General features: G+C 41.7%; 2 protein-coding genes across 2 annotated transcripts; one reads left to right on the top strand and one right to left on the bottom strand.

Annotated features, from left to right (window-relative positions):
- Nucleotides 1-15,512: 15,512 nt before the first annotated feature.
- LOC134496989 (vomeronasal type-2 receptor 26-like) lies at nt 15,513-24,517 on the bottom strand. Its single transcript, XM_063302705.1, has 6 exons — nt 24,300-24,517; nt 23,229-23,406; nt 20,718-21,575; nt 17,998-18,225; nt 17,535-17,661; nt 15,513-16,420 (listed from the first exon to the last, which is right to left on the bottom strand). Exons 1-6 carry the CDS (start codon nt 24,515-24,517, stop codon nt 15,513-15,515), a joined length of 2,517 nt encoding a protein of 838 aa, XP_063158775.1.
- A 9,352-nt stretch (nt 24,518-33,869) lies between these two features.
- LOC134496988 (vomeronasal type-2 receptor 26-like) lies at nt 33,870-40,147 on the top strand. Its single transcript, XM_063302704.1, is given in 6 exon segments — nt 33,870-34,181; nt 34,833-35,668; nt 37,186-37,237; nt 37,239-37,424; nt 38,111-38,237; nt 39,237-40,147. Coding segments are annotated over 6 exon segments (2,424 nt in total).
- Nucleotides 40,148-72,089: the final 31,942 nt, after the last annotated feature.

The following is a 72,089-nucleotide window of genomic DNA, read 5'->3' as shown; positions in this document are numbered from 1 at the left end:
TGTCCCTTCAACCCACTAAATCTACCTCTCTCTCTGTCTGTCTGTCTGTCTCATCTCTCAATACCTATCTGGAGGAAGACACAACCGTCATTCAGTCTTATACAAACAGATACGTATATAGAAAGCAACTTAAAAATCCAGGAAAGGCCCTTACGATATTAAATGCTGAAAACTTTCATCTCATGTGCAAAGTGTTGAAAAGCTTTGTCAGTTTAATTTAGGACATGATGGAAAAGAACACAGGTACATAACTCACTCTGTCTATGACACCATGAGAGATAATGTAACTTGTTTCTCTTGCTCTGCATGAAGAGTCTCATGAAAGGGAAACAAACCAGGAAAATAGATAATAAACATACAGAGAATGCATAAGATTGCAATCTCTCTTTCAAAGTACAGGAATTTTTCTCCTCCATAAACACTTCCTAAATACCAGGACATGTAGATAGATAGTGATCATATTACACTTCCATTGTTCATAGCACAACCTGCATTAAGCAGAGAATTGGCAGAAATGACCTGTCATGAGTGCCGTTGAGCTGAAGACATCAGCACAATGGCACACATGACAATAACGAGGAAGCAGGGGAAGGGGCTCAAGATAAGCATAGCATGCACAACAACAGCCACAGACTCTAGCGGAGGAAGCAGCCATCAGCTCACAAAGAAGAAAGAAGAAAAGACAAAGGCTAAGCGGATCGCGAGGCACACCCAAGCTGTTAGCACAAGCGCAAGGGAGATCGCCCAGCTGACAGCAATCACCGGCTGAATAAGGAAACCGATGATGGGCGATCCCGGGGCACCAGCTGGGGCCTCGCAACCCTTCACCTACCGGCAAGACAGCATGCAGGACAAAGGGGGGATGACGTAACCCAGGGTGAGGGGGCGCTGACCGGCGCGGGGTATTTAAACCCCGCACCGGTGCACACCACTCACTCTCAGCTTTTTTCGCAACTGTTACTACGTAAGAAATAAACCTGAACCTGCTCTCACAAGAATCAGCGTCAGTGTTTTACTCTGCGGTAGGCAGTGCATGACATAAAGCTGAGAGTCACAAACTCAGCCTCGCCGAGCCCCACCGGACAACGAGCCGCGGGAGGAATCGACGGCGAGAAGACCATGAGCAATGAGGCTGATGCATCGCGGCCAAAGCGGCCGAACCGCACGGCAAGAAGCGGAGGAGGACCGATCGAGGCCAGAGGCACCGCGGACCCCAGGAGCCACGGACACCCGCAAGGCCCACCCCGAGCCACAGCTCCAACCCCAGAGGGATACGGAGGCAGAGACGACCCGGCCACAGGAGGGAGCAACATACCTCCCGAGACCAGCGGAGACCCCCCCGCCCCACATTGCACCCCAGCCACGGGCATGGAGCGACAGCCCAACTGCAGCAAGCACGGTGGAGGATGGAGAGGCAACCCAGCCGACGCACCCCCAAACGGAGGAAGCGGACCAGCGGACGGGACTGCCTGAACCCCACCAGCGGCTCAACCCGGCGGACACCCCGACAGACCCGACCCCAGCTGCGGCGCGGATTTCGGACGGGGAAACTCAAGCCAGACTCACGGCCATGGAGGCCCAGCTACAGGACCTCAGGACCATGCTGCAATCGCTGATGTCCCCAGCGCCGCCCAACGACGTTCCCGTGCAGGCCCACACCCCGAGCAGGTCGTCGCTCCCCCATGGGCCGAATGCGAATCAACAAGCGGCCCAAGCGGACGAAGCCGGGAGTCGGGAAGCAAGAGGAGGGGACTCACAGATCGCCCGGGCCCCAAAGGACTTCCCCATTTTCTTCGACGGGAACCCCGTGAAACTGTCGTTCTTCATCACGAATGCCAGGGAGTTCATGGGGCGGCACGGACACTCCTTTATCTCCGAAGCGGACAAGATCGCAGCCGTGGCGATCAAACTACAGGACCGGGCGGCAGACTGGTACGTCCAAATGTACGAGTCCAACTCCCCCGCCCTCTCGGACTTCCATGCTTTCATTACTGAGATGAGGCGCTACTTTGAGGACCCACTAGCCAAATAGAGGGCTAAAAGCGCACTCCAAAGCCTCAAGCAGGGCGCACGCACTGTCCCGGACTACGCCCTCGAATTTAAAGCCCTAGCAGGGAAGATCAACGACTGGTCCGAGACCACCCTGCTAGAAATGTTTAAAAGGGGGCTCAACTGCGAAGTACTTCAATGGGCTCTCTACCGAGACGATCCGGAGACTCTGCACGGCTGGATCCACCTCGCGGGGAAAGCAGAACACGCGCACCGCACCTTCCTAATGGCAACGACGGAAGACAAAACCAACACCTACCCAAAGGTACCCGCGCCACACGTGGGAACGGCCGGTCCCACATACCCAAGGAAGAAATTCACTCACGGACCCTGCGGGAGGTGTGGGAAAATGGGGCACAAAACGTCAGATTGCTTCTCCAACCGAACCCCAGCGAGCGCTCCTAAACCCGCACCAAAACCTAACCTCAAACCAACCAACCCGCCGGCAACCCCCCACCGCCGAATGACCGGAGCCACAGCGACACCGGACGAAGGCTGGGATGATTACTGGGGGGGAGAGGACGCCGTAGACCCAGACCAGCCGGCGGGAAACGATCCCCGCCTGCCCTAAAATGCGCCGCGAGGCAGGTGGTGGGACAGAGGCGTGGACCACTTCAACAGAGCGGCGAAAACGCCGTAATAATGGTGGCAATCAAGCTCTCTGGGAACAACGGAGCCACCACGGCTGCGGCACTAGTGGACCCGGGGTGCTCGAAAAACCTGATCCACCCCGACATAGTCGCAAAACTCGCCCTACGCTTCCTCTCCCTCCCCACACCACTGGCATTTCACCAGCTGGACGGATCAACAGCGGGAGGGACACCAGCCACGATGCAGACCGAGCCGGTCACCCTACAAATGGGTACCCACAACGAACGAACATCGTTCGTGGTAACCCACATAGGATGGCCCATCGTAGTCTTGGGGATACCTTGGCTCGCAACAAACAACCCGCGCATCGACTGGGTGACCCGCACCTTCCGATTCGACGACGGAGAGTACCGGGTGCCAGTTCCAGTGGGCAGGACCAACCCCACGGTAGGACGAGCAGAGGCGGCAACCCAGGACAACACAACCACACCAGAAGACCTACCGGAGCAATACGCTGACTTCTCAGAGGTCTTCGGAGAGGCGGAAGCTGATCAAATACCCCCCCACCGCAAGACGGACTGCAGGATTGACCTGCTGCCCGATGTCCCCTTACCTAGGCCGAAGATTTACTCGATGACCCCGAAGGTGATGACAACCCTCCGGGAGTTCATCGACAAAAACCTAGAGAGGGGATTCATAGAGCCGGCATGCTCACCAGTCGGAGCACCCGTCCTATTTCGAGAGAAAAAGGACGGCACCCTACGGCTCTGCACCGACTACCGGGGCCTCAATGCAGCTTCCCTATCCAATAAATACCCCTTACCCCTCGTTAAAGACATGCTCGCCCATCTGTCCACGGGCAGAGTATTCTCCAAGCTGGACCTGCGCGAGGCGTACTACCGAATCCGAATCAGGGAGGGGGACGAATGGAAAATGGCGTTCAACTGCCCCCTAGGCGCCTTTCAGTACAAAGTGCTGCCATTCGGACTAGCAGGGGCCCCGGGGGTATTCATGCAGCTCATCAATGAGGTTCTGCATGAGCACCTGTTCAAGGGGGTCTTGGTCTACATAGACGACGTCCTTATCTACTCCAAAACGCATGAAAAACATGTGACCCTAGTCAGACAAGTCCTCGACAAGCTAAAATGGGCGAAACTCTATGCCAAACCCTCAAAGTGCGAATTCCATAAAGCACGCCTAGACTACCTGGGGTACCGAATCTCCGGGGAAGGCATAGAGATGGACCCCGCAAAAGTCGAGGTGGTGGTGAACTGGGAACACCCCCGGAACAGGCGCCAACTCCAGAGCTTCCTCGGCTTCGCGAATTTTTACAGGTCATTCGCCCGGGGGTTCGCGGAGATAGCCCTCCCCCTAACAGACCTCCTCAAGACTAAAGGGGTGGGGGACACACGACGCGCCAAGAACCCGGGCACAGTACTGAATTGGACTCCCGCGTGCCAAACCGCATTCAACAGGCTGAAAGCGCTGTTCACCACGGAGCCAATCCTCGCGCACCCGGACCCAGAACGGCCGTTCGTGGTCCAAGCCGACGCCTCAGACTTCTCCCTTGGGGCCATCCTACTCCAAAAAGACCCCACAGGAGTCCTAAAACCATGCGCCTACCTGTCGAAGAAATTCTCTGAGACAGAAAGGCGCTGGCACGTCTGGGAGAAGGAAGCCTTCACGGTGAAATCGGCATTGGAAACATGGAGGCACCTACTGGAAGGAGCCACCCAACCATTCGAGGTCTGGATGGACCACCGGAACCTCGAGGCCCTCCGAACGCCCAGACGCCTCAGCCCAAAACAGGTCAGATGGGCCCAATTCTTCAGCCGCTTCAACTTTCAGCTGAAGTTTATGCCGGGCAAAAAGAACTTCCTAGCTGACGCCCTCTCCCGACTGCCCCAAGACGAGGAGCCCGCCCCCGACATGATCGGGACGGTCCTATCCGCTTCCCAGCTGGGGATGGCGGTGACCACCCGGAGCGGCGCTCGGAAGCAGCCCAACCCCATGGCACAACCGACGGTGGGGCAACCAGCAACCAGACGGCGCCAACCACAACTGCCAGGGGGGATACGCGCAGACCTCACTGCCGCCCTCAAAACCGACCCTTGGTTCCTAGCAAACCCTGACAAGGTGATGATGGCACAGGACCTGGCATGGGGGGAAGGCAGAATATATTTCCCAGACTCGCAATGCCAGGCGATCTTGCGCAGATCCCACAACGCCAAGCAAGCGGGACACTTCGGGTTCCTGAAGACCCTGCACCTCACACGACGCCAATTCTGGTGGCCCACGCTGAGACGGGACGTGAAAGCCTATGTTGCCTCATGCCCGACATGCGCCAGGGCCAAACGGGCACCAGGTAAGCCCCCGGGACTTTTACAAAAGGTGGCGGAGCCCTCCCGCCCATGGGAGGAAATCTCCATGGATTTTATAGTAGATCTCCCACCCAGCCAGAAGAAAACGGCCATTTGGGTGGTGAAAGACTACTTTTCGAAACAAGCCCACTTCATCCCCTGCTCAGCGGTCCCGTCCGCCCAACAACTAGCCAAACTCTTCCTGATACACGTGTACAGGTTACAGGGATGTCCCGCACATGTGGTGACTGACAGGGGCACACAATTCACTAATAAATTCTGGCAGGCCTTCCTAAAGCTGACGGGGACCCAACAGGCCCTATCCACTGCCTGGCACCCCCAGACGGACGGAGCCACAGAGGTCCTCAATGCCACCCTAGAACAATTCATACGCTCATACACAAACTACCACCAAGACGACTGGGTCGAACTGCTCCCGTTCACGGAAGTCGCATATAATAACGCCGTCCACACGAGCACGGGGAAAACCCCGTTCGAAGTAGTCTCGGGGCGCGACTTTGTCCCCATACCGGAGCTACCACAACCCCGGGGACCCCAAGTGGATGCTAGTGACTGGGGACAGAAGATTGCGGAATCGTGGCCAATAATCACGGCAGCGCTGAAGGAAGCACAGGCGGCCTACAAAGAGCAGGCCGACAAGCACCGGCGCCAGCAACCGACGTTCCAGGCAGGGGATATGGTCTACCTATCCACCAAATTCCTGAAGTCACCTCAACCCTCGAAAAAACTGGGGCCTAAGTATATCGGGCCGCTTCGAGTAACCCAAATAGTGAACCCGGTGGCAATACGCCTGAACCTGCCGCACAATCTACAGAGACTCCACCCGGTATTTCACACCAGCCTCCTGAAACCTGCAACCACCTCTCGATGGCACCCGAGCACGCCACCGCCCTCCCCAGTGATGATCGACGGCCAACAACATTTTGAAGTAAGGGACATACTCGACTCTTGCCGTCAACAGGGAATATTACACTATCTAGTAAGGTGGAAACACTTCCCCCACCCAGAATGGGTGGCGGCGCAACACGTCAAGGCGCCAGACCTGACCCAGGCATTCCACTGGACGTACCCCGACAAGCCAAAGGGGCGACAAGCCGAACCGGCCCCTGAACACCCTTTTCCCCGCGGGCCCCCACCCACCAGCCGTGCCCCCAGGGGAAAGGGCCCCCCAAGCCCGCGACTTGGGTAGACCTCCCTCCCCCCGGGACTCACCCTCCCCCCGCCCCGGGCCCACGAGGGATTGACATTGGTCACCTGTGCATGCCTGGGGGCAACGCCCAGGATGCACACATAACAAAGACAATGCATTTGGAATAAAGATTCCAATAAGGGCCCTACCTGGAGCTGATAAGCACCCGACCAGCCACGCCTCTCTCCTCGCCGAACTGAGCCAAACAAGCAGGGTGTGGCCGGAGCATGCGCACGCCCAGGGTGTGGTCGGGGCATGCGCACTGGGAACACACCCTAGATGGACACGAGGTAGAGGGCGGAACAAAGGGAGGGGGGAAAAACACTCCGGCGGGAAATTCAAAAAAAAAAAAAAAAACCATTTTGACAGCTCTCCTGGTAAAACACCGGAAGGCCGGGGGGGGGGCACTATTCGGATGGGGGGCAGTATGTCATGAGTGCCGTTGAGCTGAAGACATCAGCACAATGGCACACATGACAATAACGAGGAAGCAGGGGAAGGGGCTCAAGATAAGCATAGCACGCACAACAACAGCCACAGACTCTAGCGGAGGAAGCAGCCATCAACTCACAAAGAAGAAAGAAGAAAAGACAAAGGCTAAGCGGATTGCGAGGCACACCCAAGCTGTTAGCACAAGCGCAACGGAGATCGCCCAGCTGACAGCAATCACCGGCTGAATGAGGAAACCAATGATGGGCGATCCTGGGGCACCAGCTTGGGCCTCGCAACCCTTCACCTACCGGCAAGACAGCATGCAGGCCAAAGGGGGGATGACGTAACCCAGGTTGAGGGGGCGCTTACTGGAGCGGGGTATTTAAACCCCGCACCGGCGCGCTCCACTCACTCTCAGCTTTTTTCGCAACTGTTACTACGTAAGAAATAAACCTGAACCTGCTCTCGCAAGAATCAGCGTCAGTGTTTTACTCTGCGGTAGGAAGTGCATGACATGACCTCAGCAAATGAACCTGAATTCTTTTCAAATAGTGTCTGAATCAAGAAATCATACTGTAGTGAGGGGGTTGTATTCAGAACACTAGTTTTACTCCTTTGTCTTAAATGAAGGTAATTTCTCCTGTTTGCAACTGCAATCTCAGTAGTCCTCTTCCAATTGTTCACAAGTATTATCAGTCTGGAGACATAATCATCGCTGCTATTCTTTATCAGGTCTTCTTTCTTTCAAATGAGATCACTTCTCAAAGCCTTCCTTCTCATGAAGGGCTAGATCAGTACCTGTAAGTATCGTTCTCTTCTTGTTCCTCATCCCTATCCCCTCCATTGCTACCAAAACGTTGTATTTTCTTTCTTTCACTTTTCTGCTCAAATATATTGGTTGCTCGTTGGTAGGTATGACAAATGGCCATATTGAGACATATTCAATTCTAGAGCTCACAGAAACTTAGCCTGTCCTAACACTGAAGTTTAAACAGAGACAAAAACTATTGATTTGAACCATAAACTATATGAATTACTTTTTCCTCTGGAAGCTGCCTTCCTTCAGCAAAGTCCACTGTTCAAAGTAGAACACTTGATTAATCTCGGCTTTGCAGATGGTCTGTGGTTAATCCTGTGGTTTTCTTCCCTTTCATCTCCCCAGAAATGAAGCAGGAAACCCCCAAGGGCATTCAAAAAACTGTTTCAGTCTATTACAAGTCTAGGGTGGGAAAATGGAACTCGCTTCCCAATCTTAGAAAAATACAGACAAAGTAGAGATGAAACTGAAAACAAATGCTAGCTTAGCTCAATTTTACCTAACCCCAACTAGGTCAGGACATCCCAATCCATGCAATCTAAGGCTATTAGTTCCTAAAGACCAAATTCCAGTTGTCCAAACCAAACAATAAGTACGTTTTATTTGTGCATGAAAATATTTAACAATTAAAAGTAGGAACTCTCTGATCCTGATTCTGAAGCAGAAATATATTGACATACTTTATAACACTCACTAAAGGTTCCTCACTCATAACTACCAACAGACTTTGGCTCTGGCATTTGCTGTAAAGGAGATCAATGAACATTCTGGGGTTTTAGCCAATGTCAGCCTTGGTTTCCACATCACTACCGACAATATTGATGATAAGTCAACTTATCTTTTAGCACTGGAATTTCTATCTAAAAAAGATAAATTTATCCCCAACTACAAATGTAATGACCAGACCAATAGGTAGCTGTCATTGGAGGACCCCATCCTAAGACGAGTCTCAACATGGGGATGACTCTGTGCAATTACAAGTTTCCTCAGGTGAGAATAAAAATGAAAGAAGAATGAATTTCACAAGCTATTTATTACTTTCAGATGTTGAATCCTCAGGATAATTCTTCTCAGATGTATCCCAAAACATCAGACAAGAATCCAACCCATTCCTGATCTGCAGTGGAAATCACCACCACTGCTGTTCTTCAACATAGTATTAAATTTCCTGATGTCAAGTTGTTAAATTGATAAGGAAGGCTCTGATGCCCTTTCTACCCATTCAAAAAAGTTAGCTTACACTAAGGCTTGGGGACTCTCTTCAAAAATTAAGCAAGGGTACCAATAAACAAACATGCATATTGAATATTTTGCTTTGTATAAATCTATTTTTCCTCTATGCCCCTCCCCCTTTCCCCATTTAGATTACATATGCATCAGTTCCTTTGATGAATAATGAACCAACAGACTTTTTTGTCAAATTTTTGTTCCCAAATGAGGTCCACCAGGTGAAAGGAATCCTAAGTTACTGTTGCACTTTGGATGGACCTGGGTTAGGTTGATTTCTTTCTATGAGGAAGATAGTGAGAGGTTCCTTCAAAAGAGTCTTTCCATGTTTTCAGAGAGAGGAATCTGCTTTGACATTATAGAGTGTATCCCCCAAAATGATGTATGGTAATCAAGCTGCTGAAATGGTGGAAAAAATATACAAAGTAATCATGAGGAGTACAGTCACTGCAGTAATCTTGAATGCTGAGTCTACAGGCCTGGTGCCTCTGAGACTAATGATCTATCTTTTAGATTCTGATGATATTCAAAAGGAAAGAAAAGCCAGAGTCTGGATCCTGACAGCCCAGATGGAATTCAACTCCATCCTGATGAAAAAAGAGTTACCCATTGATTTTCTCCATGGTGCTCTTTCCTTTGCCATTCACTCAAAAGAGCTGACAGGATTCCAACAATTTATGCAGAAGAGAAACCCAAAGTTAGGAAAAGAAGATGGTTTTATTAGAGATTTCTGGAAAGATGCATTTGAGTGCTCATTCTCCAGAGATATTCCAGATGGAAATGCTGAAGGGACCTGCACTGGAGAAGAGAAGCTGGAGTCTCTTCCTAATTCTGTCTTTGAGACAACTATGAGGGGACACAGCTACAGCCTCTACAATGCAGTCTATGCTGTGGCTCATTCTGTGAGGACCACACACTCCTCCAAACTCAAAGAGGATCCAATATTAGATGAGAACAGATGGAACTTCTTCCTTCAATCCCCATGGCAGGTAATGTTGGCTGATGCAAAATTCAGAAAGGTCATCAGCTCATGTAAAGTGTACTTGATTACTCAATTGATCTGAGAAAAGTAATTTGTTGGATTTCTCCATTTCTCAATTTTGTGATGGAATTATCATCTGAAATTTTTTCAACTGAAATATTTTAGTTAGGCTATAGGGTAGAAAATGAATGTTACAGAGAACTTAGTTCTCTCCCAAATTTAAGAGGTTACTTTTCATTAAGCATAAGCCAAATTGAAAGGAAAAAAAAACTGAGATTTTTCCATACCCTTCAAGGATCCCTGTTAACCTTCCTGTTTTGTTTTGTTTTTGTTTTGTTTCTTTATTTAGCCCCACCATTTTCTGCAGCAAGTCTCCTTTAACAACAGTGCTGGGGAAGAGGTTTCTTTTAGCCCAAAAGGGGAATTGGTAACTGGATTTGATATTTTCAATTGGGTCACATTCCCAAACCAGTCCTTTCTGAGAGTCCAACTTGGAAAGATCAACCCCATGGCTCCTCCAGAGATGCTCCTCAGCATTTCTGCCAAGGATGCCATTTGGCCCCACATATTTAACCAGGTGTGTCTCGTTTTCCCCTTTTCTTGAAATCATTTAGCCACTGACACATGTAAATAATTGTCTAAACAACAGCACTCGGATTAAGCTATTAAGTTCTTTAGCTGCCTCAGAGTAATTTTTTTCCCCACCCTTTTGGATGTGATATGAACATAAACTATGAAAGTAAGAGAGGTGGCTTAAAGTTTATTTTTTTTTTTTTAAGTTTAAATTTTAAATTTCTTTAGTTGCAATACAAAACTCCCTTAGTATACAAGATTACTAACAGAATGAAACTTTGAAACAGTATGAAACTTTGTATACAACTTGTCAGAAGCAAACCATTTATTGAAACAGAATGACAATATTTTTAAAAAGGCATATGCATGCTTCATGATTTTATCTCCTAAGATAATATGTGAATATATTCCAAAAACAAATCTATTTTTGAAATACACTTACGTTGAATATTTATCAAAATACATTGAAATATACAGTATGATTCAAAAACAAAGATTATCTGTTGGAAATTCTCTCTCTCATCAAAGTGCAACACTATTCCAAATATGATTGCACAGTATCTATAAAATTAATTAAAAATGTAGGGGGAATATAAAACATAAACAAATCCATAAAGGAAGGAATATTCGGGGGGGGGGGGACTTCTATATTTGCTGTTTCTACATTTCTAAGACAGAATTTTAAATTTAATTTAGAAATGGGATTCAATCTCAGAATTTCAGGGAATCATATCCCCAAAACAGTACTATTTGCAAATCAATAAATAGAAGAGAAAAATGTGGATGTTTTTAATCTGCTCTAAGTTTCAAAAGCATAAACAATCCCCCTCCCCCCAAAAAAATAGTTACTCTGCTATAAGCAACCAGATTGAAAATAGCTCAGTTTTGAGACTCAGATTGTTCTATGAACTCTTCACCAAGGTTTAAATAAAATATGGTGTATGGTACAAATGGAAAAGTCAACCAAGCTTTGAAAGAGCCATAGTAAAAATAGGACCCCAACCAAAATAATGGAACTGCAAGGAAAGCATGTTCCAAGGACTCCTCTAGTACAAATTTCATGGAAGAGATCTTTAGAATACATTGTTTGGTATGATCACTTGATTAGTGTAATAGGTGTGATATTTTTGCACTCCCAACAACCTTCAAAGAAACTTGCCCCCAAGTTTGTTGGGCCATTTCCCATTACTAAGATAATTAACTCTGTTACTGTTCAATTGCAATTACCTCCCACCATAAAAAGACTAGCTGAAAATAACATCTTTTAGGCGTTTGTTCAGTAGGTGCTGCAGATCCTCATAGAACAGCTCTACTTCAGCTTCTTCAGCATTTGTGGTTGGGACATATATTTGGATCACCGTGATGTTAGATGGCTTGCCCTGAATTCAAATTGAGATCATTCTGTCGTTTTTTGGGTTGTATCCAAGCACTGCTTTAGCCACTTGACTATTAATTATGAAGGCTACTCCATTTCTTCTGTGGTCCTCTTGTCCACAGTAGTAGATCTGGTGGTCATTTGATGTGAAGTGGCCCATTCCAGTCCATTTCAGTTAACTGACGCCCAGAATGTCTATCTTTAATCTTGACATCTCACCAATAACCACATCCAATTTGCCCTGGCTCATAGATCTTACATTTCAGGTTCCAATGGTGTGTTGATCTTTAGAACATCAGATTTGCCATTCACCACCAGCACCGTCGGCCGCTAGCCGTCCTTTTGGCTTTGAGCTTGCTGCGTCATCACGTCTGGGGCTAGTTGAACTCATCCTCTGTTCCTCCCCAGTAGCACTTTGACCATCTTCCGACCTGGGGGTCTCATCTACCAATGGTATACCGACATATCTCTGGTTGTACTGATCCATTTAGTTTTCACGGCAAGAATACTGGGGTGGGTTGCCATTACCTTCTCCAGGGATCGCATTTAGTCTGACCTCTCTGTCATGACCTTCCCATCTTGGGTGGCCCTTCACGGTTTAGCTCATGGCATCATTGAGGTGCTCAAGCTCCAGCACCACGACAAGGTAACGATCCTTTGCTGAATGGGATTATATGGAATATGAATAGGAATATGAAGGAGACTTTACTGGGCAAGTGACTCAAAACATGGCAAAGAGTCGAGTAACTTTGTGATTCTCAAGTGACAATATAGGTAATTTTGTCCCCTCTCCCCTCAAAGTCTCTGGTGCCCCATTTCCTTCCCTGTCTCACACCTCTCCATGTGAAATCCCTGACAGCACGATTGCATGCTTTCATCTGTCCAGGTTGCTGAATTACCATGTCTGAGTGCTGGTGAATCCACAAAGGCTGGTCTGCTGTGTTTCCCATATCTGCCCTTTCCTACTGCTGCTTCCCATCAATGGCCTGATGGGTGCCTCTCTTTCAGCGCCACTCTGGGGTGGCCTGATGACTGGCACTTTGTGGCAGGATGGCACCATGCAGTCTGCTGCATTTTGCATGTCTGTCCCTTCCTGTTGTTGGTTTCCATCAATGAGCTGACAGGGCTTCCATTTCGGAACTGCACTGGGGTGACCTGGCGGCGTGCACTTTATGGCAGGATGGAACCCTGGGGGGGGGCATCCTGACAATTGTACTTGTTTAGTTATTGATTGATGAAAATGATCAAAAGCAGTGTGGCAGAAGTATGTGAATGTTCGCTTTCAGTAACTGGTGTGCCCCACTTGAGCAAAAATAATTTCGTGGTTGGAGCATAAACATGAATGATTGTCATATAAAATCTAATTGACATTATTTGGTCATTGATTGCATTATAGCCAAGTACTGTTCCAGTATACCCTTACTAAGTATACATAAGAGGAACACTTAGACTAGACTGTGTGTAGATATTTGCCTTTCTCTTTTCATGTACGCATCATATGCTATATACAGAGAGAGGAACACTGTGTGACTTTCTGACTGAAAGTGTCTGATCCAAGTCCATCTCAATTCACTAATATCTAAGATGTCAGTTTCTAGTTGTTTCATTTAATCTTTCAGTTTGTTGAGCTTTCCCATGTTCATGCTTCTTATGTTCCACATTCCTACAGTAATTCTGTCTTCGCAACTTCAGATTTTCTTTTCCTGCATGGCAACATCAGCAACAAGACGTCCTGAAGGCTTTAATCTACAGTAAGGTAAAGGTAAATGTTCCCCTTCAGTCATGTCTGGCCGCTGTTACCTTCCTGCTGAAGCGGTACCTATTTATCTACTCACATGTGCATGCTTTCAAATTGCTAGCTTGGCAACAGCTGGGGCAAGTGTGGAGCTCACTCCACATGACGCTCAGGTCTTGAACTGCCAAACTGGCAACCTTCCAGTCAACAAGCCTGGCATCTTAACCTCTGAGCCACCATGCCCCCTTTTAATCTACAGTAGGCATGTTATAAACACCATTAGTACTCTGAAAGTTCTTCAGCTCTTCCTCATCATTGAATGCCATCCGCCATCCCCCTTGAGGGCCCCTTAATCTGGCACTATGTTATTGAACATTTTGTATCTTTATCCATCTGGCTTTCTTGGTAAAAATACAGGAGTGGTGCATCATTGCCTTTTCCTGTGCTGTGTTAATTGATGCCTTTGCCACTGTCACTAAAGTGATCATCTGCCTCTGGCATATTCTTATATTGCTGCTTTTCAAAATAGGTTCCTGCTTACTTTAGCTGGGCAGCTGGGATGACCTTCACAACTTGGGTGGCCCTGCTGGGAATATATACTCATGGAATACATTCCCAATATTTTTGCTTATCCCTCCCAGGAACACCTACCACCACCACTATGAGCAACATGCCAGGACTTGCGGGGGAAACCCACTGAATAATTCTGCTACATGAGCTGCACTGCTTACCAGTGTCCCATGTATTAAGTCAACTTCACTTATGGGACCTCGGAAGCACTTCTTCTGTTCTGCAGAGGATGCCCCTGGAATATTACCAACCCAGAGGTTTGGAGTGCTCCAGTCCTGCAAGCCTTTTAATGGTCTTTAAAAACTTGTTGTTGTTTTTTCCTCCCCTCAAGTTCTGTGATAAATAAATTTGCCCATTTATTAAGTACTGTTTGCTTTGGTTGCAATATGCTTTTCCTTCTGTAACATGAAATGCCATCTAGGTTGTTGTTGTTGTTCAGTTATTATACTGGGTTTAATTGTATGCTGCCAAAAGTCAGTTTTTGGGTAGCATTATAAATCCAAATTATAGGGAGGGAGGAAGGGAGATTGAGCACAACTATGAGCCAGTTCAAGCTAGAATCTGCAGAGTGAGAAGGGAAAAAAAAATCAGGCAAATTTCCCCTATGGATCCCCTATTGGAGAAGTAGCTGTGTAATGACTTGTAATGTTGATGACTAAATAATTTTAAGCACCTTTTCTCCTTCCTTATCACATGGCCCAGAGCAAAGACATCAGTCCATCCTGTATTTTCCAGTGCACCTATACAGAGAAACACACAGAGATTCAACACACTATTTTACTTAGCAGGTAATTTGCATGGCCACTGCTGGTAAAGTCTGGGGAAAATAATCAAGATATCATGCTCTGTGTGCTTTCCCTATTTTGCTTTAATACCAGGAAAATATATGAAGTTCAGCATACTAGTATATCACTTGGAAATAGAGAAGTTGCTAATACCTATAGGGAAACCTATTGTAGACTCCAGAGGAAGTAGAATTATAAAGAATAGCCACATATGAAGGAAGGAATGCTGATTATAACGATTACAGCAATAATATTCTTTGGCTGCTGGAAGTGAAAATGAGTTTCTAAATGGCAACACTAGGCAGAAGTTTGTATAGCAGCAGCTGCTTGGCATTATGGTTAAGTGGTAGAGTGAATGTCTTCTGAAAAAAGAAGGCCTTGACCCAGTGATAAAGCAGCAATCAAGTGGGTACAGATTTAACTTCTGGCGGCAGGGCATTTCACAGTTGAGATTAAAATCTGAGCTTTCTCCTGCCCTAATCAAATGGGTTTCCACCACAACTACAACTCAAAGGTCTCCAGAGTACAAAAGGTAGTTTGATATGAGAAGTTGGTAGGTAGTCTGGTAGTAGTCTGGTACTAGAGAAGGTAATCTGCCAGGCAGATAGTCTGGTATGAGAGAAGGCGATCCTTAGATGTTATGGATGTAGGGAACAAAGAGTCATCAACAATACCTTGAATTTACATGAATCTATTACATAAAGATTGAGTCGACAATATGGATGAAATCAGTCATGACGTTTACAAACCCCGTTGCTTCTCCTGGGACAAACATTTAATGTTGGCTGAAAAAGAACTATACAATTTTAAAAACTACTTCTCTTCCTAGTTAGGTGTGCCCTATTGTTCAGCTCAGGTAGTACTAAAATAATAAAGCATTTTGGGAAAAAAATACAGCTCAGTAAACCACCACTGGAAGCTAAGATGGAGAAGATCTCCACAGCAACCATGTATTTTCCTTTGGTGCTCAGGTAAGTTGGAACAAAACATATCCAAACACTGCAAAACAACAACATGCTGAAGGTGATGAACTTGGCTTCATTAAAACTGTCTGGTAGATTTCTGCTTAGGAAAGCCACAGTGAAGCTGACAATGGCCAGGAAGCCCATAAATCCCAAGACACAATAGAACATGATAGGAGAGCCTTCATCACATTCTAGTACAATCTCTTCCACTATGGAGTGCATATCAAAACCTGGGAAAGGAGGGTAAGTTGCAACCCATACCGTACAGATAGTAATTTGAACAAAGGAGCAGGGAACAACAATGGAGAGGCTCAGTCTTCCCCCCAACCATTTCACCATTCTAGATCCTGGCTTTGTAGCCAGGAAAGCAAGAACCACAATGATTGTTTTGGCCAATATGCAAGAAACTGCCGTGGAGAAGATGATGCCAAAAGCAATTTGTTGAAAGGGACACAGCCACTTGTCTGGTTGGCCAATGAACAGAAAAGAACATAGAAAGGAGAACAACAGTGCTATTAGAAGGGTATAAGTAAGGTTCCGGTTGTTGGCTTTGACAATAGGAGTGTCTCTGTACTTAAGGAAAATTCCAAGAATCAAAGCTGTTAAAGAAGTAAAGACAATTGCAACAGTGGCCAAACTGATCCCCAAGGGTTCCGTATAAGACAAAAAGCTTATAACTTTTGGAATGCAGGCATCGTTTTTATTGCTTGGATAGTGATCTTCTGGGCAATTAAAACACTCATCCATATCTGGAAAGGGGTGGGGAGAAACAAGGTATTTAAATTTCAGTGCAGGATACAATAATTAATCCAAAATGAATGTTCTTTCAAATACATAAATATTCAATTTAGAGTAGCTTCTGATTAAGGGGGAATTTCCTTGTCATTTGAGGAATGTCCTTTTGTCTAATGAACATAGTGTCTTCCCCCAAGGATGAAAGTGACGCATTCCAGTTCTGCATTGGGTGGAAGTTATAATCAGCAATGGTTTAAGAACAAAACAGATATAGCATCTCTGAGTATGCTGAAATGTCCCACATTTATTTTTTAGCACTGTGTTAGGTAAAATAGTAAAGGTTTCCCTTGACATTAAGTCCAGTCGTGTATGACTCTAGGGGGCGGTGCTCATCTCCATTTCAAAGCTGAAGAGCCGGCGTTTGCCCGAAGACACTTCCGTGGTCATGTGGCCGGCATGACTACACAGAATGCCGTTACCTGCCCGCCGAAGCGGTACCTATTAATCTACTCACATTTGCATGTTTTCGAACTGCTAGGTTGGCAGGAGCTGGGACTAGCAACAGGAGCTCACCCCGTCACGTGGATTCGAACCGCCAACCTTCCGATCAGCAAGCTCAGCAGCTCAGCGGTTTAACCCGCAGCACCACCGCATCCCTATGCACTGTGTTACATACAACAATATCACTGTTCCTCTCAACAAAACACACATTCTTATTTATCCATTAAAGATTTTACGTCAATTAATTCTAAACATTGTTAGACAAATCAATATTTTGAGCTACACCAGTACAACTGATCAAGCTTCCTTCCCTCCCCTCCCCTTCCCTTTTGCCATTTCTTTTTCTCTGTCACCATTTCATATTTCTATATTGCATTATCTCCTGCCTGTTCAGTGAGAGCTCAAAGAAACATTTCATGTTCTATTCATATGTTGTCATTTTATTTCTCCATAATCTTACAATGCAGATTAAGATCTGAGTGGTTCAAAGTCACATAATGAGTGAAAAGAGACTCTACCTGAGATCTTGGTCCTGGCCACCTCACCATAATATGGTGGTTTACACAAGAACAAACAAACACACATTTCACTACTTTAGCAATGGCCAAACAAGGACTTTTTAATTACCATTCTGGTTTGAAATCTTCTCTTTTGGACATGGAAGGCATTCATAACAACAAAATGGCTTCCCTTCAATTTTGGCCTTTCTATAACCTGAAGGACAATTGCTGTTGCACAGGGAAAGAGGAAGTGTCTGTTGGTAAATGAGACCAGGCATTGTATTAGAATTAATTTCATTTCACTTGCTGTTCTACATGACATTGTGATATAAAATACTGCTTATCAGTAAATGGGATATTTTAGTGAATTATTAGTGTCTTCTCTTCTTTCTGAAGCATTCAGAAATCAATATACTCCTAGATGACATGCTATTGATTTAGGATAACGATGCAATGTCCTGTCCAAACAGGTGACCATACCTAGACAGACTTGGCTGATCAATAAAGCAACATTCATGCATCCCTGTAGTCACCAAGAGATGAGTCGGACAGATGGGAGATTATCTGGATTCCCTTGAAATATGACCTACCTGGTTAAACATGGTGGGCCAGATTATGTCATCTGCAGAAATGGTGAGAACCTCTTCTGGTTGAGCCATGAGATCTATCTTTCCAACTTTGGCTCTAACGAAGGACTGATTTGGGAATGTGACCCAGTTAATAATATCAAATGCAGCAATTAATTTCCCATTTTGATCAAAGGACACCTTTTCCCCAGCACTGTTGTTAAATGAAACACTTCTCAGATAGTGGTAGAGCTAAACGCAAGCAAGAGTTATTATCTAATATTGTGCAGCCATTCAAAAGAAGAGTGCAGAAAGGATAATTAGTGGTCACCTTATTGTCTCTTTACGATCTCTGAACATTTCAATAATAGAAGCAATTCAAGTTCTACTAATATATATATGTATTATACATCCATACATCTATATGCTGTACTATCTACTGTAATACTATCAAACGGTATTCTATATAGACACTTTATTGTATTGTTTTGTTGTTAACCACCAGGAACCATTCTGAACTACAGAAGTAAACTGCAAGGTTGTTAAATAAAACAAATCACAATAAAGATTGCCAATACTGTACAGTTTCCAAGTACACTGAAAAATCTAATAAACATGAACCATAAATTGGTAGGAGAAGAAGAAAGACAAATGTAGATGTAATATTGTAGACATGGATAGATACTTTAATTCACCTTATGGCCAGTAGATGTGAAAAATTTAATTCTTCTAATAAAGCTCTCTAACAACAATTACCATTTCACTGTTTTGCCGTAGTGACAAACTTATCTATGGAATTCCCCATTATGTTATTCAAATATATCAGCTGTCTATTTTCTGTTCTGCATTCTATCAGTTTATTGAGGTTTTATGACAGCAACCTTCACTCATTCCAGTTTGGTTGCTGTAACATTGAGAAGGAAGAGGAGGAGGAGGAGGAGGAGGAGGAGGAGGAGGAGGAGGAGGAGGAGGAGGAGGAGGAGGAGGAGGAGGAGACGACAATTTTGAGACCAGTAAAGCCATGGAGATAGGCAATATGATACTTCCATTTTTAGTATTAGCCAAGAGAATCCTGACTTATTGATACTGTCACTTCACTTCTTTAGATGGTATTGTAGTATCTTATATATGTGATTGAGATAATTTACAGAGGACTAGGTGATCATGGACAATTGATGTTTTATTTAGCAAATAACACCCTGTCTCTCTGTAGGATATGCAGTATCTCCCAAAACAGAATAGAATGGGATTGAATTAGGTGTACCGGGAAAAAGAATCAGAAAACTAGGTGGATTCAGTTGTGTGTTGAAATGCTCTGTGTGTCCCTATTGGAGAGGCAGTTGGGCACCTCCTCCAAATGTTGTTGACTCCTCCATTCCAAGCTCCCTCATACTTGTTTGGTATATTGTTTTTTGCTACAGATTAAGGTTACTGTGGTAACAAATGATTTTGGCCGGGTGAGGAGGTTGAATTTAATTGTCCTCTTTTCAGGTGTTAATAGTTGCAACTGCCTAAAGCGAGGGCAGTTAGCTTGTTCAGTTTTCCTTCTCTTTAGGCATATAGAGAGTAAGCAGCTCTCAGAGAGAGCCTGTGAGAATGCAGAAGCCTGTAAATATGTTTTTGTGCTTTCTGTAAATAAATTTATTTTTATAGAAATGCCTGGTGTGTGACTTTTCTGATCTCTCCTGGGCCAAATGCTTTCTAGCACTCTGCCAACAATACTACTTCCTGGTCACATGATCCAGAGTAGAGAGTATGCACCCTACCTTGTCCTTCACAGAGCATTCATATACATGCACTGTGGAATAATATCTCCCTGGAGATCTGGATGTTGGGTGGAACAGTATCCCTCTGAAGATTCAGAAGGCCCTGAACATGCTAGCCTTTTGCTTAGACCTGGCTGTTCCCTGGGACATTTGGATAAGTTCTGCTGGTGGACTGCAAATTAGTTTTATTGTTGTTCTTCCTTTGTTTTAAGTTGGATTTATTTTATTTTATTTTTTGACCTCTGGTATTGTTATCTGGATTGTTGGTTTGATTTTATTGTTTTGGTTTTAACATTTTGGATACCACTGAGAGTTATTGCTATGAACTGGGCAGTTGTATCAATTGTTTAAATCAATCAATCAATAAACCCAGTGGAACCATACATAAGGGGTGAGCAGAAACACACACAGATATGCAACTCATGTGAATTCTTCTTGATTAGACACACCCACAGCCACACACCAGTACATACACAGAGGCAATATACACATACACCACACACACACACACACACACACACACCTATGCAAAGAGGTGCAACGCAATACTTCACCACATGGAAGAAAACACAGATGTCTCCTGTTGCCACTACTGGTGGAAGTTGGAAAGAATTCCAAAAGCTATCCTTTGCATGCTGTCCCTAACTTGCTTTTGAAAGACATATCAGCAATATTTCTTCATGTCTAATTACAGAGTCACTATTTAGCTTCTACAATGGTTCTTTTCTTTTGTGCATGTTTTTTGTGGGTAAGTTATCTGAGCTTCCTGGTTACATGCATTCCAGCAGAACAACAAACAGAACACACAGTGATGACTGCACCCTTTTTAAAGTGATGGAACTGATTTTTTTAAAAATCAGGAATACTAGCCATACCATCTAAATCATTCAGGTAACGACTTCTGAATGAAAATGAGAGGTAGATATTTCATATTCCAGCTATGTTAGCTCTCCTGCATTAATGTGCTGAGTTTCTTACTTGCCATAGTTGATTCTGAAGAAACTGTCTCCCACTGCTAATCCTTATTCTGTGTCTCAATTTGGATGAATACATGGCTTGCAGAGCATTTGCCACATTATAAACAGCATTGTAGACAGTATAGCTCTGGCCAGTCATACGCATTTCAAAAACAGATGCAGGAAGATCTTCCATCTTCTCCTTCCCAGTGCAGCTATCTTTGGTCTTCTCATCTATGAAGGCCTTAGGTAAAGAGCATTCAAATGCCTGTTCCCAGAAGACATTGATGAAGCTGTTCTTGCTTTCCAAAGTTGGGTTTTGAGTCTGAACAAATTCCTCAAATCCTACCACTTCCTTTGAGGAAACTGCAAATGATAGAGCACCATGGATGAAATCTATTCCCCAGATTTTTTGAAAAGGAAGGGATGTGAACTCCATCTGGGCTGTCATAATCCATACTTTACCTTTGGTTTTCACAGGAATGTCTTCCCATTTTGAAACATAGGGAATCATTCTCAAAAATATCATGATCTGGTTTTCTCCATATAGGATGACAACACTGGCAGTGCTCTGCATTATAGTTCTGTATGTTTCAAGCCAGTCATCTACCATTCTACTTATGTCAGTGGAAAAAGATTCTTTGGGGAGTTCTTCTATGAAATCAAAGCAGATACCTTTCTGGGAAAACATGATATATACATTCTGTACAAACCTTTGGCCAGTGTAATTTTCAATAAAAACTACCCCAATCCATATCCATTTGAAGTGAAGTAGCAACTGGAGAATCCCCATAGTTTGACCATCATCATCTGGAAACATTTGGTGAAAAAAGTCAGCTTGGTCATAGTTATTCATCAATGGAGCAGAGCCATAAATGATCTGAAGGATATTTTAAAAAATAAGAAGCTTGGAGGAGGGATCCCCAAAATCTTGGTACTTATTTTTCATTCTCTGTAAAAGTTAATAGCAAACACCCATACAGATCTAATTTAACAGATTTTTTCTAACTTATGAAAACATAATTGTTCTTACTTTCTCTGAATATGATAGCATTGCAAAGTGTAGACGTTGTAAATTGTTTGATTCAGGAAACGTTACCTAGATATGGCCAGCTTTCAGTACAACTAAGAAAGATTATTGGACTTGAGTATGACACAGAACCTTTCTTCAAAATTATGGGTCACAGGTAAAGCTACTATTTCATATTCAAGACCTGATTTATGACATACTTTTCCTGTTTCCTGATATCATGCTGCTCATTTGAATATCAATTTCATAGAATGAAATAATTAGTTCTATGAATTATTGTTTTTTTTTTTTTAAGTAAGGTCCAACACTGGCAGTATCATATTGTTCTATTTCTTTGCTCAGCTGAAATGAGAAGATATTAGCAGCCCATTATATCAAAGGATTAAATACAATCATTGTCATATCATGCATGTCAGCAACCTTAGCTTCTTTCAAGAAGTAGCATAAATAATGATAATTTAATCAACTTATGCTAATCTTCTATGTTAAAGAAACTTTTGCAATGAAGCCTTTTAAAAATAATAATAATAACCTGAATCAGTATGAGTTAACCTTGATGTATGTATCTATGTATGTATGTATGTATGTATGTATGTATGTATGTATGTATGTATGTATTTAATTTTAATGCAATAAATAGAATGAATAGTATGGCAATACTGAGTTCCAAATTCAAGGGGGAAAAGGTGATGTTGAACATACACACTTGTCATTCTTTTCTGGAACTCATTAAAGAAGCAAATCTTTTCCACAAAAATAAACATTTGATGTAAGGAAGTATTGACAAGTGATGTGTAGCTAACACCTACTCCAAATCCACTTTTTCTATTCCAATTCCGATTTTGTGCACCCCTAAGAAGTAGCATTTTTTTCAGTTGTGGATAGCTTGACTGCTTATATATCTAAGGGAAGACTGAACTCTAAATATAACCAAAGAAGTATCTTACTTTCCTCTATAACTCTATGTTTCCTAGGAGACCCTTGCAGGGGTCATAGATACAAGCAGAAAGGAAGGTTTGCCTTCTTTAAGGTTTCTCACTTGTGCACAATCACCTCCCATGTCAAGTTGACTTCATGGCAAGTCAACCTGTCACATTTATTACCAATAGATGTAATGAGGGATACCTCCTTCAACAGGGGCTTAGACAGACCAATAGAGAAAAAGACTACTAGCCATGGTGGTTATAGTGAAGCTCCTATAAAGAAAACAGTTCGGATGATGATGATGATGATGATGATGATTTGTCTTGGCAAATGGAATATACATTGCCCAATAAAAGGAGATACAGTAGTGTCCAAGGATCATCTGGGAGTATATATTCACCTAGAATACTGGTGTGCTAGGAGATCTAGTATGAAGCCAATCATCTGACCTAAGAACAACAAAGGGTGAATAGCTTATAGGACACCCATTTCTTCTCAAGCAGATCTTGCCTGGGGTCTCATAAATGTACAATTTGTTTAAGGAATCTAAAGGATGCTTCCCATATGGGGAAATCTTACCTGTGGAATCTTATAAATGCTCAAAATGTTGGCCATGTATTGACAGATGTGAGAGTTAGGTCCTGCAATTACAGAAATTGTACTGTCCTGGAAGTCACATTTGTAATTTGGGATGAATCTGTCCTTAGTGGAGAGAAGCTCCATTGAAGCAAGGTAAGTCCATCTTGCCATGAAATAGCTATTGAAGACATGGATGCCTAGGGTGATGTTAGGTATGAGAGAAGACATTTCATTGATTTCATTGACGGTGAAAGTCAAGGACAGGATGTGTTGGTAGTTCTGCAAGAATACCCTACAAGAAGAATTAGATCCTTAGCCACAGTACATCTGATTTAAAATATGCATTTTCTGCATTTAAAGATATGTGTTAACAACATTGCACAGACATTGATTTTTTTTTTTTTTAGTCTTAGTGCAGGGGCTTGCTAAAAGGCACTCCTAAGAACCATGTGGAAAATTGTTATTAAGAAATAATGAGATAGTTTCACTGAAACAACCATGAATAAAAGCAGGTCATCTTTGCTTCTGACCACACAGATTATAGTGCTCTAAATGGTCACTGCAGAGATTCATCACATTACCTTTTTGAAAAGAACACATATTAAAATAAATAACACTGAATATGCATTGCTGAAAACAGTTACTAGCTATAGCAATTTAACAAGGTGACATAGGGAACATTTCAACAGTCTGAATAGAGATAGAAGAAAATGTGTATAATCAGCTTCAGCAAATCTTTTCACACTAACCCGTTCAACCTCAAGGGACTGGGAAAAAAAGACCCACAAAGTTAATTACAGTGCTGGCAGGCATACTACAGATTATGCAGCCTTTCCTCTTAACACCAATGATAGATTTGCAGTGTCTAAATACCAGATGAAATGTTTGTAAGAAAGAGGCAAGACTGCATTAGAAAAAAAAAATATGAATAACAGGAACTACTTAGGGTTATTTTCTTTTTAAATGATGCAGCAATAAGTTAGCTGCTTTCAATGAGATAAAATTAAGTCTCTCTCTCTCATATGCCTTCTGGACTGCCATATAGTATGATGAAGATTAGCAACTTCATACATGAGATCCTCCACCAGATCCTCAGACACATGTCTTCTGAATGTTGTCAGATCAGAAATCATATAGATCTGAGAAGTAATGCCCCCAATGATGAGATCTCCTGATTGATAGTATTTATATTGAATAGGAAGAGGGTTGCTAATAGGACATTTAATTTCAGGGGTACAGGATACCCACTGGAGTAACAACAGTAACACTAGCATTGGGAATGATGCCATGGTGTGCCAACATCTACCAGATGCTAGTTCTCTTTTCCAACACTGATACTGAAGGAACTGTGAGGATCGCTCTGCCTGCACAATCAGTGGCTGACTTCAATTGATCTAATTGATCAGATTCATAGCGCGGTATGGTTCTTTTGCCCCAGCTATGAATGAAACAGGGAATATTAATGCTCAGACTTATTTCATTGTTTTCTCCAGTCACCAGATTTTCTTGAGGATTTAAGAAGAAGTCAGATTAATCATAGTTATTTTACTAATTACAGGGCAGGAAACCTCACAGCTGAAGCTTCTTTGTGATGCTACTGGAAAAAAAAAATGAAGTGCATCCAGATGTAAGAATATTTCTGTGTCACTTAGTTAATAATATCATATCCATTTCAGTGAGACTCCTCCTAGAATAATAGATATGTATCCATTATTACTTTTCAGCACACACTCACCAGTATGCAAAAGACTAATTGATTTGTGTCTTCAGCTACATATCATCATCATCATCATCATCATCATCATCATGATCTCATCATCTTTCAGTCTGAGCGTCTGCTATACCCTCATATCAATACATAGCATATTGCAGACGAGTTGAATTGAAGGTAAGGTTTAGTCAAAAGTTCAAACAGGGCAGATCTGAACCAATTAATCATACAACTGCCAATTCTTACCACCCATCCTCACCCCTATGTTTTTATGGCTACAAACAAGGTTAATAATGAAAACCTGCTGGCCATTCACTTTCACAATGAGTTTGTGATGCAGGCCCAGCTTCACTATGTGGCCCCCTTGGTGCAACCCCCTGACATCATTCAGCAGGCAGTCATCCTAGGACTTATGCTATCTTGCCAAGGTATGCTAAAATAAGTTATTCAGGATGGACCCTGCACATACCCTTGGTTCACCATCAGCCCAGGACTGTAATTCAGAGAAAGTGTAAAATCTGATTCTTTGATGTCTTCAGGGAGCTAGAGGACAGAAGCAAGAAGCATGAAAGGAAACTTTTCAGTGAACCTCTGACCCAGAGTTTCTCTGACCCTAGGCACCCTATATTTGAGCCTGAATGTGCAGGGGTTCCCTGAGGCCTGAAAAAATATTTTAATGATTCCTCCAAGGTCAAACAGTTGAGAAAGGGTGTTCTAAATTAACACAAAAAGTTTATTATTTGCAGTTTTTCATCTTCTGCTCTGGGTTGCAAACTGTCTGGGATAGGTAAGCTACTTAGAAAATTATGCAGCCCATGAGTGACATACATACACATATGTACATACGTACACACACACACCCAACAATATAACAGGGTCTAACATATCTATTGGATTTTCCTCTGAACTTCATTTAAACTTCATTCACTAGTTTCATTCACTAGTTCTTCATCTGGCAGAAAACTCTGTCTTTCCCTCACTGCTGATCTGTAGCCTGCCAGAGGACAAATGCCACCCAATAGCAGTGACCTTATCTTCTCTGTGCAGGCAAATTAAGGAAAGGGATTCCATTTCCTCCTAAACTGGCTAAAGTGGTGGTTTTATCCTTCTGTCCCTCTTGTAAGTTGATTCCCAGGCTGGGAGAAGGGGCAGGTGAAGGGAGGGGCTGGCTATTTCAAAGCCCCCAGATCTTTAACCCTACCACTCCACAAGACCACTGTTTTGGCAGCTTCAAAGGAGCCACATCCTTTCTTAACCACTCCCAGCCCTGGGAAGTCATCTCCAGGTTGAAAAAAGTAGCAAGAGAAGCAAGGACTTGACTTAGAAAACTGAAATGCAGGGGAGGGGATGATGTGTGACACCCTTAATCGCAGAATACAGTGGAAGTCTCGATCTTGCAATCTCCTTCCAACATGCCTCTAAGTTGTGATTTAACCAAAGACAGGTACACACAAGAAGAAGCATGGTGTGATGAAACCCTTGCTGTATCTGGTGATACCCAACCCCATGCTGGCAGATGACCATATCCAACATTTTCATGTAGATGTTGAATAGGAAAAGAGAGAAAGTCAAGTCCTGTGGCACCTGACAAAGGAGAGGGTAGTGAGTGACCTCTCCCCACAACCAACTCCAACCGGAACTGGTCACAAAGGAAGGAAGAAAACCTCTGTAAATGGTGCCCCCAATTCCCAACCACCAAAGCTGGTCCAGAAGGATGCTGGGGTTGATGGTATCGAAAGTCTCCACTGGCAGGCTACAGAAAAGCTTTGAAATAAAAAGAAAATGCTTGCATGCTGACTTGCATTGTGTGGCTGGCAATCTTCCCCCCACCCCTTTCCTGATTTTGACATGAACTCCATGACAGAAAAAATGGCCCTATACTGTAATGAAGGGTTATTACAACTTGGGCTTTTTGGGCTTCCTGGCCACTATCAGCTTCAGGGTGGCCTTTCTAGCCAGGAGGTTACCTGACAGAGTTTCTGGTTCCAAAGCAGAAGTGGATATGACTAAGGCTGTTGGAAACAAGGCTTCTTCAGCAATTGTTCTAGTAAAATTCATGATATCAAGTGTTGAAGGCAGCCAGTGGGTATTGGGTGAGGGAATAGGGCTGATGGGCTGCTCAACCTTGCTCGATTGTTTAGCAATATGAGTTAAAAAGGTGTGTGTGCGTGTGTATCTCTCTGTGTATGTATGTATGTAGGTGTGTGTGTGTGTGTGTGTTTATATATACACACAGACAAACATACACTGTATACACATACACACACACATACACACAGACATACCATTGACAGATAGCTGAGGCGACTGAACTTTGGAAATCCTACCAGTTGCTGGAAAGGGCAACACACACACACACACACACACAAACAGTATGTATGTGTGTGTGTGTGTGTGTGTGTACACACACACACACACACACACACATACGTACATACGTACAAACACACACCCAACGAAGTTCTGTGTGGGACCTAAAGATTTGAGAAGTATTAAATATTAGCTACCACTAATATATAATAACACAAACACACACATATATATATTGTTAAAAATATATTCCATTAAATATCAGTGGGCTCTAATTTTGGATATATGCAGGTTTTCAATGCCAGTCTCTATTTTCTTTCATTGTTTCATTTCTTAATTTTTTTTATCCCATTCTTTAGATGAAATGCAGTTCTTCCCCAATAATGAGTAGCAAACAGAAGCTTACTTCTTTCACTGAATGCCAGTCATCAGGATATGGGAATTCTCAAATTACTGCTTCATTTCACTTGGGCCTGGATTGGGGTTATTTCTCTGGATGATGATAATGGAGAAAGATTTGTACAAAATGTACTTCCTATATATGTCCAGGCAGGTATCCGCTTTGAGTTCATTGGAAGAAGTTCCAAAAATATATAATTCCAAAGATGCTGCTGAAGTAATATTAGATTGGTTCTCACCATCAAATGTCATCATGGGAGCACGACCATTGTGATGGTTGTATATGGAGAGATTCACACTATGATCAATCTGAGAATATTAATTTTGCTACCACAATTTGACAATCAACAAGTCAAACAAAAAATATGGCTTATGACAGTCCAAATGGATTTTGCATCCCTTCCCTTTGGGAAGAAATTGGGACATAGATTTCACTCATGGCTTTTTGTCATTAGCAGTTCATTGGCAGGAAATGTTAGGACTCCAGAAATTTTGTAAAGTCAGAAATTATACTGCAGGAAAAAAAGGAAGGTTTGGTGAGAGAATTCTGGGAACATGCATTTAATTGTTACTTCCCCAAATCTGATAAACAAATGAGAAATGGGAAGCCTGTTCTGTGATAGAGAATCTGGAAATGCTTCCTGGGTCTGTTCTTGAGGTGAGTATGGCTGGTCAAAGCCACAACCTCTACTATGCAGTCTATGCTGCGGTACATGCTGTGCATGAAATGCTTTCCTCCAAATTCAAACAAAGAACGATCATTAGTGCAGACAAATGGGCAGTCCCGAATCAACAGATTTGGCAGGGAATGTTTGAAACAAGTTAGTGCAAGATGGGTTATCATATGTGCATTTTCCAATCATATCAGCCTGCTGGTCTCTGTCATACTGTATTTTCAACTACAGCATACATTTTCCATTACCAGGAGGTGCAATCAATTGCATTCAAATTTCTACAGGTGATATAAAACCCTCAACATTTGATTTAAATCTGAAAATTGATTTTTGAAGACTATCAGGTTTTGACTAATTCCACATTCAATAGACTAAAGAGAGATAGAAAAGCTCTAATGGGAAGGCATCCAAATAGTTTCAGCTCCCTGATTTTTGTGAGAATGAAATGAAGAGACAGTGGAATATGCAGGGCTTTCACTCTTGTTTTTACAATGATTTTTAGTTTTCCTTTAAGGGTCATTTTTACTTATAAAATGTGCCGTGATGCAAATAATTTGCCTTATATGCAAAACTCTGAGAGCGAGCATCTGTCTTAGACCTAATTAGGCCATAAAAATGTTGTAGGACAGGACATAGCAGAGTCTCATGGAAATAAGAAGAAAAAGTGACCTTTTTTTAGTAGGCAGAATGAAAGAAAATAAAAAAGGGGCTGAAAAACCTGAAGAATTGCAGACTGACTGTACACAGATGTTAACTGGAACTCTACTAGAAATCAACAACTAAGTAGAGAATTAAAGTATGATAAGTAAGGATGAAATTTATTGATACAGGGTGAGATAAAGTGTCACATAAGTAAAGCAAACCAGATTTTTGAAAGCAGACTCTCTCTCCCAATAAAATCTGCTCAAGAAAATTCTACCAGTGAGTCAAATTTATCTGAGATATATCTTCTTCTGACTCTCTCCATCTCAGCTACACTACTGTTTAAATCAAGTATCCTTTAAGAACAGGGCTGGGGGACAAATTTCCTTTGATCAAAAGGGAGAAATAGAAGCTGTTTTTGATATTATCAACTGGATCACCTTTGAAAACCAGTCTTCTGTTAGAATCAAAGTTGGAAAGATTGATCCCACAGATTCCCCAGAGGATGGGTTCACCATTCATGAAGATGTCCTTGTTTGGCCTCAGAGGTTCAACCAGGTAGGCTCCAAGCACATATATGGTTATCTTGAGCTCTTTCTTCAGAGTCTTACAAAGCAGTTTGTTTGAGTTGCAAAGCAGTTTATGACACACATATAAGAATGTTTCTGTGTGTATTTTCTCTGATAGATCAAATCCATTTGATATAATAATTTCTGATTCCCTGACAAGTTCCCATGACAGTTTCAAATTTCTGATTGTTCCTTGAAGATAAGAACAGAAATTTTAAATCATGTCTGCCCCTATCACAGCAGACATTCTGAACAGTTTTTTTCTGGGGTAAGTCAAATGATGGTGACCACAGTTTAGAAGAGAGATCCCTGTTGGTGGAGTCTTTAATTACTGGAAACAGAAGCCACAGCCTGTACTTTTTATCATTTAAGAGTAGGCCAACTATATCAATCAATCAATCAATCAATCATATTTCTTCACTGCCCATCTCATGATGCAATGACTCTGGGTGGTTCACAAGTGAATAAAAGAATAAAAGTTTCATTATAAAATACAAAATATACATAAATATAAGAATATAAAATATAAACCAGGGGACCGTGAGTTCTAGTCCTGCCCTAGGCACAAAGCCAGCTGGGTGACCTTGGGCCAGTCATTCTCTCTCAGCCCTAGGAAAGAGACAATGGCAAACCACTTCCAAAAAGCCTTGCCAAGAAGACTGCAGGGACTTGTCCAGGCAGTCTCCAGGAGTCAACACTGACTTGAAGGCACCAATAATAATATTAATAAAAAGGTAAGTGTAATGATTGCCCAACCTAAATACTCAGACTCACAAGAGGTTGCTAAATGAAATCTGATTTATTAGGGAACTTAGGACAAATACAGAGAAAGCTGAGAATGAGCAAAAGCGTGCCAAATACAAACTTAAAACCCTCGGTGCAAACGTACCCCGCCTCCCTGCCAGCAGCACCGCCCGTCCCAAGTGCTGGCAACCATCAGAACTGCTAGCCTGGGAAAGTAACCTTGAACACAACAGATAACCCAAACACATTCCAAAAGCAGAGCCAAGAGATAAACCCTCCCATCCTCCCGTGAAAGATGAAACACGCATCCAGCTAATGACATGCAAAACGTTACGATGTATCAAAGACATTGAAATGGCGAACATGACAGTAAGGAAAGAAAATCATCCATTTTGCTGCTATGATTGCTTTCCATGTCCAACAGGAAAAATTCCAAACCAGGAAGGTAAGAAACTTGGCCAAGAATACTGGCTCTGAATTCTATTCTTCATAATTGAGTTTGGCCTATCTCAGTGGGTGTGGAGCAGATACAATTAGTGATACTCTCTAATGGTCACCTGGATTTTTTCAATATGGTAAGTCTAACCATATTTAAAGACTTTTATGCCAACATATTTCTAAAAGAGGAGATCAATTATTGATAAAGAAATCCCTATAGTGCTTAAGTAATGCCATTTTTCCCCTGATGAACCAGAAACCATAGACAAGTTTTTCTAAGGTGGGAATTCTTTGTAGACTTTCATTGAATTTGTCTCTAATGTAAAAATTGCTTGGCTGCCCCAATCAAAGTTACCTGGAAGCCCTATTAAATGACAAGTACCCTGAAATCATCATTTTAATTTCTAAGTTTTGTGCCTTAGCCATAAAGCTATGTCATATCCAGATTTGCTAATAGAAGCACATCATGGATGAAACTGCTTTAATGCTACTGTATTTTTGGATGGTACTTGGGCTGTTTTAACCTACATTGTATTTGTCTCGGAAAAGAAGGATGATGATGATAATATGGAAAAGCAGCTCTGATACCGATGACTTCATGGTTATTAAATTGGCATAGAAAACCATTGAAAACAATCTCAGTCAATATTAGGTAAAATGCAATGAACATATTACATAGATGTATTTAACACCAAGGAAGTTTGAAACAAAAGTTCTAGCATGTGTCTTGAATGTTGGAGAAAATGTAAAGGAATAGGTACATATTGCCATATGCGATGGTCCAATAATTGTTAAAGTCTTTTTGGACTGAATAATTACTGTTATTATTAAAATAATAGGAGAATTCACTGCTCAGACCATTGTATTAGACTCTAATCTGACTTCATTAACTTTTTTTGATAACCCAAATGATATTTTAGAATGTAAAGAATGCATATTTTTTTATTGTTATTGTGGTTAAGGTTTTCCACCAGTCAGATATTCCCATGTTCTTGAAAAACAGAAAACAATTTAATAACCATTGAATATGGCAAATATATTGGAAAAACACTTCCATGGAAAAGTCAAGAAAAGGAAAAAAAGATGCCAATATTATGATGAGGCAGCTGGTAATATTTTCTTTATTTGATTAAAACTCATTGTTTATGAGCAAGTCTGTTTACAATTTCCTTTCCTTTCCTTTAATTTAGTTACATGCATTCTACTTTTGTATTTTCTTCACTGCACTGTAAAGAACAAATGTATAAAGGATATAAGAAATGACAGTGTTTGATATTACTAATGCTATTAGCCATTGCATGTCTTTTTGTGCCTTGTGGAGAAAAAAGAACACCAAACAACAATTATGTGAGTTAGGATAAACATTCTTTCAACATGATTGAAGTAAATGGCACCTTTGATCAGACATTTTTTCCCCCTCTGGGCATGAACTTAACCATGATCACAGCAATTTCTTTTCCGGGTCCCTAAAGAATTTCCATAGCTGCTCATGCAACAAATTTTCAGGATGAAGGTTGTTATTAATATTCCTTTTTCCATTATGTCCTAGAAGGTTCAGAAGATATATATAGGTTCTTTCCTTTCTTTTTCTTTTTTTGCCCACTTCCTCCTATCAAAAGCAATGTCATTCATGTCAACTAATACTTTTATGACAGTACGTCAAATCCAGTGGCAACCAGGGAAGGAAATTCATTCTGGTAAGGCTTCTGTGCAAGATGCTACTGCTAAGAATATCAGTTCTGGTGCTACTCCCTCAACTGACAAGTCACACAACTACTGCTGAAAGCACCCTTCACAAATCGGCTCATTTTCTTCAGAGATTTTATCAGCCAGGAGACTTCATTATTGCGGGAATTCTTCCTCAAAGCATCTTACAATCAAGAGTGGCCACCTTTCAAAAACAGCCAACTCATGAACCTGCCAATGACCGGCTGTAATTATGATTCATTTTAATTATAGCACACAGAACAGGTTTTTCACAATAATCCCTAAATAGTTTTTGGGAAAGACTGTATGAGTTTAAAAAAAAAAAAAAAACTAAAAGAAGGGGGATACACCCTTTAGGAGTTTGGGTACATGAAACATCTCATATGGGTAACACTGCTGGACTAGCTTCCTGACATTTTCATATGTTTGGTATTGAGCTACTGTATTCAGCTGCAGTAAGTGCATGAAAAATCCTATCCACACTGAAAAACTCATTGTTTATCAGCAACTCCACAGCTCTGGTTGTTTACTATCTAATTTAATTTAAACAAATAATTTAATTTAATTTAATTTAATTTAATTTAATTTAATTTAATTTAATTTAATTTAATTTAATTTAATTTATAACATGCATTCGTCTTTTCCACTGAAATGAAATGAGCTGGAGATTGATTTTGGTGATCAATGGTCACTGCCCCTCCAAAAAAAAAAAAAAAATCCATTCTAAATACAGACATGGTTGAAATCATTCTCTTCTGATCTTGTAATTATTCCTGTTGCTACAGTGATTTCCTTTCCTTTCTACCAATTTAATGTTTTCTGTTTTTCATCCTAGAGATGTATATTTTTCTCCAACAAAATTAATATATTTCAACTCCTAATTTGTATGTGCAGATGCTATTTTTTTTTTTAAGTAGTACTAATGCTAAGCACTTCTCATTTTTTTTTAAAGCAGTACAAACACTAAGCATTTATGATGGCCAAATAAAATTTAGACAGTAATGTTATTGCAATGCAGCCAGTGAAAGGAATAATTCCAGATTCCTTATTGTAGAAGTAGATGGCTGCTGGAATCAGAATACAGAACCCAAGTCTCTATCACTAACAGTATAAAATTAAATGTTCTACTCCACCCAGGTAACAAACACACTATTGTCAGCCAATACTGTCTGCATAGAATAATTGCCTTAGGACATGTCTGAATGATCATCTGTCATTAATCAGTGTAACATTGGGGCTCAGTTTAAGAACCTTTTATTTTCCAAACTATCTAGTTAGAAAACATTGGTTACATTCCAAGGATTCAAACCTCAATGCCTTTTTGAGTGCTGTATAAATTCCACTTTTATTGAGGGCCTATTAATCCCAGCATTCTGCAGATAGGATATTTAATTATGCTAAAAGGTGATGTAGTAGACATATTTTAAAACAGATATACAAAAACAACATGCTTGTCTGTCATTGTAGGGTACTGACTCAGAGCTATCAGCAAATCCTGGCATTAGTGTTCACTGTAAAGGAGATTAATGAAAGCCCCTGGATCTTGCCCAATATCACCTTGGGCTTTGATAACTATAATAATGAGTTCAGACCACAATGGACTTATCTGGCCTCAATGGAATTCCTCTCCTCACAAGACAGATTCATCCCTAACTTCAAGTGTGACACCGAAACAAACACAATCACAGTTATGGGGGGACCAGATTCTAAAACCTGCCTTGACATGGCCACCACTTTGTTCATCTATAAAATCCCACTGGTAAGAAAAGTGGAGGTAGTGTTAGCAAGATTCACATATCTCATTCTTTTGAAATATGGCTTATGTTCTTGGTGTGCTTGGAATAAGGAGATCTGGCTTTTTTGTGGCTTAGAATCAAACCTTGAATAAGGAAAAGAATTCTAACATTATACTATTACATAATAACAATCAAATTATATGTGTTTCTTTATTAGTGTGCTGACGCAGTGAAAGAGGATAGAATCTATTTTTATCTAGACTCACCTCCAGTATATACATGTTAAAATAATTCATCAATTAGTTTTTTTTTTTTTTTTTTAACAAATGTGTTTCAAATTGTCCACAAGTTTTCAAACATAAGGTAATTCATCAGCCGACTGATCATTAGTGTTTATGGGGTATTTATGGGATTATGAAGTATGAAAATGTGAAACAATGTGCATTTTTGCTTCTAAATATAGATTATCCATATAGCGAAATAGTGGGAGGAAAATGGAAAAATTCACATACAGAAGAAGAGCATGAACTAAACAACATAGTTAGAAAATTAAATAAGCAGGTTATTGTTTAATTTGTCTTTTCAATAATGTACAATTCGTTTGGGAAGGATACACATTTAAAACTGAAAACTCTATGTTTTCTTATCATTTCCATTTTAATCTCTTTCTTTAGATGATATACAGTTCTTCTCCAGTAATGAATAACAAAGAAGAAGCTCACTTTTTTCACTGGATGTTCCCAAATGCTAATCATCAGGATATGGGAATTCTCAGATTGCTGCTTCATTTCAGTTGGGTCTGGATTGGCGTCATTTCTCTTGATGATGATAATGGAGAAAAATTTGTACAAAATATGCTTCCTGTATATGCCCAGAGAGGTATCTGCTTTGAGTTCATAGAAAGATGTTGCATTGAATCTGGTTGCAAGGATGGTGCAGAGGTACTGTTAGAATGGCTTCCAATATCAAAAGTCATTCTGGCAAGTACTTCCAATGTGATCATTGTATATGGTGAAATGCAGACTATGATAGCCTTGAGAGTGTTGATTGTGTTACCACAAATGGACGATCAAGAAATTAAATCAAAAGTATGGCTTATGACAGCCCAAATGGAATTCACATCACTTCCCTTTCAAAAAGAATGGGATCTAGATTTCATCCATGGTTCTTTGTCATTAGCAGTTCATCGGCAGGAAATGTTAGGATTCCAGAAATTTCTTCAAGTCAGGAATCATACTGCAGAAAAAAAGGATGGTTTTGTGAAAGACTTCTGGGAACATGCATTTAATTGTTTCTTTCCCAACTCTAATGAATATGGAAAAGCCTGCACTGGGGAGGAGAAACTGGAAATACTTCCTGGATCGGTTTTTGAGATGAGCATGACTGGTCAAAGCTACAACCTCTATAATATGGTCCATGCTGTGGCACGTGCTTTGCATGACATGCTTTCAACCAAATCCAAACACCAAACAATCACAGATGAGAAAAAAAAATGAAACTTCCAAATATAAAGACTTGGCAGGTGAAGTCCTGAGCAGATAATCTATTTTATAACATTAGAGATTTCTAGACTCATTAATCTTGAACTCTACATGGTTTGAACTAAAAACCACAGTATCTCTCATAAGGGATTTGGAAATCAGTCAAGATCCATGTTGAATTCAAGATCTGAAGCAGGCAAGTTTTGATTGTAACTTGCAATAGATATTTGAAGACAGCAAATCTTGATATGAATGAATTGAAGATTCAATTTGATTGAAGAGTGAACCACAGGGTATAATAGGAAAACATTCAGAATCTTCAACTGCCTCATTTTGGGCAGAATGATATGTAAATAGAAGGGGAAAGGGACCCTATAGGACACAGATACTGCATAGTCTTCTCAGCACCTGCCCTTTTGGACTAGTGGTCCTCCTGGCTTTGCGCACCACTTTAGCAGTAGAATATATGTGAATTGTTTTCTCTCTCCCACAAAGCAAATTTGTCTAAATAAATTCTAGAAGACAGCAGAGTGACATTCCCTCAATGCTCCAATAGACATGGTTTATCAAGGTGATAAACTCACTAACTCGCTGCTAATGTCAACATCAGAGAAGCTTTATTCATACATGGAAGGAAAACCTCTACAATTTTTGAGCCTATGCAAAGCTAATAAGTCTATCATATGTACTGTATCCTTACAAACTGATTCAAAGGCTCAAGATACATTTTGATGCATAGAATCAGTTCAAAGATTCAGTTCAAGTTTGTGATATCATTTGAATATTCTCTTCATTCAATCACCCTTTAAAGACTTGCACAGCTCTGACCATTCCACAGAAAGTGTGAAAAGTTATGAAAATGGTCTCTTTGTACTTTTGCTGAATTCTTTGTGAATCCTCATCTGTCATTTTGGGAACCATTAATTACTAGATCTTTGTGAATCATTTGAATCACTTTCAGTGCCCTGATTCCATTAGGGAAGTCAGTACAGATCATTTCAGAAAATAGTACAGTTGTTGAAACTGAATTGTCAAGCTGAGTCAATTTGACACAGATTTCTGAATAGGTTTGGGGGAAGATGTGCAGAAATCCTCCAACTTGATGTAGAGATATCTAAGTCAATTTGATGATCCAATCTGATGGTTTGATTAAATTATCTTCAAATGAAAAATCCAAATGGAATATTTGCATAGCCTTATGAATTCTGCCTCCTGTAGGTCAGATTCTGCAGTGGACTTGACTATGACTTCTAGAAGTGTCCCTTGCTCTCTTTCTTCCTTCCCTTCTACTTACATATTAATAAACCTCTATATGTCAAGCTACAAAATTAATTTTATATTCCATCTTCTCTCTTCCTCACTCTGCATCCCTGCTTCTTTGCCATGATAGTCACAATTGTTTTAATTTAATTCCTTACACCATTGCTACTGTTATTTCAACATCTCTGCTTAAACCTGTTGATAGCTTTTAAACATCTCATTATGTCACTTTAAAAATAATTCTTTAGATGTAGCTTTTTCCATGTCCTTATACAATTGTTGTCTCTCCAACTCAGCTACACTATTTTTTAAGACGAGTGTCATTTAACAACAATGCCGGGGGAAAAAGTTTCCTTTGACCAAACTGGGGAATTGGAAGCTGGTTTTGATATTGTGAACTGGGTCACCTTCCCAAACCAGTCTTTTGTTAGAGTCAAAGTTGGAAAGATTGATCCCATGGCTTCCCTAGAACATGCGTTCACCACTCAGGAAGATGCCCTTGTCTGGCCTCAGAGATTCAACCAGGTAGGTCGTGGGCACCTTTATGGGCATCTGAAATAGTTCATCACTGTCTTGCTAAACAATCAGATTGAACTGCAAAGCCATTCATTATGCAGATACTGCAATGATTCCTTGTGTTTTCTCTGATAGATAAGGTGCTTTTAAATAATAATTTCTAATCTTCTCCCAAATTCTTTCATATAACACATCCATATAACACAGTCTCATATTTCTGGGTGCATGTCAAAGCTGTGAAGGCATTTGGTGTTAGTCACCCTCCTTTCTACCCAATACTCTCCCTTGTGAATTAGTCAAGATAGTATCGGTGAAAGTAAGATACTCCTCCCAGCTACCATGCTGTGGTGCTTAAACATGATGACAACCTTTTCTTGAGAGAACTTCAGAACTTATTGCTTAAAATACTGTCTACTAATAGTAGAGCTGGCCCTGACTCTGCCAAATTTATGCAGAGATGTTCTTAGACTTGATTGGCTAAAGACTTGTGCCGCATCCTCTCATTTGGGACAGGCACTAATCCAAAGGTAAGTCTTTTTCTATGTACAGTTTCAACAGCCAAATGAGTAAGGTATGTTCTTTTTAATCTATGATATTGTCTTTGCCATTTCTTAGATCAATCCATTTCTTGACTGTAGCTGTAAGACTAATTGATAAAATTCAAAATGATATCTCTGTTCTCCCCTTTTACATAGGCACAGCCTTTGTCTCTGTGTAATGACCATTGTGCTTTAGGTCATTTTAAAGCACAGAAAGAAGATCAGCCATTCTGCTGTTATGATTGTTTCCCATGTCCAGCAGAAAAAAATTCAAACCAGAAAGGTAAGAGATATAGGATTGAAATGTTTCTAAGTGTAATAGCTGAGAATTCTATTATCCCTAATTGATTTTTGCCTGTTTTGGGATGGGATGGAGGCGAAAGTCAAAGTTTATGCTACCATCTATTGGTGATATGTACTTTTGCACCCACATCTGGAATATGGAAATTTCATTTTCCAGATGCTTGAAACTACTTTCAGGTGCCAGTACTGTTGGTGTTCCTGCATTTATTTCACAATAAGCTGGCCAGTTGGGTGAAAATGTCCTATCTTTTACTGAGTAATCATCTATGAGTGTTCTGCAGCTTCCTTAGCTTTTCAAAGTTTCCTTCAGTGTCTGGGTATAACATCAAGGAAAAGTCCTCCCATTAGCCCTTTTTCAGACTGGGAATTATAGACAGTCAGGGAGGCTTCAGAATGATGGAAAGATCTTTGAAACAAAACAACATGTTCCTCTGCCACAGTTCAGGCATAATAGATCCAGAGTTCTCCATAAATTTAAAACTTCCAAATGTTTGTTATCTTGTTTAATATTATCATACTATTTTAAAACCTTACTCCATTTTTAAGCACTGTATTAATTGAGATATAAATATTAAATTTACATGAAGCAACTCTGGAGTAAGCCCAAAACAATATTTCTTCTACTATCTTAAATTTCAAACAAATTTGACACATTTCCCTAATCAAATACTGTATTCTCTGAATGTACTCAATCCAATATGCTCAAAGCAACTGTGTTTCCTTGAAAACCTGAAACACCCCCCCCCCACACACACACACACACAGACAGATTTAAAACCATAATCAACTTATGTCTAAACCAGGGATGTCCCAACACTTCATTCCAAATTTCCTGGAAAGTAGTATCTTATCTTTATAATACTATGCAGTTGTTACAAAAGTGAGCTGTAGGATGGGAATTATTCAAAACACTTTAGAAAAACAAAGAAATAAATAAATAATCCTCACTGTAAGTCTAAATCCAGGTTTTCTTTTTCAGATATGACTAATTGTTTTGAGTGCCCAGAAGATCAATATCCAAATAATTTTCAAGATTCCTGTATCCCCAAAGATATAACTTTCTTATCCTATGAAGAACCACTGGGGATCAGTTTAACTGTTTTTGTTCTTTCACTGTCATTCATCACAATTTTAGTGCTTCTAATTTTCATTAAGTGCAGGAACACTCCCATTGTCAAAGCCAACAACCGGAACCTCACCTACATTCTTCTCATTTCCCTTCTTTTCTCTTTCCTTTGCACTTTTCTCTTCATTGGTCAATCTCAGAAGGTCACCTGTCTTCTTCGACAAACTTATTTTAGCATTATCTTCTCAGTGGCTATTTCTTGTGTGCTTGCTAAAACCATCACAGTGGTTCTAGCTTTTCTGGCCATGAAGCCAGGGTCCAAGATGAGGAAATGGGTGGGAAAGAGATTGGCTAACTCTATTATTCTTTCCTGCTCCTTTATTCAAACCACTATTTGCACTATCTGGTTGTCAATCTCTCCCCCCTTCCCAGATTTTGATATGTATTCAATGAGCAAAGAAATTGTGCTTGAATGTAATGAAGGCTCAGCAAGCATGTTCTATTCTGTCCTGGGATTTATGGACTTCCTGGCCGTGGTGAGCTTTACAGTGGCCTTCCTAGCTAGGAAGTTACCTGACAGCTTCAATGAAGCCAAGTTCATTACATTCAGCATGCTGGTCTTCTGTAGTGTTTGGTTGTCTTTTGTTCCAACCTACTTAAGTACCAAGGGAAAGTACACAGTGGCTGTGGAAATTTTCTCTATTCTCAGCTCCAGTGCTGGATTACTGGGCCTTATCTTCTTCCCCAAATGTTACATTATTTTACTGAAACCTGACTTAAATAATAGAGAACAATTAATAAGAAATAGGAAGTCAAGAAACTGATGTTCTCAGGAGATCAATCACAAAGAGAGCAATGGAAATTATTTTTAAAAATGTAAAGTTGGTCCATAAATTTATGTGATGGCAGAGAATCAATTGGTATATATGTATATGTTGGTGCCGGTCTAGATATAGATATAGATATAGATATAGATATAGATATAGATATAGATATAGATATAGATATAGATATAGATATAGATATAGATATAGACTAAAGAGCCAGTTTGGTGTAGTGGTTAAGGCATCAGGCTAGAAACCAGGAGACTGTGAGTTCTAGTTCTGCCTTAGGCAGAAAGCCAGATGGGTGACCTTGGGCCAGCCCCTGTCTCTCAGCCCTAAGAAGGAGGCAATGGCAAACCACTTCTGAAAAACCTGCCAGGAAAACTGTATGGACTTGTCCAGGCAGTCTATGAGAATCAGACATGATCGAATGGGGGGGGGGGGTAAAAATAGACAGAAACTTAAACAGAAACATGGATATGTATATCAACATAGATGTAACCACTCTTCCTGGGGCTGTAGAATATGTATTACAATGATACAGTGACAGTAACATATAGAAGGAAGAAAATTATTTACACCATTTTTAGGGAGTTCTTTTGACTAGCAGCCCTATTAAAGGCTTGATAATCCTAATTAGATAAGTCAGGTTTTTGTTTTTTTGTTTTTACTCTTGGTGATTGCCTGGGCTAGTCCCTCCAGTTTCTTGGGCAGGATTTCAGAAATGGTTTGCTATTGCCTGCTTCCTAGGGCTGAGAGAGAGTGACTGGCCCAAGGTCACCCAGCTGGCTTTGTGCCTAAGGCAGCATGAGAACTTCCACCAAAAAACATGAAAATATTTGTTTTAAAAAAAAGGAATGCTGAAGACAATCATTTGTTTCTCATGAGAGTTCAGAAATGTCATGACCTCGTTGCAAGGCACAAAGAGCCTCACAACGTGGATCATGATCATTAAGGAAAGGGGGGAAGAAGATAATCCAATCAGGGATTAAAACAAGCACCCAAAGACACCCACACCCATGATCCCATCAACAACTGAAAAGAGAGACGTCAGAGGAGTGAAGATAAGGAGCACATGGTGCCCCGGAGAACACAACCATTGCAGGGAGACAAAGAGGACACCGGGGAAAACGCCCACGCAGCCATCAAGGATCCCATCAAGAGGGATCGGGGCATTGAGGGGTGGGGAAGCCCGGGGCAATACAGGAGGGTATAAAAGGGGCACCCCCACACTACCTACCCCGTTCCCGTTTTTCGTTCTGTCAGCTATCATTCCAATAAACCAGAAATCCTTAATACCCATTAAGTGAGTCTGTGTCTTATTGCGAAGCGAGGCTGGCCCTGACATAAAAACGGGAACCGCCAAAAAAATTTTTTCCACCTGGTACCTATCCAACAAGTTTGTGAGGGACCCAGCCAGGCATGGAGAACCAGGAACCGAGGAGGCGCAACCCTTCGGCGCCCGGCGACGAAGCCCCGCTCTCGCAGGGCGGGATGCAGCTGAGGTCCGGGCGATGCAACGCCCCGGTAAGTATGGGACCCAGCTGGGGGGAAGCAGCGGGGGAGGGACCCACCCCGGCGCCCCGGAGCCCGCGAGGCACCGGGGGCGAGACGAGGGGACCCTCTCCAAGCCTACAGGCAACCCCGACGGAAGCGCGAGACAAACCGCCACCCTGGGCGCTCGAAGGCGAGGGCGCGCCTGGCACCGCGGCGGGATCGAGGGACGATCCGTCCTCTACCACAGCCAACGGCGAGGGCGAGCGGAGCGGCGAAAACCTCGGCGGGGAGCCGGGGACGGCGGAGAGGCTCGACGCGTTGGAGGAAGGGATGCAGGCGGTGCGGCAGATGCTCCAACAGCTGACGGCGGCACAGGGACTCCGCGACGGAGGCGGCGCAGAGGCACCCCCGGTCGAAAGGAGGCAGGGCGAGCGGGGCGGCGGTGACAGCGGAACCCGACCCAAGGAGCCCAACCGACGACCTGAGGCGCACCAGGAGGCGAGACGGGGTGGAGACCCAGCGGACGGCGGCGACCACGGCGGGACCCGACCCCAGGAGGCCACCCAACGAGCGGAGGCGCGCCCGGACGTGAGACGGCGGGACAACCTCGGCGGCGGCGGCGTCCGGCCCCAGGAGCCCACCCCACGACGGGAGATGCGCCAGGCTGAGAGGCGGAGGGACGACCCGGCGGGCGGCGACGGCGACGGCGGAGCCTGGATCCAGGAGCCCGACCGAGGGAGAACACCCCGCCCTCCCCCCCGAGCGACGGGACGACAACCTTGCGAGGAGACCCAGAGAGAGGCACCAATGCCGCAAGAGAACCGGAGACACCCCGACCCGCAGCAGCTCCTGCAGAGCCCGAGGCACGACGCAGAGGGGGCCAGGAGCCAGACCAGGACACCCGCCAAAGACTTTGGCATAAAGTTCGATGGGGACCCCTCGAAACTTTCCTTCTTTTTGACTAACGCGAGGTACTACCTCGAAGAATGGGGTCCCTGCTTCAGAACTGAGCGGGGCAAAATCAATGCCCTGGCCATAAAATTAAAAGGGCGGGCCGCCGATTGGTACGTCCAATTGTGCCAATCAGGCGCCCGGGCGCTGCAGGACAGCACTGAATTCCTGCAGGCACTAGAAAGGCACTTCAGGGACCCCCTGGAGCAAGAAAAGGCAAAAAGGGCGCTAGAGACACTTAGACAAAGCCCGCGCTCCGTGGCTGAGTATGCCATGGAGTTCCAAGCCCTAGCCGGAAAAGTGGACACTTGGTCTCAATCGACACTGATTGAGAAGTTCAAACATGGACTCAACTTAAACGTCCTCCGGTGGGCACTTGGCCGCGACAACCCCAGCTCCCTCACGGGGTGGATCCAGCTGGCAGCGGAAGCGGAGAACGCCCACGACACGTTCCTCCACGCAAGGAGGGAAATGCAACAAATGGAGACAGTGAGACCCCCACGCACCAGCGCAAGGCAGGTGAGGGCGAGACCCCAACCCTGGAAGGAGGAACGGGACAGACGCTTCGCTAAAGGGCAATGTTTCACGTGCGGCAGGGAAGATCACAAAGCAGCCGCATGCCCCAAAACGACGCCCAGAGAGAGCCCAAGGAGGGCACAAACAGCACCAACCCCAGCGCCAAGAAAGCGACCAGCAGCAAAGGGGGAGTACCGACGCAGACACGACCCCTACAGTTCAGAGGAGGAGGACAGCAACCCCGATGAGGCGGCGGGAAACGACAACCACCTGGCCTAAGGGGCGCCGAAGGACAGGTGGAGGACACTGACAGGCGCTTCGACAAAGGGGTGAGTGAGGAATGCCCCACCCTCTACGTCCGTGTCACCCTCACCCATCGAAATAAAACCGAAAAGGTCTGGGCACTCATTGATTCGGGTTGCTCCAAAAGCCTCATGCACCCTGACCTGGCAGCCGCACTCGACCTCCGCTGCTATCCACTTCAGCACCACCTGGTGTTCTCGCAGCTCGATGGATCTGCAGCGGGAGGGGGCCCGGTCACCCAATACACCGGAGAAACCGCGCTACGGCTCGGCAGCCACGAGGAAAAATTGGCTTTCATCGTGGCACCGGTGGGGCAACCCCGACTCATACTGGGGATCCCATGGCTCGTGCAGCAAAACCCAGTCATCAACTGGAGAACCAGAGAGATTAAGTTTGCTGACGGGCGCTACCAAGCACCTTCAGGGAACAGGGTTCCCCGAGCAGCCATGGGGGGGGCGACGACGACTGTGGAACACAGAGAGACAGCACTGCCAGAGGGACTGCCAACCAAATACGGGGATTTCGCCGACGTTTTCAGTGAGAAAGAGGCGGACAAACTCCCCCCCCACAGAAAGACAGACTGCACCATTGAACTGGTCCCGGGGGTACCCCTACCCAAACCAAAAATATATGCTATGACCCAGCGAGAGCTAGCTGCATTAAGGGACTTCATAGACAAAAATCTGGCGAGAGGTTTTATCGAGCCAGCAAACTCTCCAGTGGGAGCGCCAGTCCTCTTTCGCGAGAAAAAGGACGGGTCATTGCGGCTCTGTACAGACTACCGCGGATTAAACGCAGCAAGCATTTCAAATAAATACCCCTTACCCTTAATAAAGGACATTTTGTCCCACTTGGTAAAGGGTAAGGTATTCTCCAAACTGGACATAAGGGAAGCCTACTACCGCATACGGATAAGGGAGGGGGATGAGTGGAAGACTGCTTTTAATTGCCCATTGGGGGTGTTTCAATATAAAGTACTCCCATTCGGACTGGCAGGAGCACCGGGGGTATTCATGCAGTTAATTAATGAGGTCCTGCGTGACCACCTTTTTAAGGGGGTTTTGGTTTACCTGGATGATGTATTGATCTACACAGAAACAGAACGTGAGCACGAACGCTTGGTAAAGGACGTGCTCAAGAAACTTCGCAAGGCAGAGCTGTTTGTAAAGCTCTCCAAGTGCGAGTTTCACAAAAAACAAATTGACTACCTAGGGTATAGGATTTCTGCTAAAGGGATAGAAATGGACCCCAGCAAGGTCCAAGCCATCCTGGCGTGGGAACGCCCACGCACGAGGAGACAGCTGCAAAGCCTCCTGGGATTCACTAATTTCTACAGGGGGTTCACGCCCAGGCTGGCAGAGACTATATTGCCCCTAACTAACCTGCTAAAGACTAAGGGCTTGGGGGACACGCGCAAATCGAGGAACCCGGGGGCGCTACTGAATTGGACAGCTGACTGTCAAACGGCTTTCGAGAGACTGAAAACCCTTTTCACAGCTGAGCCAGTGTTACAACACCACGACCCCACCAAGCCTTTTGTGGTGCAGGCAGATGCCTCCGACTTTTCCATCGGAGCCATCCTGCTCCAAAAGGACTCCGACAACCACCTAAAGCCCTGCGCCTACCTTTCCCGCAAATTCTCCGAAACGGAGCGGAGATGGCACGTATGGGAAAAGGAGGCGTTTGCAGTGAAGACAGCCTTGGAAACGTGGCGACACCTGCTGGAGGGGGCCTCCTGCCCCTTCGAGGTCTGGACGGACCACAAGAACCTGGAGGCACTCAGCACACCAAAACGACTCAGCCCGAAGCAGGTGCGATGGGCTCAGTTTTTCAGCCGGTTCAATTTCACGCTGAAATTCATACCGGGCAAGAAAAACTTCTTGGCAGACGCCCTTTCCCGACGGCCACAGGACGACACGCAAGCCTCCGACATCGTAGGAACAGTATGGACCGAGAAACAGCTCGGCTGCCCAGCTGTCACGCGGAGCCAGACAAGGAATCAGCGCACGCCAGCACGAACGGCGGGGAGCGATCGGAGGCGACGCTCAATTTCACCGAACTGGCAACAAAGACTCACACAAGCACTACAGCAAGATACATGGTTGCAGAATAACCAACAACATGTATCTTTCAAAGACAACATCGCCTGGAAGGAGAAAGCCTTGTACGTGCCCGAATCACTGCGGGGGGAAATCTTACACAGAGCGCACGATGACAAATCTGCAGGGCATTTTGGGTTTGTAAAAACCCTCCACCTAACGAGGAGGCAATTTTGGTGGCCAAACCTCAGAAAGGACGTAAAAGACTACGTAAGCAACTGCCCCATATGTGCCACCACCAAACGTAAAGGAGGGAAACCCCACGGGCTGCTACAGGCGGTAGCCAGCCCCTCCCGGCCATGGGAAGAAATCTCCATGGATTTCATTGTGGACCTCCCACCCAGCCAAAGAAAAACTGTGATATGGGTGGTAAAAGACTATTTCTCGAAACAAGCACACTTCATCCCGTGCGCGACTATCCCCTCCGCACAACAGCTGGCACGTTTATTCCTAACACACATATACAGGATCCACGGCGCCCCCTACAGGTTGGTGACCGACAGAGGCACACAATTCACGTCAAAGTTTTGGCGGGAATTTTTAAAACTAATCGTAACCAAGCAAGCACTCTCCACCGCGTGGCATCCAAACACGGACGGATCAACAGAGATCCTAAACTCAACACTTGAACAGTTCCTGAGGGCATTCATAAATTATCAACAGGACAACTGGGTAGACCTACTACCTTTTGCAGAGGTGGCCTATAATAACGCGGTACACCAGAGCACTGGCCACACCCCTTTTAAGGTGGTCTATGGAAGGGACTTTGTACCGATACCAGAATTGCCGCAACCTGAAACCCTGCCCTGCTCACCAGACGATTGGGCGGCACAGCTGGCAACAACCTGGCCAATCATCCAAACGGCCCTAGCAGACGCACAAACAACGTACAAAAACTATGCGGACAACCACAGGGCGGAGGCACCGAACTACAAAGTGGGAGATAGGGTCTACCTCTCCACTAAGTTCATAAAGACCTCGCAACCCTCGAAGAAATTGGCACCGAAATTCATCGGACCTTTTAAAATCATACAGGTAATCAACCCAGTTACGTTCAAACTGGAACTGCCTTACAATTTGAGACGGGTCCACCCAGTGTTTCATTGTGCACTACTGAAACCAACGAGCACATCCAAATGGCATACGGAAGAACCTCCACCCCCACCCATAATGATAGACAACCAACAACATTTTGAAGTAAAAGAAATACTGGACTCAAGAAAGCAAAGAGGAACACTACAATACCTCGTGAGATGGAAACATTTCTCACACCCAGAGTGGGTCCAGGCACGACACGTCATGGCTAGACAACTAACAAGACAGTTCCATGAGGCATACCCAGAGAAACCAGCACCATAGAACATCTTTGGGGGGGCAGCATGTCATGACCTCGTTGCAAGGCACAAAGAGCCTCACAACGTGGATCATGATCATTAAGGAAAGGGGGGAAGAAGATAATCCAATCAGGGATTAAAACAAGCACCCAAAGACACCCACACCCATGATCCCATCAACAACTGAAAAGAGAGACGTCAGAGGAGTGAAGATAAGGAGCACATGGTGCCCCGGAGAACACAACCGTTGCAGGGAGACAAAGAGGACACCGGGGAAAACGCCCACGCAGCCATCAAGGATCCCATCAAGAGGGATCGGGGCATTGAGGGGTGGGGAAGCCCGGGGCAATACAGGAGGGTATAAAAGGGGCACCCCCACACTACCTACCCCGTTCCCGTTTTTCGTTCTGTCAGCTATCATTCCAATAAACCAGAAATCCTTAATACCCATTAAGTGAGTCTGTGTCTTATTGCGAAGCGAGGCTGGCCCTGACAAGAAAGCTAATTTATTTTTCATTGATTCTTCATTGACTTTATCACTTTTGATGTTTCTTTTCTATATTTGTCTTCCAATATTATATTTCTGAAGAAAAATGTTTATAATCATTTCCAAGGTATACAGAAACACTGACACAAAGAATTAAAAGCCATTCTTCTTATCATAGCTTTGAACATCATCTTATTGTTCTCTGTATAGGTAGGAAGATATTGCAATAAGTAATTCTTCATCTAAAGGTTTAATCTATCAATTCTAAAATAAAATGCACTATGTAAATTGAATCAAACCAAATCATCAAAATGGGAATCAGGCAACCTTTGGCTGCTGAAAAGGTGAAGGTTCCAAGGTAACTCAAGCCTACCAAAGGGTCACCATGCTTGGGGGATGATCCAGCAAGGGACCTGTCTACCCTGTGCAGCTATTAAAGAGAAGGGGGTCTGAAGGCACAAGAAAGAAGATCCAAGCTTTGCTAGGTGTGAGAAGCTACCAGCTAAATTTTAACTATAGTTCTTGTTTAATTCTTTGGGGCATTTAATAGTTACTACATTTTAGGATGGGCATAATATCATTTTAGCAGAGGTCTTACTATTGCCTGAGATTGCTATCAATCTCAGAATAGTAGAGCGTTTAGGTCAGAAGGACCTGGTTACACTCCATCCTTCTTTGAAGGCAGGCATTGGAGGGAGGCAAAGGAGAGAACTAATGGCCTTTTGGTAACATCAACTGAGATCTGCCTGCTTAAGTACTTGATTGAAAAAGTCAGTTTTTCCAGAAAGCTAACATCTTTCTACGCTTGCTATACTAAGAATAAAGGGAATGGATATGGTTAACAGGAAGGTCTATGCATGTTCCATTTTGTCAGAAAGGAAAGAATCCAAAACTGATGGTTCAGTACACCTAAATTTAGTCAAACATGTTAAGCAGGTTGAAACTAAACTGTACCATTGGTTTCAATGCAATGTTGCAATAGTACTGCTGATTTAATCCATCTGGAACACTTTAAGCAATGTTGCTCCAATCCAGCAGCCGGTTTGTATCACTGGAAAATATTTGTGAGTTGTGTCTTCACTGTATGTAAATTAAATGTGATAGAGGTAACTATTGTACAGAAATCTCTTTGTCCTTGAAATGGGACAATTTATACTTCATTTCTTAACCTTCCCCACTTCCCATTTTCTGTTTAGACTCTTTGGGCCATCAAATGAGAGACTGTACTTGTATAAAATTTTGCCTCATCATTCTGAATGTGATGACTGCCTACTCAGCTTACCATTAAATTTGATTCATACGTGATAAAGTAGAAATTGTTTTAATGGAGTGTAGTGTGCAGTACAGAGAAAAAGTTGCTAATAGATGTTCCCATACTTTCCCCAAGTTAAACAGCCCAATGAACTCAACCCCCTGTCCCTTATTTGGTATGCAGACTCCCTTTTCATGCCAGTCCATTCAGTTCTGTGCAGATGTCTCTGCTGTTTGACCTTGGATGCCAGAGATAGTCCAAACAAGATGCTTTCACACTCCTGGCTTGTCCCCGCTCCCAATTCTACTGACTCACAGGTCTCAACCCATGTAGCTTCCATTCATGCATGCAAGTTGGATCAGATGTTCTGGGAACATTTGGTCTGGGAGCATGTCACTGAAATCTCCACCCTCTCCAAGTGCCTGGGGGCTCTGGGGATCTGGATGGGGAACAACAGGCTTCTACTGAACCCTGGTAAGACAGAGTAGCTGTGGATTGATGGCCCCTCAGTTTCCAGGAAGTTGTCATCTTTGGTTCTGGATAGGGTAGCACTGCCCCATTCAGAACCAGTGTGGAACCTGGGTGTCTTCCTGGACTCACAACCCCTGCTCAAAGAGCAGGTGGAAGTCACAGCCAGGAGGGCCTTTGTACATCTTCAGGTGGTGCGTTAGCTCCACCCATTCCTGGATCGAGATGCCCTCCGAACAGTCACTCATTCCTTTGTCATCTCCCACATAGACTATTGCAATGCACTCTACACGGGGCTACCCTTGAAGAGTATCCAGAAGCTTCAGCTAGTCCAGAATGTGGCTGCACGGACAGTTATTGTTGCTGTAAAATCAGCACATGTGACACCACTGTTATGCGAGCTGCATTGGGTACCGGTTTGCTTCCAGGTCCAATTCAAGGTGTTGGTTGTGTTGAGGTTTTCCTACTAACAGATTAAGACTGCTATATGTGCCTAGTCATTTTGGCCGGGTGAAAAGGTTGCAAGTGATTGTCTCCTCTCACGTGCTTCCTGCAAATCACCTGGGGGAGGGGAGGAATCCTGCCCGGACTTGTTCTTCACTTTTTTTTTTTCTCTCTGCTGGAAATGTAGCTGAGTAAGGCTTGCTCCAAAGGGAGCTAAGTCCTTTAAATGTTTTGCTTTTGTTTTTGCTTTCTGTAAATAAATTATTTTTATAGAAATGCTTGGTGTGTGACTTTTTTGACCTCTCCTGGGCTAAAGGCTTTCCCAGCATCTGCCAACAGGTTGTTACTTTCAAAGCCCTACATGGCATGGGGCCAGGCTATCTGAGGGACCATCTCATCCCCGTAACATCGACTCGCCCCACACGGCCAGGCAGAGAGGGCATGCTATGGACCCCATCAGCAAAGGAATTTCATCTAGCGGGGACCAAGAGGTGGGCCTTCTCAGCATTGGCGCCCGCCCTTTGGAATATCTTGCCCCTGGATTTGAGACGGGTTTCCTCACTCTCGGCCTTCTGAAAAAAAACGAAACACCAAAACAGTAATTGCAGAAAGAACCAGAGCCAGGATAGTCAACATCATGCCCAAAGGTTCATCATAAGTCAGGTAATGTATAAACTTTGGAAGGCATCCATTTCTCTTTTCATTTGGATAGTGATCATCTAGGCATTCAAAACAATCATCCATATCTGGGGGAAGGAAAAGGAAAATACTCCATTCTCTATTTTTACTTCGTCACATTTGTTGACCCTGTCTGATTATTTTAACAGAGATTTATTTAAGAATGCAGACAATTGGTGGATTTTACAAAACAAAATATAAAGGTAATACAAACTAGGCTGTGATCTTGACTGTAACTACGGAGTGCCATTTGAGATAATAGTATTGACGGCAGAGAAAGACAAAATTAAAAAAGGGAAAGCTCGCCTTTTCCTCTTTCCCTTACAACTGAGACACTGTCACTTTGGGATTAAAATATTACAATGGCAACCACCAGAAAAGCAGCGAGGAGGAGAGGATCAATAGAGCAACCTGAAGAGAGAGGACCTAAACCAGATTTACTTCAGAAAATGTTTGAGGAATTGGGCAATAAGTTAGCTGAATCACTTGATACTAAATTGGCGGCTTTGGAAAAAAAAAGCATGAATCAAAGACTTGTAAAGATGAAGGAAGAAGTTAAGAAGATGGAAAAGCTCTGCAAAACAAGTTTCTGGAGATGTAAAACAAATTAATGACAAAGTGGAAATTCTGGAGAGAAAGACAGAAGTAATAGAAAGTTGGAAAGAGAACTTTCCAAGACTTCACTCTATTGGAATTAAGAGAGAAGGGATTTATTAAGGCTATTAAAGCTTTAGCGATTTTTTTGGACTAGGATGAGAATACTGAGGCAAAAATGGATAAATTAAGTAGAATAAATACAAGATTTGTGAGAATAAAAAATATTTCAAGGGATGACTCAATGTACTTTCTCAGGAAGAAAACCAGACATCAAGCAGCATTTTGATACAGGACTGAAGGTAGATAATACATATGCAATTGTCCTTAAAGAAATTCCCATTAGAATTTTGCATGGGAGAAAAGAGTATTCTTTTTGACTAAGAGATTAAAAAAGGAAAAAAAATCCATTTTGATGGGACAAGTTGGATGGTGTGATGTTTACTTTTAAACAGCAGAGGTTTTGACTGAATTCTGTAAAAAAAGTGGGGGAATTTTTCAGAAAAAAATAAAGAGGAATTGGAGGAGATCCATATAGAAGTGTCAGATAAGACTACACAAAAAAATTCAACTGGTGCAACAGGAAACTGAAAGGGATGATTCTGAACTAGGCACTACAGGTACAGTACCAATTTTTCTAAATGTTTGGCTTGATTATGGATTGCAGATGCTTAACATGGAATATAAATGGAGCAAATGCTCCTCAAAGAGAAAAAAAAAAAAACTAGGAAAAAAATAAAACAATTTATAAGTTGCCTACAAGAGGCAATGTTTTCCACAATGTTAGAAAAAAGGTCCTAAAATATTTGATTCATAAACATTTGGGTGAATAATTTATTGTAGCAGGAACAAAAACAAAAGAAAAGGAATTGAGTTGTTTTGTATATAAATCCCCAGAACTTGTGCTGGCTGATGAGCATGGTAGATATGTTGGGGTGGAAGTTAGTTTTCATGGGATTAATACGTTGATATTGGGACAAATTTCTTCAATGGAGGATAGGGTGATTAAGTTAATGGAACTGGTGGAAATGGCTAAACTGAAAGCATTGATAAGAGAAAATACTGTAACTGGGTTTGTTTCTATTTGGAAGCCGCTTTTGGACTATTTGCTTGTAAAGCAAAGAAATGAAGTTCTGATTTTTGGTTCTGATGATGAAATGGTTTGACGTTAGGGGAATAATATTACTAAACATTTAATTAATAGCAAGATATTGACTTTTATATGCTTTTATATCTATGTTGGAGAAGGTGGGAAGTCACCTGTCTTTTTTATTTTTCTATCTATTTTTGCACTGTTTTAGTTTTTCTTGTTTGTTTTTAGAGTTGTATTCTATCTGTTCTATATTCTGTACTTTGTATTTTAATTATATGTTTAAAAATTAATAAAGCTTTATTAAAAAAAAAAAGACTCTGATATTAGGAATGTATGCCCCAAATGAGGACAGCATATTGTTCTATAAAGGACTTATGGAGAGTCTAATAGGTTTCTCTTATGAAAATTGGTGTTTGATGGGAGATTGGAATGCAGCAATCTCACCATAACTGGATAAAACATCTGAGAAGAATATTAAAATCACTCTAGGTAAATTACCAAAAGTCTTATTTGATTTGATGGAAAATTCAGGGCTGATTGATATCTGGAGACAGAAAAAATGGCAGTTGAAGATAGTACACCTACTTTTCTGAAAGAAAAGGACATAGATCCTTTTCAAAATAGGCATGATTTGGATTTCAAAGAATTTGGCTACTAAGGGATCTCTCCATCCATCCATCCATCCATCCATCCATCCATCCATCCAACTGCATAGATCTTGAGACAAAATTATCAGTGAGATAACTGTTTTCAGTAAGATTACTGATATGATCCATCTGAGCTCCAAAATATTCTAAAATTGTAAATTGACCCAAATTGGAACTGGCAAAGTTTTATCCTAAAAGGAGAAATTAATATAAATAAATGTTTCTTTCTTGCATATGGAACTTTTAAAAACCTTTGTATTGATGGAGTATTTTCAGGATTTAACTTCATATGGGTAATTATATACCTTTCTCTTATTATTTCAATGAATAAGATTGGGAAGCTAAGCTGTGAGAAACATAAACATGCTGACATCTGGAATTATTTTGATAACTTAGAATTCCAGGTTGGTAATTATTCCTCCATCCCACCATAATTACAAAATAACCATAATTAATGGTATCTATTCCTGGCCCATGAATGTTCCCTATAGGCAATAGGATAATCTAACAGTTAGCTATACTAACACTTAATGTTCCATACAGAGTTTATTCTAGAGACAGGCAGAGTTACCCCACTGTGATAATTGGAAGTTAATATGGCAGAGTTCTGGCTTTAGATGAGCTGAGTGTTGCCTTTTGAATCAGCAGTATTCAAATGTGAATGAGGGAATAAATAGTTTGGAAGAAGGCAGGAAAAACTTCAAACTAGTTTTTCAAATGTTCTGCTAAATAAAACAAACTGCAGAACTCTTGAGGCAACATGATCAATGACCTATCTCTGTTTGCAGGAAGATTACTGATATGGTCTACCTGAGATTCAAAGTACGCCAAAATTGAAAATTGTCCAAAACTGGAAATGGCATGGAGAAATGGAAATAAATACATAAATAATTATTTTCTTCTTCTTCTTGAGCATGGCTGTCTCAAAAGCCTGTTTTTTTAATTATTATTATTATTTTTTCTTATTGTTTCTCTTCTGGATTTACCTTAATAAGTAAAATTACACATCCAGTGTTCCTCTTGGATTAATAAAGTAAGACTGGAAAGATACCAGCTGAGCTGTGATAGAGATCAACATGTTGACCTCTGAAAACGTAACAGAGTTCTCAGAATTCCAAATTGGTCATTATTCCCCAAACTGACCATAATTATGTAATAGCTATGTTTAATGCCATCTTTTTCTGGGCCATAAGCATTCCCTTGGGACAGGAGGAGAACTCGACAGTTAACTATACTAATACTTCATGTCTCACCAAGCGTTGAAGCTAGAGACAGGTAGAGCTTCACCACTGTGTTCACTGATAGTAAATATTGTACTGTTCTGGCTTTAGAGGAGTTGAGTTTTGCCTTTTGAAGCAGCAGTATTCAAATGTCAATGAGGGAACAGGCACTTTGGAAGAAGGCAGGAAGTCTCCCAGACAAACTGGTGTTATTTGTGGCACTGATGATAGTTACATGGGCTTTGCCTCATGCTGCAAGTAAGGTTTCAACTGCTAAGTGTCCTGTTGGTGAACCTCTTTCTATTCTCCACAAGTATTACCAGCCAGGGGATTTCATCATTGCAGGCATTTTCTCTCAGATCTACATTTTTTCAAGTCCAATCAGATTTCAGAAGCAGCCTTCTGAGGAGAGTTTTGATGACCTTGTGTAAGTACTTTAGGTTTTACATATAAAATTCATGTTATGTTTGATCAGATAAAGTTCTCCAATTATTTATATGATTTGTTGAGGTGACACTTAAATTTACAATTAGGGGGGAAGAGGGGGGGAAGGAAACAGAATATTATAAGGAATCTTTTCAACCTTTCACGCAATTCAAGTCTATGCTTGTGTCTTTATCTGCTGAATTTCATTTCTTAAACTTTGGTGGAGTACTTCCCATGATGATCAGAAATGGAACCATCTCTAGTTGTGTAGAGGTGCAGGAATAGGGGGAATTGCGGGGTGTGTGTGTGTCAAGTATTTAGTCCCCATACTGGTAACAGTAGCTCCACAGCTCATTAAATTAAGTGGATTCAATTGAAGCTTAAAAAAATACAGAAGCTGTAGATTTTGAGAGAGATGATAGGACCATGAAAGTAAGACAGTCATCCACATCCTTTAATCTAATTGAAGAACAAGAACACCATACTGCCCTTCATCACATAAATTTTCTACAAGAAATGAGGTAGATTGTTCCAGTTCTATTGATAAAAGCTTCCAACATTGAAAGACATCAAGGGAGCTCTCTGTCTTCAGCTCAGAATGTTTTCATGTTTAGCAGGTGCCACAGTACTATCCCTAAATGTGGTATATTTTTGACATTTTGGAAAATGAGAGAATGGGAATGAAATATTTTTGAAATCTAGTTTTGTGTATGAAAATATCTTTATAAATTCCAAAACTTGTTCCACGCAATTGATCTGAAGTGCCGTGTTCTCAACTGATCAGCTTTTCTTAGCACTATGTCTAGAGAGGATGATCATTACCATCTAGAAAAAAGACCTAAACTGAAACAATTTATTTCAATATAGGATGTTCACTCAGAATTACCAGCACATCCTGGCCTTGGCATTTGCTGTGAAGGAAATCAATGAGAATACCCACATCTTACCCAATGTCAGTTTGGGCTTCCACATTTTAAATAGCCATTTTTTGGCAAGATGGACCTATCTTGCCTCTTTGGAACTTCTATCCACAAAGGACAAATTCATCCCTAACTACAAATGTGACATTCACAATAACATTGTAGGAGTCATTGGGGAACCAAATTCTCAAGTCTGCCTCCACATGACAAACATCCTGAGCACCTACAAAGTTCCACAGGTAATTTGTATACATGGAGAGATGAGGAGGAGGAACAAGGTTTTTTAAGCATAAGTGTGATTCTCTCCATGAGTGTAGTAAATGGAAATCTCTTTTTTAACCTGTGTGACCCTTTTTCTTTTCTGAAGAACTGACTTGGTGGTTGTTTAATCTGTTTGTACGTGAAGCATCAGAATGATGAATTTATAATAAATGAGCTCATTCTCTATCTACTCATTCATATTCATACACATACTCATCTTATCCCAGAAATATGCATGCTTAAGGGACACTTTGAAAATGATAATACTTCTTGACACAGTAGTATTCAAGAAAGACCTTTGCAGAAGGAACATTTGCTTTTACTTATATTTATAATAGGAAATATATATAAAAGTTCAGCAAAATTCAACAGGAAAAGCAATGGAAAGAAAACCTTTTTCCAGTGCCTTATATTTCAATTAAATCTAGATTATCATGATGTCTCACTTCCTCCCATGTATTTCTACCCTAAGATCATTTACGGGTCATCTCCAATAATAAACGACAACACCAAAGAGGATTTCCTCCACCAGATGTTTCCAGATGGGACCCATCAGTATATGGGGATTCTTGAGTTGCTGCTGCATTTCAAGTGGACCTGGATTGGTGTGGTTTCTTTTGATGATGACAATGGAGAGATATTTAAACAGGATATACTTCCCATATTTTCTCAATGGGGTATCTGTGTGGACTTCTTAGAAATAATGCCCCAAATGTCTTTTTCAGATGATATTGTTGAAACAGCAATGGATTGGTTTGGAACTTCACATATTGTCACAGGAAGTACTGCCAATATTGTTATTATGCAAGGAGAAATACATACTATTAGTGTTTTAAGATTGATTTTCCACTTTGCACAATTTTACAATGTAACAGTTGAGAGCCGAGTGTGGATTATGACCACCCAGATGGACTTTACATCTCCTGGGTTTCAAAGAGATTGGGATATATATTTCCTCCATGGGGCTCTATCATTTGCCATCCATACAAACTATCCTAGAGGATTCCAGGAATTTTTGAAGGAAAGAAATCCTGTTTCAGAATATAGGGATGGCTTTATCAGAATCTTCTGGAAAGATGCATTTAATTGTTATTTCTCAAATTCCACTCTAGAAAAGAGAGATGAGGAGATCTGCACAGGGGAGGAAAAGTTGGAGACTCTACCTGGGACCCTGTTTGACACAAGGATGTCTGGCCACAGTTATAGCATCTACAATGCAGTTTACATTATGGCGTATGCTCTGCATGCCCTACATTCATCCAAGTCAAAAGAGAGAGTGAAGATGAAAGAGATAAGACAAGAAGGACTACATGAACAGCCATGGAAGGTACCATGCATACACATATAAAATGCTTTTACTTTGTTGAGAATAGACATTACACCAGGTGGCCATAGTAGACCATTATGGCCAGTAGTTATCCAATGAGAGTGCCAGGAAGGAGATCTAAGATAGATCTAAAAGAAAACCACCTCTATCTCTTTCTCTCTTTTTTTATTGTTTTTATTGAACTATGATTAACAAAGATTATCAAGTAGCTCAATCAATATAAATCCAAGATACGTAGAGAAATAATACATAGAAAATACAAAAAAAGGTTACTAAAAAGAAAATAAATGGACAGATATTTTATGTGTACAGATTTATCATATATGTAAAATATTATTACCATCTATTGATACTGCAGTAAACCATAAAATCCATCCTAATTTGATAAAATTATGGTCCCTCCCTCTGATGATTCATTATTTTACCTTTGCCTGTGATTTTTTTCTAATGTGGCAATGCAGTAAGCTTAACCCTGGGGAACATTCAAGTCTTTGTTTAGCAATGACAGTTATTTCCCCCAAAAAAATATGCCAAAAGAGTATTTACTGTATGCCCAGCAAAAATGAAAAAAAAAAAAAGTTTTTTTTTTTTTTAACAACCTCTCCAATATTTAGAAGAATAATGTTGATATATATGTGCCAATCTGACTGGAGTCAAGTACCAGTGATGTACAACCTTCCACTGCAGTTCTTGCATTGAAGTTGAGGTGAACCTATCTGGTTTCCATAATATCTGCCAATTTGTCTCCTGAATGGGATTTCCAAGATCAGTATTCCAACCTTCCTATAAACCTTGGGATGGATCTACTATTTCTAATTGCAATAATGATCTAGACATTATTGAGATTGTTACTTTTGGTTGTCCTAAGTAGTAAAGTATTAAATTAACAAAATTGGTTATGTTGATGAAGCTCTACTATCTCTATTGTCCAAAAGAGATTTCAGTTGATACAAAAAAAAAAAAAAAGGGGGGGGGGAACTTGTCACTTATTAGTTGTTCTATCTGATCTTTATTGAGAGGTTCACTATTACTATAAAATTGTTTTAATCTATAGTTTGTATTATCTCAATGGAATTATTTTATCCAAAGCATAATGATTATCCTGATCTATATACTGTATGTTATTAAAGTAGTTAAAGTAGAAGTATCCTTTATCAAAGCTATGTATTTTCTCCTCCAAACTTGAAAGGTCATTTCAAGGAAAACATTTTCAATCTGTTTTATTCTAGAATAATATTTTGGGTGGAAACAACAACAACAACAACAACAACAACATTCATTTATAAAATTATTTGGCTCTCACGTAGTTTCAATTTGGACCCATTGTTTAGCTTTCCATAATGAATGGAATCAGATGCCCTAATTGTGCTGCTTGATTACATATACTCAAATTGGGCATGCCCCAACCTCCCTGTTTCAGAGTTTTATATAAAATCCTTTTATTTGTTCTCATGTTTTTTGCATGAAAGAAAAAGCTTGCTTTCCTTCCTTCCTTCCTTCCTTCCTTCCTTCCTTCCTTCCTTCCTTCCTTCCTTCCTTCCTTCCTTCCTTCCTTCCCTCTTTCTTTCCAATGTCTTAAAACCGGTTGTGGAATTTCCACTGGGGGGCATTGAAATAGAACATTGAGCCATGAACGGATTTTAATTTTTACCATTGGAATCCACCCTAAAATGTGGAAATGTTTTGAAAACCATTTTTCATTTCCCTGCTTAATTTCTCCCATGTTGGTATATGATTATTAATCAAAAATATTAATATTTTAATGATAGTGATGCCTGAATTCTTTAAATATTCATAAACTATTGGAATCCCTAAATCTGTAGAAATTTCTTTTTGAATTTTTGGGGGTGTATGAGAAAAAAAAAAATCAGATGTGATTTGTAAAAATTGACTGATAGTCCTGAAACCTCAACAGATTCCTCTTACTCCTGAATGGGAAGCATTTGAGAGAGTCAGAACCGTGTCATCTGCAAATAGATTTAAAAGATATGCCTTGTCACTCAATTGTATCCTGTAAATCTGATTGTTGGATCTAAGTGCTATTGCCAGCACTTCTATAGCTCAGTTGAATAATAAAGGTGATAAGAAGCAACTCTGCTTGGTAGTTCTTAACACTCTAATAGAATCTGAGTCATAACTGTTAAGTCTTATCTGGCTTTTGGTAGGTCCATAAATATGCTCAATCATATTACAAAAGCCAGTCTGGAATTTAAATGTGTTTAATATTTGTTCTAAAACTTGTAGTTCTAGAAAATCAGTCTTTAAATACATCTAAAGAATATATGGTTAGTGAAAATTGATTATGTTTACTAATTTGCATAATATCTACTAATTTCCCAATAGAGGTAGATATATATCAATTTAGATTAAAACACGATTGATCTAGGTGAATAATTTTACTTGTAATCACTTTTAAATGGTTTGCTAACAATTTAGTATATACTTTGTATTGAGAAAACCATTTCATAATTGATCTGTGGAGTTCCTTATCACGAAGAAAGATTAAGGTTTTTTTTTGCTTTTGTTTTTACATGCATATATTCTGAGTATTTATAAGTACATTTGGAAAGTTAATAGATGGAATATGTAAAATACCAACATTCAATATTTTTATGTCAAACATTTCCTTTTTTTTTTTTTTTCTTTTCCCTCTACACATTTTTGGTCAGTGTATAAATTTAGAGCTTGGGAGGCATTTTTTTTTTTTTCTGTTTTATGACTTAGCTTCTATATTGTTAATACTTTCAACAATATTGTCCTGTAAACTTTGCAGCATCTTAATTTGATGCAAAATGGCATGTTTTTTTTGTGATGGAGCTAGGAGATGAGGGAGTAGGGACAGCATTCTGGGCAGATAAACTTTCCCACAACTTCCATAGCTTAGAGAGTGGGGGCGGGGGGCGCGAGGAAGAAAGTTAGACTAACACCACCCTAGATTCCCAAGAATATTTTTCTCTTTAGCTCAGTTAAGGCACCTTTAGTCTGGCAAGATTCTGTTTAATGGTAGAAACAATAAAATGAACTAGAGTTGCATTTCTGACTCAGCATTGTTTCTTCACCAATTTCCCTTGTCAATTTTAGTGGCATGGTTTCTAACTAAATAAAACAACTTCTGCTACATTAAAGCATCTACTTTCCCAACTGTGTCCCCAAGCATCTTGGTTGGTGTCATCACACTGCCTGAACAGCTCAAGTGTTGTCTCCTCCTTCCCCTTCCCCTTCCCCTTCCCCTTCCCCTTCCCCTTCCCCTTCCCCTTCCCCTCCATCCTCCTCCTCCTGCTCCTCCCCCTCCCCCTCCCCCTCCTGCTCCACATATTGCTTCTCCTTCTCTGAACTGGAATAAATCCACCTGGTCATGTTTACTGTTTTGTCTCTGCAGAATGTTTTTTTTTTTCCTCTAGGTCAGGGGTTCTCAAACTCTTCAGCTCATCATGCAGAGTTTAATTCCAACGTCATGAAGTTTCAGATTGTTCATCAACCCAGAAACATTTATTAGATAAAAATAATTTAATAAATACTACTTTAATAGGGATAGATTGTCATGAAGAAAACGTATCTATGTGGTCACTAGGAGTTGAAAATAACTTGATGGTATATAATCAATCGATCAACTAGGAACAACAACAACAACAACAACAACAACGGATAGTCCCATCAACGATGAGGGTTGATATTGACTACTTTCGGGAACCCTGCAGTAGATAATTACCCACAGATTTCAACAGGACTATTATGATGGGTATCTCATGGCATCATTTTCTCTCCACCTTCTCCCTAATTTAGCTCCACAACTTTATGAGAAGTACTTTCTTTAAAAACAGTGCGGGAGAAAACATTTCCTTTGATGACAAAGGACATATAGTGGCTGGATTTGATATTTTCAACTGGGTGACACACTCAAACAACACATTCACAAAAGTCAAAGTTGGATGGGTAGACCCAACTTCTTACTCTTCCAAATCACTCATCATTAATGAGGATTCCACTGTATGGCCCACAAGATTTAACCAGGTATATATTTTGTATAGATTCATATATATATTTCTTCTATTAAACAGTACAGTCTGTTTCTGCTCTTTAGGTTTTGGGAAGAGTGGTTTGATTTAAATATCTTGCTTGTCCCAATCAGTGTTGACAGGAGGGAAGAGGTTGTACCTGCAGACTCTAAGAGGAGGGATGCCTCAGAGCCCGACACTCTCACCCCTCCTGTTTAACATCTACATGAAACCACTGGGTGAAGTCATGCATCAGTTCAGGGTCCAGCATCCTTTGTATGCTGATGATACCAAATTGTACATCTCAACCCTGTGTTGTGCAGGTGAAGGTGTCTGTTTGCTGCAGGCTGTTTGGCTTTGGATAGGGTGGAAGAGACTGTGGCTTAATCCTGACAGGACTGAGTGGCCATGGCTGTTTGGGCCTCCTGCATTTGGGAGATTTTCACCTTTGCTTTTAGAAGGGGTTGCACCTCCCCATTTGAGACTAGTGTGCAACTCTGGGCCTCCAACTGGTTGAAGAGCAAGTAGCAACTATGGCCACGAGGGCCTTTGCAGAAGTTCACCCTGGGCATCCGTTGCACCCATTTCTCAACTGGGAAGCCCTTCAGATGGCCACTCATGCCCTTGGCACCTCACAATTTGAATACAACAAGGTGCTGTGTGTGGAACTTCCATTGGGCACTAGTGGGTGCTACTTGATATGCCCATCTTTCAGCACTGCTGTATGAGCTGTATTGGCTGCACGTTGACTTCTGCATGCATTTCAAGCTGCTGGAAGTCAGCTATAAAGCCCTTCATGGCATAGGGCCTGGTTACTGGGGGAAACATCTGCCTCCAGGTGCCCATCTGGTACACTTCGGCAGAGTGGGGGCACTTCGAACGACCTCAGTTAAATGGCATCTTGCCGGACCAAAGAAGCACACCTGATGAAGCCCTTGATAAGTGCAGCTCCCATTCTTTAAGTGTTCTGCAAGTTTAATACCTGGCTCTGTTCACTATTTTTCAATGTTAGGTAAAGGTAAAGGTTTCCCTTGACGTAAAGTCCAGTCGTGTCCGACTCTAGGGGGCGGTGCTCATCTCCGTTTCAAAGCCTTGTAGCCGGCGTTGTCATAGACACTTCCGGGTCATGTGGCCAGTATGACTCACGGAACGCCGTTACCTTCCCGCCGAAGCGGTACCAATTAATCTACTCACATTTGCATGTTTTCGAACTGCTTGGTGTGCAGAAGCTGGGACGAGCAACGGGAGCTCACCCCGCCGCGCGGTTTCGAACCGCCGACCTTCCGATCAACAGCTCAGCGGTTTAACCCGCAGCGCCACCGCGTCCCTATATTTTTCAATGTTACTTATGTGGTTTTGTCTGGGTGGTCTTGTTTCTTGAATTGTGTAGTTTTAATTCCTGTAAGCTTCCCAGGGTGCTTGTGGAGCTGGCTGGCCACAAAAGCCAAAGGGGCACATTGGGTTTAGTTTATAGTGTTGAGTCCACAACACAAGCCAGAAGTAATTGATTGATCAATTAAATTAAATTGATTATTTGATCAATTCAATACAATTAATTGATTTTAATTTAATTTAATTAATCATTAATTAATTGATTGCTCATTAATTGACAATCAATTAAAACTGATCAATTTTAAGAAATGCTGCACAGAGCCTGCAATACTTGTGGCAGGATTAATATCTGAAAAAAAAAAGAAAAGAAACAAGTAAGTATACATTTTCCTGTGGATCTTGGATATTTCTGACCTAATGGTAGCATAAGACTAGGGATAATGTGTCCAGAGTTGCAAGGACACTGCCACTCCAGCTAGGGAGACTTCCTGTATTGATGGTAAGGGAGGGACTGACATTGTGTTATAGTGGGTGTCCTTCTGTGCCGAAGAAACTTCCAGCTTACTATGGTATACTATAGTGAGGCAGAGGAATTAAAGGATTCACTGGCAAGAATGTTTGTGTCTACATTTCTTTGTTACACCCACTAAGTAGACCAGACTAGAAAAGCTACTCCAGAGGAAGACTAGAATCCTACTTCATGGAGATAAGCTAGAAGAACAGAACCTTGCAAATCTTATTGTGCTATCCCATCTCTTCTTATATCATCAAGAATCAGGGAGGCCTTTTCCTGAGTTACTTCCAAGTAGGATCTTGCTTCTCAAGGTTAAAGAATATTTCAACCCTTTTTGCTTATGTAATATTCCTGGGTAGTTCTGTCAAAGGCATCTCCCTTGCTTTCTATACTGTTAGTATTTAGATCTGATTCACTACCTCTGTTATACAAAAAAAAAAGTAGCAAATAAAGTATTGGTTAAGTAAAATTCAATTCCTGTTTTCTAGATATATATTGGAAAGCAAAAATAATTCAGAGGAGAAACAGCCTATTATATGTCAGCAAAAAGCACTTCAGACTAAATAAAAAAAAAATCAAGCATAAAAATCTCAAGGTACATAAAACCTTAAGGTTTTCCAATGAGTTAAGAGGAAAAAAAAGGCAATACAGCCATGGAAATATTTTCCGGACTTCTACAATCCAGTGGAAATGAACTTGGTTCTTTTTTATTCCTTAATGTGGACCTTATTTGCAAAGACCAACCTGTCATAGTGTGTCAGCAGCATCAAATTGATTCTTCAATTTGTTCATCTTCATTCAGAAAAGACCCCGTTCCCTGTGTAATGGCAATTGTCACTCAGGTTCAAGTAGAGCCAAAATAGAAGGAAAGCCATATTGCTGCTACGAGTGCCTTCCATGTCCAGAAGGGAAGATCACCAATCAGAAAGGTGAGTTCTGTCACCTTTATGGAATTGACCATTCCATGCAAAACAGGAAGGAAGACTACTCAGGAGAAGGAGTTCTAGTTCTGTACAGAAGGAGAAAAGAAGGTGCTGGTTTAGATGAGAGAAATAAAGCAAAACGCCCCATCCACTTCACAATTACCTTCCCAGGTAATTAGATAATTCTTGAGAAAGAAGGAAGGAGTATTAAGTATGTTCACCACCATGAGTTATTTATAAAAAAAATAAAGGCAGGATAGAAATTAAATAAAGAAAGAAAGAAAGAATTTTGGCCATGACACAGTTAGAGGTTGAAGAAATAAATGTCAATTTGAGTAGAATTCTATGCAGTTCCATTGACCATATTACAGAAGTGGTTTATTAGTGTCTTCAGTCTGCCCTATAGTCTTCCATCCAATCATTAACCAGGGCCTACTGGGCGAAACCTCTGACTTCGGTCAATATTAGTCATGCAGAATCTTCCACAGTGTAATAATCATATTTTCTTTTGCAGATATGGATGATTGTTTGCCATGCCCAGAAGGACAGTATCCAAACAAGGACCATGACTCGTGCCTTCCAAAACATATAGTTTTCCTGTCTTATGAAGACCCCTTAGGGACCAGTTTGGCTACTACAGCAATTGTCCTTGCTTGCATTGCCACTGTGGTGCTTGGGATCTTCATCAAATACCAGGACACTCCCATCGTCAAGGCCAACAACCGGAACATCACCTACCTTCTCCTTGTCTCCCTTGTGCTCTCATTCCTTTGCAGTTTATTGTTCATTGGACAACCTGAAAAGGTGACCTGCCTTTTCCGACAGCCTGCTTTTGGGATTGTCTTCTCAGTGGCCATTTCTTGTGTATTGGCCAAAACCATCATTGTGATTTTAGCTTTCATGGCTTCAATGCCAGGATCCAAGATGAGGAGATGGCTGGGAAAAGGATTAGATAATTATATTGTTGTTTCCTGCTCCCTTATTCAACTCATTGTTTCCATTGTGTGGCTTGCAACCTCTCCCCCATACCCAGATGCTGATACGAACTTAGTGGCAGATGAAATCATCCTGGGATGCAATGAAGGCTCCACTCTCATGTTTTACTGCATCTTGCTGTACCTGCTTTTCCTTGCCATTGTTGGCTTCAGTGTGGCTTTCCAAGCCCGGCATTTACCGGACAGTTTTAACGAGACCAGGTTTATCTCTTTCAGCCTCTTGTGTTTTTGCAGTGTCTGGTTGTCCTTTTTTCCCACATATCTGAGCACCAAGGGGAAATACATGGTGGCTGTGGAGATCTTTTCCATACTATCTTCCAGTGCAGGGTTACTGTGCTGCATCTGTTTTCCCAAATGTTTTATTGTTCTACTGAGGCCTGATCTAAACAGTAAGAGGCAGCTTCTGAAAGACAAGAAAGAAGAAATATAATTCTATGATATTATTTCAGTGGATGATAGAAAGGTGTCCCTTTGTATAAATTGCCTAATTTAGCAACCATTTACAGTTTTGTCAGTTATGAAAAAAGTGACTTTGTGACTAACTTGTAGGTCTGTAAAGCAAGGGATAGCTTAAGTGAGATTGTAAGCACAGTCATTTAGCAATCACTTCACTTAATGACCAAGTTGCTGGACAGATAATTTGAGAGTACGGATTTAGAGACTTTTATAGCAATCATGATCCCTGGACCTATCTTGCTTAACATGGTGTAGACTATAAACTGGTCCTTCAGCACAGAAAGTCTCAGAAGCACTCGTGTATTTTACAAGGTTGTCACATTTAAAATTTTGGCTTTTTCCAGACAACAACCATTTCTCTTGTGTACTGATTTTTAGATTCTAGCTCCTGCTCAGTTTGCCTTGAAATATCCAAGGGGTTCAATGGACCAATAAGTGGGTGCAATAATCATTGACATCAGATCAGCTCTCCTGGTTTTGGGAATATCTACTATCAACTTCATTTATTTTCTTATTTGTCATATTTTCATTACCGCCATCTCCCCCACTTGGGGGACCCTGGGCAGTTCACAATAAAACAGTATAAAATACAATAAAATCAAAATAATAGCAATAAAAATACATATAAAATATAATAAAATCCAAGTGATCGCAGATCTAATTCCACCCAGAGGGGACCGGAACCAGTCCCAGCAGGACTAGGGAAACATCAAGCCCCAAGAGTAGCTCCTCCCCACTCCAGGCATGGTGACAAACCAGGTCTTCAACCATTTCCTGAAGTCCAGAAGAAAGGAGGCCAACCTCACTTACGGGGAAAGGATGTTCCAAAGGGTGGGAGCTGCTGCAGAGAAGGCCCACCTCCTGGACCCCACCAGATGGAATTCTCTTACAGACGGGGTCCGTAGCATGCCCTCTCTGCATGACTGGGTGGGACGGGTTGATGTAAGGGGGATGAGACGGTCCCTTAGGTAACCTGGACCCATGCCATGTAGGGCTTTAAAGGTGATAACCAACACCTTGAATTGGACCCAGAAGCAAACTGCCACCCAATGCAGCTCATGGAGCAAGGGAGTAATATGTGCTGATCTTGAGGCACCAAAAACTGCCCACACGGCTGCATTTTGGACCAGCTGTAGCTTCCGGATACTCTTCAAGGGTAGCCCCATGTAGACCACAATACAGTAGTCTGTATGTGAGGTGACCAGGGCCTGAGTGACCATTTGAAGGGCCTCTCACTCCAGGAAGGGGCGTAGCTGGCACACAACACAAAGTTGCACAAAGGCCCTTCTGGCCACAACTGCCACCTGCTCTTTGAGCAGTAGTCCTAAGTCCAAGAGGACCCTCAAGTTATGTACCAGATCTGTCTGAGGCAGTGCAACCCCATCCAGAACCAAAGATGTCAAATTCCTAGGAGCTGAGGGGCCGTTAACCTACAGCTACTCCGTTTTACCAGGGTTCAGCTGAAGCCTGTTGTTCCCCATCCAGACCCCAACAGCCCCCAGGCACCTGGAAAGGGCAGTCACAGCATCATTACTTCCCCTGGGATGGAGATGTATAATTGAGTATCATCAGCATATTGATGATACCTCATCCATTGGAGATGGATGATCTTACCCAGCAGTTTCATGTAGATGTTAAAAAGGAGAGGAGAGAGTACCGATCCCTGCAGCACCCCACAAAGGAGGGGCCGATCTCTCCTCTCCTATTAACACCAACTGGGACCAGCCCTTGAGGAAGGAGGTGAACCAGCTCAACACTATGCCGCCCACCCCTAACACCCTGAGCCGCTCAAAAAGGATACCATGGTCGATGGTATCGAATGCCACTGAGAGGTCAACAAGAGCAAGGATGGATGCATTGCCTTCATCCTGCTCCTGCCAGAGATCATCCATAAGTGCAACCAATGCTGTTTCTGTCCCATATCTGGGCCTGAAACCTGACTGAAAGAGGTCCTTCACCCTGTTTGGGAAGACCTACTATCAACTTCAAATACAGTAGGGGTGGAGACCTGTATAAAGGCAAACTATGATCTCCTTGGAGATCCTTCTTGGAGTTAAAATCACTGGAAGAAACATTAACAATCTCAGATATGCAGATGATACCACTTTGATGGCTGAAAGCGAAGAGGAACTGAGGAGCCTTATGATGAAGGTGAAAGAAGAAAGTGCAAAAGCTGGCTTGTGGCTAAACTGCAAAAAAAACAAGATTATGGCAACCAGCTTGATTGATAACTGGCAAATAGAGGGAGAAAATGTAGAAGCAGCGAAAGACTTTGTATTTCTAGGTGTGAAGATTACTGCAGATGCTGACTGCAGTCAGGAAATCAGAAGACGTTTAATCCTTGGGAGAAGAGCAATGGCAAATCTCAATAAAATAGTTAAGAGCAGAGACATCACACTGACAACAATGGTCCGCATAGTTAAAGCAATGGTGTTCCCTGTAGGAACATATGGCTGCGAGAGCTGGACCATGAGGAAGGCTGAGAGAAGGAAGATTGATGCTTTTGAACTGTGGTGTTGGAGGAAAATTCTGAGAGTGCCTTGGACTGCAAGAAGATCAAACCAGTCCATACTCCAGGAAATAAAGCCAGACTGCTCACTTGAGGGAATGATATTAAAGGCAAAACTGAAATACTTTGGCCACATAATGAGAAGACAGGGCACCCTGGAGAAGATGCTGATGCTAGGGAGAGTGGAGGGCAAAAGGAAGAGGGGCCAACCAAGGGCAAGGTGGATGGATGATATTCTAGAGGTGACGGACTCGTCCCTGGGGGAGCTGGGGGTGTTGACGACCGACAGGAAGCTCTGGTGTGGGCTGGTCCATGAAGTCACGAAGAGTCGGAAGCGAATAAACGAATAAACAACATGATCTCCTAGTCTCTTTCCACTGCCTTGCAGAACCAGCCCTTTATTCTCCATGAAACATGGAAAGGGAAACAGGGAACTCAATTAGGAAGTCCTGATGCTGATTTTTTTCATTTTAAAATCTTTCTTGGTGATTGCTTCATTTATATGACCAAAGAAATGGTTTTTCAAATGTTCTGCTAAATAAAACAAACTGCAGAACTCTTGAGGCAACATGATCAAAACAGTGTATCTGTTTGCAGGTAGATTACTGATATGGTCCACCTGAGATTCAAAATATGCCAAAATTGAAAATTGTCCAAAACTGGAAATGGCAAGGAGAAATGGAAATAAATACATAAATACATAAATACATAAATACATAAATACATAAATACATAAATACATAAATACATATATATATATATATATATATATATATATATATTCTTCTTGAGCGTGACTGTCTCAAAAGCCTGTTTTTGTATTATTATTATTATTATTATTATTACTTATTATTTCTCTTCTGGCTTTACTTTAATAAGAGAAATTACACATCTGGTGTTCCTCTTGGGTTCATAAACTAAGACTGGAAAGATACCAGCTGAGCTGTGATAAAGATCAACATGTTGACCTCTGAAAATATAATAGAGTTCTCAGAATCCCAAATTGGTCATTATTCCCCAAACTGACCATAATTATGTAATAGCTATGTTTAATGCCATCTTTTTCTGGGCCATAAGCATTCCCTTGGGACAGGAGGAGGACTCGACAGTTAACTATACTAATACTTCATGTCTCACCAAGTGTTGAAGCTAGAGACAGGTAGAGCTTCACCACTGTGTTCACTGATAGTAAATATTGTACTGTTCTGGCTTTAGAGGAGTTGAGTTTTGCCTTTTGAAGCAGCAGTATTCAAATGCCAATGAGGGAACAGGCACTTTGGAAGAAGGCAGGAAGTCTCCCAGACAAACTGGTGTTATTTGTGGCACTGATGATAGTTACAGGGGCTGTTCCTCATGCCTCAGGTAAGGTTTCAACTGCTAAGTGTCCTGTTGGTGAACCTCTTTCTATTCTCCACAAGTATTACCAGCCAGGGGATTTCATCATTGCAGGCATTTTCTCTCAGATCTACATTTTTTCGAGTCCAATCAACTTTCAGAAGCAGCCTTCTGAGGAGAGTTTTGATGACCTTGTGTAAGTACTTTAGGTTTTATTTATAAAATTCATGTCATGTTTGATCAGATACAGTTCTCAGGTTATTCATGCTATTTGTAGAGCTTCAGCTAAAGCTGCAATCTGGGGGGAAATCAAGGGAAGAAACATGAAGGAAAAATGTTTTGAGGAATCTTTCCAACCTTTCAGGCCAATCAAGTATATGCCTCTGTCCTCATTTGCTGACTTTCATTTCTTAAACTTTGCTGGAGTGGTTCCCAAGATGCTCAGAGATGGAAGCATCCATACATGTGTAGGGGCAATTGGGGGGGTGGGTGGACAATTCAGTCCCCATGCTGGTCACAATATCTCCATAATCCATTAATTTCAATGGATTCAATTGAAGCGTAAGAAAATATAGAAGCAGTAGATAATGAGGAAGATAATAGGACCATGAAAGGTAAGACAGACAAACGTTGTATTTAATCTAAGTGCAAGAACACAAAACTGCCCTAAATCACAGGAATTTATATCCTTAAAGTACATGAGATAGGCAGCTATACAAATATTATAACTAAATAAATAACTGAATAAATAAAATAAAAGCTTTCAATAGTGATAGACTCTCTGACCCAGCTGTTAATGTTTTCATGTTTAGGAAAATGCACTGTAATATCCCTAAAGAAAATATGGTATGTTTCAAACTGGTTTCAGGAACGGAGCATGTGCATCTGTAAGACTGACTCCCCTATTTAATATTTTTAAAATCTAGTTTTTATGGGACAATCTCTTCATAATGTCCAAAACTTGTCCCATGAATTTGACTTGAAGTTCCTTGTTTTCAATGTACCAGATTTCTTTAGCACTATGCATAGAGAGAATGAGCATCTAGAAAAAAGACCTGAACTGAAACAATTTATTTCAATATAGGATGTTTACTCATAATTACCAGCACATCCTGGCCTTGGCATTTGCTGTGAAGGAAATCAATGAGAATATCCACATCTTACCCAATGTCAGTTTGGGCTTCCACATTTTAAATAGCCATTTTTTTGCAAGATGGACCTATCTTGCCTCTTTGGAACTTCTATCCACAAAGGACAAATTCATCCCTAACTACAAATGTGACATTCACAGTAACATTGTGGGAGTCATTGGGGGACCAAATTCCCAAGTCTGCCTCCACATGACAAACATCCTGAGCACCTACAAAGTTCCACAGGTAAGTTGTACTCATGGAAAGATGATGAGGAAGAACAAGATTCCTTAAGTTTAAATAAAGTATTCTGTATGGTTGTAAGAAGATAGAAATATCTTTATTAAACTCTGTTACATTTTTTTTTCTGAAGAACCAGCTTGGTGGTTGTTTAATCTATGTTTGTATGTGAAGGGTCAGAATGATAAATTTATACTGAACAAGTTCATTCTCTATCCACCCATACCATCCCTACATCAATGCATCCTCTTATCCCAAGAATTCATTTGATTAACAGTCTTCATTGAAGGACTTTGAAAACTATAGTACGTCTTGACGAACTAGTATTCAAGAATTTTGTTTCCCAGAAGGTATATTTGCTTTTACTCTCCTTTATACTAGGAAATATCTAAAAGTTCAGCAAAATGCAACATAAAAAGCAATGGAGAGAAAGTGTTTTCCCAGTGCATTATCTTTCAGTTGAATCTACCGTAAGATTGATTGTCATGATGTCTCACTTCCTCCCATGTATTTCTACCCTAAGATCATTTATGGATCATCTCCAATAATAAATGACAAAACCAAAGAAGATTTCTTCCACCAGATGTTTCCAGATGGGACCCATCAGTATATGGGGATTCTTGAGTTGCTGCTGCATTTCAAGTGGACCTGGATTGGTGTTGTTGCATATAATGATGACAATGGAGAAATATTTAAGCAGAATATACTTCCCATCTATTCTCAACAGGGTATCTGTGTGGATTTCTTAGAAACAATGCCCAAAATGTCTTTTTCAGGTGATGTTGCTGAAGAAGCAATGACATGGTTTGAAACATCCCATATTGTCACAGGAACTACTGCCAATGCTGTTATTGTACAAGGTGAAATACATACTATTAGTGTCTTAAGATCAATTTTCCACTTTGCCCAATTTTATGATATACCAATTGAGAGCCGAGTGTGGATTATGACAGCCCAGATGGATTTTGCGTCTCCTGGTTTTCTAAGAGATTGGGACATACATTTCCTCCATGGTGCTCTATCATTCGCTATTCACACAAACTATCCTAGAGGATTCCAGACATTTCTGAAGGAAAGAAACCCTATCTCAGAAAACAGAGATGGCTTTATCAGAGTCTTCTGGAAAGATGCATTTAATTGTGACTTCTCAAATTCCACTCTGGATGAGAGAGATGAGTTGATTTGCACAGGGGAGGAAAAGCTGGAGACTCTACCTGGGACCCTGTTTGACATAGGCATGTCCGGCCACAGTTACAGCATCTACAATGCAGTTTACATTATGGCGTACGCTCTGCATGCAATAACTTCATCCAAGTCAAAAGGGAGAGCAAAGATGGGATGGTTAAGACAAAATCGACTGAATGAAGAGCCATGGCAGGTATTTTGCAGGTCAATTTAGAAGAGTTTCAGTCAATATTTCTGTTCCCAGAATAATTTCTCTTTTTTCAACTTGTGGACATTTTTATATTATTGTAAAAATAGAACTTCAGCACATTTTTTTCTTACTGCTAACCTTTGGTACTGTCGCTATTTTATGATTTTTGTTCTACAAAATTTGCATTACTTCAATCTGAGGGAAAAGAGAACATTTTGTTAGTATAGTCTCTGACTTTAAAGAGAACAAAGATGGTGGACAGTGCTAAACAGAGCAACCTCTACCATACCAAATACATCTACTCACCCAAATGTGTCACCCCACCTTGCCTTTTGATATCACCACACTGCCTGAACAGCTCAGAAAAATGTTTTCTCTTTACCCTTCCCCTTCTCATTCTCTCTGTCCTTTTCCTTCTTTGAATTGGAATGAGTGCCATCAGTGTAAATCTACCTCTACCATGTTTAATAGTGACTCTGCAGCAATGTTTTTTTTTTTTTTCCCCCTCTCTCTCTCTAAACAATTACCCACAATTTTCAACCGTGGACTACCTTTTTTGTAGAACATAAAAGGACTATTATGAAGGGTTTCTCATGGCAAGATTTTCTCTTCACCTTCTCC

The sequence above is a fragment of the Candoia aspera genome, chromosome 4 (assembly GCF_035149785.1).
Source record: "Candoia aspera isolate rCanAsp1 chromosome 4, rCanAsp1.hap2, whole genome shotgun sequence".
In the NCBI taxonomy this organism is placed as follows: Eukaryota; Metazoa; Chordata; class Lepidosauria; order Squamata; family Boidae; genus Candoia; species Candoia aspera.
Note: the sequence above shows the minus strand (reverse complement) of the source record. Positions and strands in the feature narration are given on the sequence as shown.

Excerpts from the sequence above, each read along its gene's own strand:
- LOC134496989 (XM_063302705.1), bottom strand. The coding sequence starts at position 24,517 with ATGGCATCATTCCCAATGCTAGTGTTACTGTTGTTACTCCAGTGGGTA. Across the intron at positions 23,407-24,299 it reads GATCTGGTGGAGGATCTCAT|CTATTTCATGGCAAGATGGA; the intron begins GTATGAAGTTGC and ends TGTCTTCAATAG. Across the intron at positions 21,576-23,228 it reads GCATTTATAAGATTCCACAG|ATCATTTATGGCTCTGCTCC; the intron begins GTAAGATTTCCC and ends AATATCCTTCAG.